This window comes from Chiloscyllium plagiosum, unplaced genomic scaffold (assembly GCF_037043375.1).
Source record: "Chiloscyllium plagiosum isolate Xiang-an unplaced genomic scaffold, Cpla_swu_hap1 HiC_scaffold_15, whole genome shotgun sequence".
Classification (NCBI taxonomy): domain Eukaryota; kingdom Metazoa; phylum Chordata; class Chondrichthyes; order Orectolobiformes; family Hemiscylliidae; genus Chiloscyllium; species Chiloscyllium plagiosum.
This window is the reverse complement of record NW_028270153.1, coordinates 11,724,628-11,796,716: the sequence shown is the minus strand read 5'-3', so window position 1 is coordinate 11,796,716 and position 72,089 is coordinate 11,724,628. Positions and strand designations below refer to the sequence as shown.

The 72,089-nt window shown below is 46.9% G+C and overlaps 1 protein-coding gene across 2 annotated transcripts; it reads left to right on the top strand.

Annotated features, from left to right (window-relative positions):
• Positions 1-27,087: 27,087 nt before the first annotated feature.
• rem1 (RAS (RAD and GEM)-like GTP-binding 1) lies at positions 27,088-54,831 on the top strand. 2 transcript variants are annotated; one of them, XM_087994739.1, is made up of 5 exons: positions 27,088-27,198; positions 34,422-34,813; positions 39,954-40,030; positions 44,886-45,090; positions 50,677-54,831. In XM_087994739.1, the coding sequence occupies exons 2-5, from the start codon at positions 34,447-34,449 to the stop codon at positions 50,952-50,954; spliced, it is 927 nt and encodes a 308-aa protein (XP_087850865.1). In that variant the 5' UTR covers positions 27,088-27,198; positions 34,422-34,446; the 3' UTR covers positions 50,955-54,831. The 2 variants fall into 2 exon arrangements, with proteins under 2 accessions (XP_087850865.1, XP_087850866.1); XM_087994740.1 differs by lacking the exon at positions 27,088-27,198 and adding an exon at positions 27,216-27,988.
• The last annotated feature ends 17,258 nt before the right edge of the window (positions 54,832-72,089 follow it).

Below are 72,089 nucleotides of genomic sequence, written 5' to 3'. Positions count from 1 at the left end.
TGAATGTGTTCAGTAACTCCATCCACAGCAGCTCTGTGTGAATGTGTTCAGTAACTCTCTCCCGAGCAACTCTGTGTGAAAGTGTTCAGTAACTCCCTCCCCAGAAGCTCTGTGTGAATGTGTTCAGTAACTCTCTCCCCAGCAGTTCTGTGTGAATGTATTCAGTAACTCCCTCCACAGCAGCTCTGTGTCAATGTGTTCAGTAACTCACTCCACAGCAGCTGTGTGTGAATGTGTTCAGTAACTCCTTCCCCAGCAGCTCTGTGTGAACGTGTTCAGTGACTCTCTCACCAGCAGCTCTGTGTAAATGTGTTTGTTAACTCCGTACCCAGCATCTCAGTGTGAATATGTTCAGTAACTCCCTCCCCTGCAGCTCTGTGTGAAAGTGCTCACGAACTCCCTCCCCAGCAGCTCTGTGTCAATGTGTTCAGTAACTCCCTCCCAAACAGCCCTGTGTGAATGTGTTCAGTAACTCCCTCCCCAGCAGTTCTGTGTGAATGTGTTCAGTAAATGCTGCCACAGCAGCTCTGTGTCAATGTGTTCAGTAACTCACTCCCCAGCAGCTCTGTGTGAACGTGTTCAGTGAATCTCTCACCAGCAGCTCTGTGTAAATGTGTTCATTAACTCCGTACCCAGCATCTCTGTGTGAATGTGTCCAGTAACTCTCTCTCCAGTAGCTCTGTGTCAATGTGTTCAGGAACACCCTCCCGAGCAGATCTCTGTCAATGTGTTCAGGAACACCCTCCCGAGCAGCTCTGTGTGAATGTGTTCAGTAACTCCCTCCCCAGCAGCTCTGTGTGAATGTGTTCAGTAACTCCATCCCACCAACCCCTGCAGCTCTGTGTGAATGTGTTCAGTGACTCTCTCACCAGCACCTCTGTGTAAATGTGTTTGTTAACTCCCTCCCCAGCAGCTCTATGTGAATGTGTTCAGTGACTCTCTCACCAGCACCTCTGTGTAAATGTGTTTGTTAACTCCCTCCCCAGCAGCTCTATGTGAATGTGTTCAGTCACTCCCTCCCCAGCAGCTCTATGTGAATGTGTTCAGTACCTCCCTCCCCAGCAGCTCTATGTGAATGTGTTCAGTCACTCCCTCCCCAGCAGCTCTATGTGAATGTGTTCAGTCACTCCCTCCCCAGCAGATCTGTGTTAATGTGTTCAGTAACTCCCTCCCAGCAGCTCTGTGTGAATGTGTTCAGTACCTCCCTCCCCAGCAGCTCTATGTGAATGTGTTCAGTCACTCCCTCCCCAGCAGCTCTATGTGAATGTGTTCAGTAACTCCCTCCCCAGCAGCTCGATGTGAATGTGTTCAGTAACTCCCTCCCCAGCAGCTCGTGCCAATGTGTTCAGGAACACCCTCACCAGCAACTCTGTGTGAAAGTGTTCAGTAACTCCCATCCCAGCAACTCTGTGTGAAAGTGTTCAGTAACTCCGTACCCAGCATCTCTGTGTGAATGTGTTCAGTACCTCCCTCCCCAGCAGCTCTATGTGAATGTGTTCAGTCACTCCCTCCCCAACAGCTCTGTGTGAATGTGTTCAGTAACTCCCTCCCCAGCTGCTCTGTGCGATTGTGTTCACTAACTCCCTCCCCAGCAGCTCTGTGTGAATGTGTTGAGTAACTCCCTCCCCAGCAGCTCTGTGTGAATGTGTTCAGTAACTCCCCCCCACCAACCCCTGCAGCTCTGTGTGAATGTGTTCAGTAACTCCATCCACAGCAGCTCTGTGTGAATGTGTTCAGTAACTCTCTCCCGAGCAACTCTGTGTGAAAGTGTTCAGTAACTCCCTCCCCAGAAGCTCTATGTGAATGTGTTCAGTCACTCCCTCCCCAGCAGATCTGTGTTAATGTGTTCAGTAACTCCCTCCCAGCAGCACTGTGTGAATGTGTTCAGTACCTCCCTCCCCAGCAGCTCTATGTGAATGTGTTCAGTAACTCCCTCCCCAGCAGCTCGGTGTGAATGTGTTTAGTAACTCCTCCCCCAGCAACTCTGTGTGAAAGTGTTCAGTAACTCCCTCCCCAGCAGCTCGTGCCAATGTGTTCAGGAACACCCTCACCAGCAACTCTGTGTGAAAGTGTTCAGTAACTCCCACCCCAGCAGCTCTGTGTGAATGTGTTCAGTAACTCCCTCCCCGGCAGCTCTGTGTGAATGTGTTCAGTAACTCCCTCCCCGGCAGCTCTGTGTGAATGTGCTCAGTAACTCCCTCCCCAGCAGCACTGTGTGAATGTGATCAGTAACTCCCTCCCTGGCAGCTCTGTGTGAATGTGCTCAGTACCTCCCTCCCCAGCAGCTCTATGTGAATGTGCTCAGTGACTCCCTCCCCAGCAGCACTGTGTGAATGTGATCAGTAACTCCCTCCCCAGCAGCACTGCCTGAATGTGTTCTGTAACTTCCTCCCCAACATCTCCGTGTGAATGTGTTCTGCAACTCTGTCCCCAGCAGCTCTGTGTGAATGTGTTCAGTATCTCCCTCCCCAGCAGCTCAGAGTGAATGTGTTCAGTATCTCCCTCCCCAGCAGCTTAGAGTGAATGTGTTCAGTAACGCCCTCCCCAGCAGCTCTGTGTGTATGTGTTCAGTAACACCCTCCCCAGCAGCTCTGTGCGAATGTGTTCATTAACTCTCTCCTCAGCAACTCTGTGTGAATGTGTTCAGTAACTCCCAGCCCCCCCCCCCCCCCCCCCACCACCACCCCAGCAGCTCTGTGTGAATGTGTTCAGGAACTCCCTCCCCAGCAGCTCTGTGTGAATGTGTTCAATCACTCCCTCCCCAGCACCTCTGTGTAAATGTGTTCAGTAAAACCCTCCCAGCTGCTCTGAGTGAATGTGTTCAGGAACTCTCTCTCCAGCAGCTCTGAGTGAATGTGTTCAGGAATTCCATATGCAGCAGCTCTGTGTCATATTTTCAGTGACTCCCTCCCCGCAGCTCTGTGTGAATGAGTTCAGTACCTCCCTCCTCCGCAACTCTGTGTGAATGTGTTCAGTAACTCTCTCCCCAGCAGCTCTGCATGAATGTGTTCAGTAACTCCATCACCAGCAGCTCTGTGTGAATGTATTCAGTCAATCCCTCCACAGCAGCTCTGTGTCAATGTGTTCAGTAACTCACTCCACAGCAGCTCTGTGTGAATGTGTTCAGTAACTCCCTCCCCAGCAGCTCTGTGTGAACGTGTTCAGTGACTCTCTCACCAGCGGCTCTGTGTAAATGTGTTTGTTAACTCCGTACCCAGCATCTCTGTGTGAATGTGTTCAGTACCTCCCTCCCCAGCAGCTCTATGTGAATGTGTTCAGTAACTCCCTCCCAGCAGCACTGTGTGAATGTATTCAGTAACTCCCTCCCCAGCAGCTCGGTGTGAATGTGTTTAGTAACTCCCTCCCCAGCAACTCAGTGTGAAAGTGTTCAGTAACTCCCTCCCCGCAGCTCTGTGTGAATGAGTTCAGTACCTCCCTCCTCCGCAACTCTGTGAATGTGTTCAGTAACTCTCTCCCCAGCAGCTCTGCATGAATGTGTTCAGTAACTCCATCACCAGCAGCTCTGTGTGAATGTGTTCAGTAACTCCCTCCCCAGCAACTCAGTGTGAAAGTGTTCAGTAACTCCCACCCCAGCAGCTCTGTGTGAATGTGTTCAGTAACACCCTTCCCGGCAGCTCTGTGTGAATGTGTTCAGTATCTCCCTCCCCAGCAGTTCTGTGTGAATGTGTTCAGTAACTCCTGCCATAGCAGCTCTGTGTCAATGTGTTCAGTAACTCACTCCCTAGCAGCTGTGTGTGAATGTGTTCAGTGAATCTCTCACCAGCAGCTCTGTGTAAATGTGTTCATTAACTCCGTACCCAGCATCTCTGTGTGAATGTGTTCAGTAACTCCATCCCCAACAGCTCTGCGTGAATGTGTCCAGTAACTCTCTCTCCAGTAGCTCTGTGTCAATGTGTTCAGGAACACCCTCCCGAGCAGCTCTGTGTGAATGTGTTCAGTAACTCCATCCCACCAACCCCTGCAGCTCTGTGTGAATGTGTTCAGTAACTCCATCCCCAGCAACTCTGTGTGAATGTGTTCAGTAACTCTCTCCCCAGCAGTTCTGTGTGAATGTGTTCAGTAACTCACTCCCCAGCAGTTCTGTGTGAATGTGTTCAGTAACTCACTCCCCAGCAGTTCTGTGTGAATATGTTCAGTAACTCTCTCCCCAGCAGTTCTGTGTGAATGTGTTCAGTAACTCTCTCCCCAGCAGTTCTGTGTGAATGTATTCAGTCAATCCCTCCACAGCAGCTCTGTGTCAATGTGTTCAGTAACTCACTCCACAGCAGCTCTGTGTGAATGTGTTCATTAACTCCGTACCCAGCATCTCTGTGTGAATGTGTTCAGTAACTCCATCCCCAACAGCTCTGCGTGAATGTGTCCAGTAACTCTCTCTCCAGTAGCTCTGTGTCAATGTGTTCAGGAACACCCTCCCGAGCAGCTCTGTGTGAATGTGTTCAGTAACTCCATCCCACCAACCCCTGCAGCTCTGTGTGAATGTGTTCAGTAACTCCATCCCCAGCAACTCTGTGTGAATGTGTTCAGTAACTCTCTCCCCAGCAGTTCTGTGTGAATGTGTTCAGTAACTCACTCCCCAGCAGTTCTGTGTGAATGTGTTCAGTAACTCACTCCCCAGCAGTTCTGTGTGAATATGTTCAGTAACTCTCTCCCCAGCAGTTCTGTGTGAATGTGTTCAGTAACTCTCTCCCCAGCAGTTCTGTGTGAATGTATTCAGTCAATCCCTCCACAGCAGCTCTGTGTCAATGTGTTCAGTAACTCACTCCACAGCAGCTCTGTGTGAATGTGTTCAGTAACTCCCTCCCCAGCAGCTCTGTGTGAACGTGTTCAGTGACTCTCTCACCAGCGGCTCTGTGTAAATGTGTTTGTTAACTCCGTACCCAGCATCTCTGTGTGAATGTGTTCAGTACCTCCCTCCCCAGCAGCTCTATGTGAATGTGTTCAGTAACTCCCTCCCAGCAGCACTGTGTGAATGTGTTCAGTAACTCCCTCCCCAGCAGCTCGGTGTGAATGTGTTTAGTAACTCCCTCCCCAGCAACTCAGTGTGAAAGTGTTCAGTAACTCCCACCCCAGCAGCTCTGTGTGAATGTGTTCAGTAACTCCCCCCCCCCAGCAGCTCTCTGTGAATGTGTTCAGTAACACCCTTCCCGGCACCTCTGTGTGAATGTGTTCAGTAACTCACCCCCCACACCCCAGCAGCTCTGTATGAATGTGTTCAGTAACTTCCTCCCCAGCAGCTCTGTGTGAATGTGTTCAGTATCTCCCCCCGCCAACCCCTGCAACTCTGTGTGAATGTGTTCAGTAACTCCATCCCCAGCAGCTCTGTGTGAATATGTTCAGTGACTCCCTCCCCGCAGCTCTGTGTGAATGTGTTCAATAACTCCCTCCTCAGCAACTCTGTGTGAATGTGTTCAGTACCTCCCTCCTCAGCAACTCTGTGTGAATGTGTTCAGTAACACTCTCCCCAACAGCTCTGTGTGAATGTGTTCAGAAACACCATATGCAGCAGATCTGTGTGAATGTGTTCAGTAACTCTCTCACCAGCAGCTCTGTGTGAACGTGTTCAGTAACTCTCTCACCAGCAGCTCTGTGTGAATGTGCTCAGTAACTCCCTCCCGAGCAGCTCTGTGTGAATGTGCTCAGTAACGCCCTCCCGAGCAGCTCTGTGTGAATGTGTTCATACCTCCCTCCCCGGCAGCTCTGTGTGAATGTGCTCAGTAACTCCCTCCCCAGCAGCTCTGTGTGAATATGTTCAATACCTCCCTCCCCGGCAGCTCTGTGTGAATGTGTTCAGTAACTCCCTCCCCAGCAGCTCGGTGTGAATGTGTTTAGTAATTCCTCCCCCAGCAGCTCTGTGTGAAGGTATTCTATAACTCCCTCCCCAGCAGCTCTATGTGAATGTGTTCAGTCACTCCCTCCCCAGCAGCACTGTGTTAATGTGTTCAGTAACTCCCTCCCAGCAGCACTGTGTGAATGTGTTCAGTAACTCCCTCCCCAGCAGCTCGGTGTGAATGTGTTTAGTAACTCCTCCCCCAGCAGCTCTGTGTGAATGTGTTCAGTCGCTCCCTCCCCAGCAGCTCTGTGTGAATGTGCTCAGTAACCCCCTTCCCAGCAGCTCTGTGTCAATGTGTTCAGGAACACCCTCACCAGCAGCTCTGTGTGAACGTGTTCTGTACCTCCCACCCCAACAGCTCTGTGTGAAAGTGTTCAGTAACTCCCTCCCCAGCAGCTCGCGTCACTGTGTTCAGTAACTCTCTCCTCAGAAGCTCTGTGTGAATGTGTTCAGTAACTCCCTCCCCAGTTGCTCTGTGTGAATGTGTTCAATAACTCCCTCCCCAGCTGCTCTGTGTGAATGTGTTCAGTAGCTCCCACCCCGGCAACACTATGTGAATGTGTTCAGTAACTCCCTCCCCAGTTGCTCTGTGTGAATGTGTTCAATAACTCCATCCCCAGCAGCTCTGTGTGAATGTGTTCCGTAACTCTCTCCCCAGCAACTCTGTGTGAATGTGCTCAGTAACTCCCTCCCCAGCAGCTCTGTGTGAATGTGTTCAATAACTCCCTCCCCGGCAGCTCTGTGTGAATGTGTTCAGAAACTCCATATGCAGCAGATCTGTGTGAATGTGTTCAGTAACTCTCTGTCCAGCATCTCTTTGTGAATGTGTCCAGTAATTTCCTCCCCGGCAGCTCTGTGTGAATGTGTTCAGAAACTCCATATGCAGCAGATCTGTATGAATGTGTTCAGTAACTCTCTGTCCAGCATCTCTTTGTGAATGTGTCCAGTAATTTCCTCCCCGGCAGCTCTGTGTGAATGTGTTTAGTAACTCCGTTCCCAGCAGCTCTGTGTGAATGTGTTCAGTAACTCCCTCCCCAGCAGCTCTGTGTGAATGTGTTCAGTAACTCCACCCCCCCCCACCCCATCAGCTCTGTGTGAATTTGTTCAGTAACTCCATCCCCAGCAGCTCTGTGTGAATGTGTTCAGTAACTCCCTCCCCGGCAGCTCTGTGTGAATGTGTTCAGTAACTCCCTCCCCGGCAGCTCTGTGTGAATGTGTTCAGTAACTCCCTCCCCGGCAGCTCTGTGTGAATGTGTTCAGTAACTCCCTCCCCAGCAACTCAGTGTGAAAGTGTTCAGTACCTCACACCCCAACATCTCTGCGTGAATGTGTTCAGTAACTCCACCCCCCCACCCCATCAGCTCTGTGTGAATATGTTCAGTAAATCCCACCCAGCAGCTCTGTGTGAATGTGTTCAGTAACTCTCTCCCCAGCAACTCTGTGTGAATGTGTTCTCTACCTCCCACCCCAGCAGCTCTGTATGAATGTGTTCAGTAACTCCCTCCCCAGCGGCTCTGTGTCAATGTGTTCAGTCACTCCCTCCCCAGCAGCTCTGTGTGAATGTGTTCAGTAACTCCCTCCCCAGCAGCTCTGTGTAAATGTGTTCAGTCACTCCCTCCCCAGCAACTCTGTGTGAAAGTGTTCAGTAACTCCCTCCCCAGCAGCTCTGTGTGAATGTGTTCAGTAACTCCCTCCCCAGCAGCTCTGTGTGAAAGTGTTCAGTAACTCCCTCCCCAGCAGCTCTGTGTAAATGTGCTCAGTCACTCCCTCCCCAGCAGCTCGCATCAATGTGTTCAGTAACTCCCTCCCCAGCAGCTCTGTGTGAATGTGTTCAGTAACTCCCTCCTCAGCAGCTCGGTGTGAATGTGTTTAGTAACTCCTCCCCCAGCAGCTCTATGTGAATGTGTTCAGTAACTCCCTCCCCAGCAGCTCTGTGTGAATGTGTTCAGTCGATCCCTCCCAGCAGCTCTGAGTGAATGTGTTCAGTAACTCTCTCTCCAACAGCTCTGTGTGAATGTGTTCAGTAACTCCATCCCCAGCAGCTCTGATTGTTAATGTGTTCAATACACAAGCTGCCATGATTTGAGAAGATTTCCACCATCACCCTTCAAGAACAATTGAGGATGCACAATAAATGTCTGTCTTTATTGTTAGTGATTTCCATGTGTTGAGAATGAATTTTGAAAATGAAGTGATCAGCTATCTTAAAATACTTTTGTGTCTGAAAGTCTCTGTTAAACATTGTTATTAATAAGTGTGTGGGTAAATCCACTGGCTTGTCAGCTGTGAATTATAAGTCCCTTTAAATCCCAAAGAAATGCTCCAGTTTCCCTGCAGATCGCAGTCCCTTTTTTTTCACCTTATTTTGCCTCCTGCGTAATAGTCATTCTGATGGAGGAAGCTTGAATTAGCATTAGGTGTATTGGCACGTTGTACACAAGGACCATGTACGGTGAAATGTGTCATTATACCACACACAAAATCATTTTGATACATTTTACCCAGGTACAAATCTTAGGTGCTGACATAGATAAGACTCAAAAATAAAGAAATAAAGAGAAAAGTTAAAAGTTGTGTTAAATTTGTGTTCCAAAGAAGTGCCATATCACACTTGTAATGTTTATCTCTCTCTCCACAGATGCTGTCACACATGCTGAGTTTTTCCAGCATTTTCAGTCTTTATTTCAAACTAAATTTGGGATTTGGTGCTTAAACACCTATCATTGCAGTCAAATTAGTCACGAACATCCCATTGAGTTCTTCTCAATCTCTGGCCTCTTTTATTTACTCCACCAGTGGTGATCATGCCTTCAGCTGCCTAAGCTTAGAATTCCCTCACACCTCTCTGTCTCTCTATCTCACTCATCTCCTTCAAAATGCTTCCTTAAGCCTATCCCAAGGTTTGGTCCCTTGTCCTAATATCACTGTATGTAGCTCTCTGCAAAGTTTCAGTCAGGTGGTACTTATGTGATGCAACTTGGACTGTTTTGCGACAATAAAGATGCGAAATAAAGACAAGTTGATGTTTACCATTCATCCAAAAAACCACACAATTTGTAAAGATGTTCTTAAAGGTTTACTGTAAGATGTTGGAATGCTGTGTGCAAGTATTTGATTTGATTTATTGCTGTCACATGTACCTAGGTACAGTGACAAGTGTTGTTTTACTGTGCAGTACAGACAGATCAAAGTGCGTCAGGGTTATAGAGCAGAGTGAGGAATACAATGGTACAGCTGCAGAGAAAGTGTGAAGCAGTTCTTAAATCTGTTCGTACGTGTCTACAAATTCTTATATTTCCTGCCCGATGGAAGAGGGTGGGTGAGAGTATAACCGGGGTGCGAGGGGTCTGGGATCATGTGGCCTGCTTTCCTGAGGCACTGGGAAGTGTAGATGGAGTCAATGGATGGAAGATTGCTTTATGTGATGGACTGGGCTGTGTTCATAACCCTCTGTGTTTTCCTTCAGTCATGGGCTGAGCAGTTGCCAGACCACGCTGTGATGCATCCAGATAGGATGCTTTCGATGGTGCATCAATAAAAATTGCTAAGACTTGATACGCATGTTGTGTTCAGACACAAACAAAAATTACGACTTCCTTTCTGATATGCATTTAACAACTCCTGTGAATCCTGTAAAGGTTTTTTTCTACCTTAACACAATAGACATGACTATTTTGACACAACATCCTTCACATTCTGGTTGCTTTTAGAAGCCATTTGACCTGAAGATGTAGTAGCTAAGGCAGGCCATTTGACCCATCAAATCTGCTCTGACCTGCAATGAGATGTTTTCTGATAGAGCCATTGAGCTTTTGCAGCTTTGAGAAAGGCATTCAGCTCATCAAGGCTGCGCTTGTCATTAAACATCCATCTATTCTATTCCCATTTTCCAGCACGTGGACTATAGCTTTGTAGATATTTTCTAGTCAGTTTGTACAGCAATATTATGATACACTTCCCGAACAGATGGGATTTGAATCCAGGTATCCTGGCACAAAGGTAGGGACACGACCAATGCTCCAAAAATGTCATCCATCTTTTCATTACTTCAACGGCCAAATTTTATCTTGAAGCCATATGATGATCGTTTGCAGTTTGACCCTCCTAACGTGACATTACATGTGTGGTGCTAGATGCATAACAAGAGGTAAAACTTGAAGCTGGGTTTCCTTGCTCAGAGGTAAAGACACTACCACTGCACCACACCAGCTGCCCCTTCTACCCTTAGCCTTGTATATAGGGAGTTTTACACATTAATTCAATTGTCAAGAAAGCACAACAACACCTCTTTTTCCTCAGGAGGCTAAGGAAATTCAGCATGTCCATAAGGACCCTACATGTGCACCATAGAAAGCTTTGTATCCAGGTGCATCACAGCTTGGTACAGCAACTGCTCTGCCCAGGACCGTAAGAAACTGCAGAGAGTTGTGAACACAGCCCAGTCTATCACGCAAGCCATCCTTCCATCCACTGACTCCATCTACACTTCCCACTGCCTCAGGAAGGCAGCCAACATCATCAAAGACCCCTCCAACCCCGATAACAGTTTCTTCTGACCTCTTCTGTCAGGCAGAAGATACAGGAGCTTAAACATACATACCAACAGGTTCAAGAACAGCTTCTTCCCTGCTGTTATTAGGCTTCTGATAGCACCTCTCAAATTTCGAATCTAATGTTGATTTTGCTTCTGGTGCACCTTCTCTACAGCCGTAACCTTGTATTCCTCGTTCTGTTCAATCACCCTGTGATCTTTGTATGGTGGGATCTGCCTGTACTTCATGCAAAACATAACATTTCACTGTACCTAGGGTACATGCGACAATAATAAATCAAGTCCTATTAAATTTTCATCTCAATAATTCTTAAATGACTTGAGGGATCTTACCTCTACCACCCTTTCAGGCAGGGAGTTCAAAATTCCCACCAGCCTCCAGGTGAAAAACTGTTTCCTCAATCCCCACCAAACCTGCTGCTCCCTTTCCGGTAATTCTCAACCTTTAATTAAGAGTAATTGTGATGTTCCGCAAGACCTGACTTTAGTTTTTGCTTCAGAGATGGGAGAAATTGAGCCTGAAAGCTGATAATGTAAGGAGAGCAATTTGAAGGATTCTCAGAAGCAGAAAGTTCTTGAGAGAGTGTTGGGGACACACTGGCAGGTTATCTACCTGTTATTCCTATATACCCACCAGAGGGCACCACCAAACAAATCATTGCAGTAAGATGGACAGGATGAAATTCCTCTGTCTGTGTAGACTGCAGTTGTACTGCCTGCTTTGTCCTGCCTGCTAAGTAATTTGTATAATATAAAGTTGTCCATTTGAGCTGAACTTTATCCCTGGGAGTAACTTGAGCTGCAGGATTTGGCTTGGATTTTGTTGACTATGTTCTGTGTGCTGACAGTGCTAAAGTTCTCATCCTAGTTTTCAAACCCTTCCATGTCCTCCCCAGTTTTGATCTCTGTAAGCTTCTTTCTGCACAGATTCAGTTCTGGCCTCTTGCATAGTCCCGGTTTTATTTTGCCCGTCACTGATGGCTATGTCTCCACTTTCTTGGGACCAAAGCTCAGCAATTTCTTATTTGGGTCACTCCTCTCCTACTCATCTTTATGACCCTCCAGGAGAAAGTTAAGAATCCCACAACACCAGGTTATAGTCCAACAGGTTTAATTGGAAGCACACTAGCTTTCGGAGCGTCGCTCCTTCATCAAGTGGTTGTGGAGGACACAGTTGTAAGACACAGAATTTATAGCAAAAGTTTACAGTGTGATGTAACTGAACTTATACACTGAAAAATACCTTGATTGTTTGTTAAATCTCTTATCTGTTAGAATGACCATGTTAGTTTCACTTCTTTCATATGTAAATCACAAAAGTTTTTTTAAAAACTTACATTCTCAAGTGAACTTTAACAATTGGTGTCAGCCTTGACAATGTATTGGGTATTAGCACACACCACCCCCCCCCCCCCCCCCCCCCCCCCCGCCGTGTTCCCTGTCTGTGTCATAATGTTTAGACTGATTCTTCTCTAAAAAGTGAGTTAACAGAATCTTACATGGATTCATACAGTTTTTGAGCAAAATACAATGTAACTCTGCAAATACAAAATCACTCCCAAACATAAGTGTGTATGTGTACATGTGGGTGGGTGTGTTTGGGGGGCTGGGTTTTGAGTGTCTGTGAGAGTGTGTGTGTGTTTAGGAGTGTCTGTGTGTGTATATAGTGCAATGGGGTCACCAGTAGTGTGACAAGAACCCCAGGTCACGATTGAGGCCCTCCCTATGGGTACGGAATTTGGCTATCAGCCTCTGCTTGGCCACTTTTCGCTGCTGCCTGTCCCAAAGTCCGCCTTGGTGGATGGTCACCCAAGGGTCAGAGTCGAATGTCCTGGACCCCTGAAGTGTTCCCCAACTGGGAGGGAACATTCCTGTCTGTTGATTGTTGTGCGTTGCCTTAGCCTCTGCTCAGTTTCCCCAATGTACCATGCCTCAGGGCATCCTTGCCTGCAACGTATAAGATAGACAACATTGGCTGAGTCACATGAGTACTTGCTGCATACATGGTGGGTGGTGTCCTCATGCATAATGGTGGTATCCATGTCCACACTCTGACATGTCTTGCAGCACTGACTGTGACAGGGTTATATGGAGTTGTCTTGAAAACCGGGCAGCTTGCTACGGACAATGATCTGTTTGAGGTTTGGTGGTTGTTTAAAGGCGAGCAGTGGAGGTGTGGTGAAGGTCTTGGTGAGGTGCTCATCCTCATTGATAATGTGTTGCAGGTCACGAACAACATGGCGTAGTTTTTCAGCTCCTGGGAAGTACTGAACAATGAAAGGTACCCTGTCGGTTGCAACACGTGTCTGTCTCCTGAGGAGGTGATTACGGTTCCTTGCTGTGGCATGTTGGAACTGGCGGTCGATGAGTTGCGCATCGTACCCCGTTCTTATGAGGGTATCCCTGAGTACTTCCAGGTACACGCACAAACACACATACCCACATGTACACATACATACTTATGTTTGGGGATGATTTTGTATTTGCAGAGTTATATTGTATTTTGCTCAAAAACTGTATGAATCCATGTAAGATTCTGTTAACTCACTTTTTAGAGAAGAATCAGTCTAAACATTATGACACAGACAGGGAACACGGGGGGGGGGGGGGGGTGCTAATACCCAATACATTGTCTGGGCTGACACCAATTGTTAAAGTTCACTTGAGAATGTAAGTTTTAAAAAACATTTTGCTATTTACATATGAAAGAAGTGACACTAACGTGGTCATTCTAACAGATGAGAGACTTAATCAATCAAGGTATTTTTCAGTGTATATTTTCAGTTACATTACACTGTAAACTTTTGTTATAAATTCTGTGTATTACAACCTTATACTCCACAACCACCTGATGAAGGAGCAGTGCTCCGAAAGCTAGTGCTTCCAAATAAACCTGTTGGACTATAACCTGGTGTTGTGTGATGTTTAACTTTGTCCACCCCAGTCCAACACCGGCGTCTCCAGGAAAAAGCTGTCTCTTTCACCCAGTTTTTCAACAACCACTTACTATCTCTCCAAGTGGCATATTTATCCTTGATCCAGGGTTTCTCCCTTGACAAGACCGAGACGTTCCCTGAGCTGAATGTCATCCAAATCCCAATTTTCACCTAATTCCCTTTTAGCTGAGAGAGCATACAGTATCTCACTTGAACATCCCAGAGAGAAGACAGCACAGTCAGCAGTGAAGCACTCCCTCAGTATCACAGTCCCTCGCTATCACACTCCCTCACTATCGCACTCCCTCACTATCACACTCCCTCACTATCACACTTCCTCACTATCGCACTCCCTCACTATCACACTCCCTCACTATCACACTCCCACACTATCGCACTCCCTCACTATCGCACTCCCTCACTATCGCACTCCCTCGCTATCACACTCCCTCACTATCGCACTCCCTCACTATCACACTCCCTCACTATCACACTTCCTCACTATCGCACTCCCTCACTATCACACTCCCTCACTATCACACTCCCACACTATCGCACTCACACACTATCGCACTCCCTCACTATCGCACTCCCTCGCTATCACACTCCCTCACTATCGCACTTCCACACTATCGCACTCCCTCACTATCGCACTCCCTCACTATCACACTCCCTCACTATCGCACTCCTACACAATCACACTCCCTCACTATCGCACTCCCTCACTATCACACTCCCTCACTATCACACTCCCTCACTATCGCACTCCCACACTATCACACTCCCTCACTATCGCACTCCCTCACTATCACACTCCCTCACTATCGCACTCCTACACAATCACACTCCCTCACTATCGCACTCCCTCACTATCACACTCCCTCACTATCGCACTCCCTCACTATCGCACTCCCACACTATCGCACTCCTACACTATCACACTCCCTCACTATCACACTCCCTCACTATCACACTCCCACACTATCGCACTCCCTCACTATCGCACTCCCTCACTATCACACTCGCTCACTATCACACTCCCTCACTATCGCACTCCCACACTATCACACTCCCACACTATCGCACTCCTACACTATCACACTCCCTCACTATCACACTCCCACACTATCGCACTCCCTCACTATCGCACTCCCTCACTATCACACTGCCTCACTATCACACTCCCTCACTATCGCACTCCCACACTATCACACTCCTACACTATCGCACTCCCTCCCTATCACACTCCCACACTATCGCACTCCCTCACTATCGCACTCTCTCACTATCGCACTCCCTCACTATCACACTCCCTCACTATCGCACTCCCACACTATCACACTCCTACACTATCGCACTCCCTCACTATCACACTCCCACACTATTGCACTCCCACACTATCGCACTCCCTCACTATCGCACTCCCTCACTATCGCACTCCCACACTATCACACTCCTACACTATCACACTCCCTCACTATCGCACTCCCACACTATCGCACTCCCTCACTATCGCACTCCCTCACTATCACACTCCCTCACTATCGCACTCCCTCACTATCACACTCCCTCACTATCGCACTCCCACACTATCGCACTCCCTCAGTATCACAGTCCCTCGCTATCACACTCCCACACTATCGCACTCCCTCACTATCGCTTTCCCTCACTATCGCACTCCCTCACTATCGCAATCCCACACTATCGCAATCCCTCACTATCGCACTCCCTCACTATCGCACTCCCTCACTATCACACTCCTACACTATCGCACTCCCTCAGTATCACAGTCCCTCGCTATCACACTCCCTCACTATCGCACTCCCACACTATCGCACTCCCTCACTATCGCACTCCCTCACAATCACACTCCCTCACTATTGCACTCCTACACTATCACACTCCCTCACTATCACACTCCCTCACTATCACACTCCCTCACTATCGCACTTCCTCACTATCACACTCCCTCACTATCACACTCCCACAATATCGCACTCCTACACGATCACACTCCCTCACTATCACACTCCCACACTATCACACTCCCTCACTATCGCACTCCCACACTATCACACTCCTACACTATCGCACTCCCTCACTATCACACACCCACACTATCGCACTCCCTCACTATCGCACTCCCTCACTATCGCACTCCCTCACTATCACACTCCCACACTATCGCACTCCCACACTATCACACTCCTACACTATCGCACTCCCTCACTATCACACTCCCACACTATCGCACTCCCACACTATCGCACTCCCTCACTATTGCACTCCCTCACTATCGCACTCCTTCGCTATCACACTCCCTCACTATCGCACTCCCCCACTATCGCACTCCCACACTATCGCACTCCCTCACTATCGCACTCCCTCACTATCACACTCCTACACTATCACACTCCCTCACTATCGCATTCCCACACTATCGCACTCCCTCACTATCGCACTCCCTCACTATCGCACTCCCACACTATCTCACTCTCTCACTATCACACTCTCTCACTATCACACTCCCACACTATCGCACTCCCTCACTATCACACTCCCACACTATCGCACTCCCACACTATCGCACTCCCTCACTATCGCACTCCCTCACTATCGCACTCCCTCGCTATCACACTCCCTCACTATCGCTTTCCCCCACTATCGCACTCCCTCACTATCACACTCCCACACTATCGCACTCCCTCACTATCGCACTCCCTCACTATCGCACTCCCTCGCTATCACACTCCCTCACTATCGCACTCCCACACTATCGCACTCCCTCACTATCGCACTCCCTCACTATCACACTCCTACACTATCACACTCCCTCACTATCGCACTCCCTCACTATCGCACTCCCTCACTATCGCACTCCCTCACTATCGCACTCCCTCGCTATCACACTCCCTCACTATCGCACTCCCACACTATCGCACTCCCACACTATCGCACTCCCTCATTATCGCACTCCCTCACTATCACACTCCTACACTATCACACTCCCTCACTATCGCACTCCCACACTATCGCACTCCCTCACTATCGCACTCCCTCACTATCGCACTCCCACACTATCTCACTCTCTCACTATCACACTCTCTCACTATCACACTTCCACACTATTGCACTCCCTCACTATCGCTTTCCCTCACTATCGCACTCCCTCACTATCACACTCCCACACTATCGCACTCCCACACTATCGCACTCCCTCACTATCGCACTCCCTCACTATCGCACTCCCTCGCTATCACACTCCCTCACTATCGCACTCCCACACTATCGCACTCCCTCACTATCGCACTCCCTCACTCTCACACTCCTACACTATCACACTCCCTCACTATCGCACTCCCACACTATCGCACTCCCTCACTATCGCACTCCCTCACTATCGCACTCCCACACCATCTCACTCTCTCACTATCACACTCCCTCACTATCACACTCCCACACTATCGCACTCCCTCACTATCGCTTTCCCTCACTATCGCACTCCCTCACTATCACACTGTCTCACTATCGCACTCCCTCACTATCGCACTCCCTCACTATAGCAATCCCTCACTATCGCACTCCCACACTATCGCAATCCCTCACTATCGCACTCCCTCACTATCGCACTCCCTCACTATCGCACTCCCTCACTATCACACTCCCACACTATCGCAATCCCTCACTATCGCACGCCCTCACTATCGCACTCCCACACTATCGCAGTCCCTCACTATCGCACTTCCTCACTATCGCACTCCCTCACTATCACACTTCCTCACTATCACACTCCCACACTATCACACTCCCTCACTATCGCACTCCCACACTATCACACTCCTACACTATCGCACTCCCTCACTATCACACACCCACACTATCGCACTCCCTCACTATCGCACTCCCTCACTATCACACTCCCACACTATCGCACTCCCACACTATCACACTCCTACACTATCGCACTCCCTCACTATCACACTCCCACACTATCGCACTCCCACACGATCGCACTCCCTCACTATCGCACTCCCTCACTATCGCACTCCCTCGCTATCACACTCCCTCACTATCGCACTCCCACACTATCGCACTCCCACACTATCGCACTCCCTCACTATCGCACTCCCTCACTATCACACTCCTACACTATCACACTCCCTCACTATCGCACTCCCACACTATCTCACTCTCTCACTATCACACTCTCTCACTATCGCACTCCCACACTATCGCACTCCCTCACTATCACACTCCCACACTATCGCACTCCCACACTATCGCACTCCCTCACTATCGCACTCCCTCACTATCGCACTCCCTCGCTATCACACTCCCTCACTATCGCTTTCCCCCACTATCGCACTCCCTCACTATCACACTCCCACACTATCGCACTCCCACACTATCGCACTCCCTCACTATCGCACTCCCTCACTATCGCACTCCCTCGCTATCACACTCCCTCACTATCGCACTCCCACACTATCGCACTCCCTCACTATCGCACTCCCTCACTATCACACTCCTACACTATCACACTCCCTCACTATCGCACTCCCTCATTATCGCACTCCCTCACTATCGCACTCCCTCGCTATCACACTCCCTCACTATCGCACTCCCACACTATCGCACTCCCACACTATCGCACTCCCTCATTATCGCACTCCCTCACTATCACACTCCTACACTATCACACTCCCTCACTATCGCACTCCCACACTATCGCACTCCCTCACTATCGCACTCCCTCACTATCGCACTCCCACACTATCTCACTCTCTCACTATCACACTCTCTCACTATCACACTTCCACACTATCGCACTCCCTCACTATCGCTTTCCCTCACTATCGCACTCCCTCACTATCACACTCCCACACTATCGCACTCCCACACTATCGCACTCCCTCACTATCGCACTCCCTCACTATCGCACTCCCTCGCTATCACACTCCCTCACTATCGCACTCCCACACTATCGCACTCCCTCACTATCGCACTCCCTCACTCTCACACTCCTACACTATCACACTCCCTCACTATCGCACTCCCACACTATCGCACTCCCTCACTATCGCACTCCCTCACTATCGCACTCCCACACCATCTCACTCTCTCACTATCACACTCTCTCACTATCACACTCCCACACTATCGCACTCCCTCACTATCGCTTTCCCTCACTATCGCACTCCCTCACTATCACACTGTCTCACTATCGCACTCCCTCACTATCGCACTCCCTCACTATCGCAATCCCTCACTATCGCACTCCCACACTATCGCAATCCCTCACTATCGCACTCCCTCACTATCGCACTCCCTCACTATCGCACTCCCTCACTATCACACTCCCACACTATCGCAATCCCTCACTATCGCACTCCCTCACTATCGCACTCCCACACTATCGCAGTCCCTCACTATCGCACTTCCTCACTATCGCACTCCCTCACTATCACACTTCCTCACTATCACACTCCCACACTATCACACTCCCTCACTATCGCACTCCCACACTATCACACTCCTACACTATCGCACTCCCTCACTATCACACACCCACACTATCGCACTCCCTCACTATCGCACTCCCTCACTATCGCACTCCCTCACTATCACACTCCCACACTATCGCACTCCCACACTATCACACTCCTACACTATCGCACTCCCTCACTATCACACTCCCACACTATCGCACTCCCACACGATCGCACTCCCTCACTATCGCACTCCCTCACTATCGCACTCCCTCGCTATCACACTCCCTCACTATCGCACTCCCACACTATCGCACTCCCACACTATCGCACTCCCTCACTATCGCACTCCCTCACTATCACACTCCTACACTATCACACTCCCTCACTATCGCACTCCCACACTATCGCACTCCCTCACTATCGCACTCCCTCACTATCGCACTCCCACACTATCTCACTCTCTCACTATCACACTCTCTCACTATCACACTCCCACACTATCGCACTCCCTCACTATCACACTCCCACACTATCGCACTCCCTCACTATCGCACTCCCTCACTATCGCACTCCCTCGCTATCACACTCCCTCACTATCGCTTTCCCTCACTATTGCACTCCCTCACTATCACACTCCCACACTATCGCACTCCCACACTATCGCACTCCCTCACTATCGCACTCCCTCACTATCGCACTCCCTCGCTATCGCACTCCCTCACTATCGCACTCCCACACTATCGCACTCCCTCACTATCGCACTCCCTCACTATCACACTCCTACACTATCACACTCCCTCACTATCGCACTCCCTCACTATCGCACTCCCTCACTATCGCACTCCCTCGCTATCACACTCCCTCGCTATCACACTCCCTCACTATCGCACTCCCACACTATCGCACTCCCTCACTATCGCACTCCCTCACTATCACACTCCTACACTATCACACTCCCTCACTATCGCACTCCCTCACTATCGCACTCCCTCACTATCGCACTCCCTCGCTATCACACTCCCTCACTATCGCACTCCCACACTATCACACTCCCTCACTATCACAGTCCCACACTATCGCACTCCCTCACTATCGCACTCCCTCACTATGGCACTCCCTCACTATCACACTCCCTCACTATCGCACTCCCACAGTACCGCACTCCCTCACTATCGCACTCCCTCGCTATCACACTCCCTCACTATCGCACTCCCACACTATCTCACTCCCTCACTATCACAGTCCCACACTATCGCACTCCCTCACTATCGCACTCCCTCACTATGGCACTCCCTCACTATCACACTCCCTCACTATCGCAATCCCTCACTGTCGCACTCCCACATTACCGCACTCCCTCACTATCACACTCCCTCACTATCACACTCCCTCACTATCGCACTCCCACACTATCGCACTCCCTCACTATCACATTCCCTCACTATCACACTTTATCACTATCGCACTCCCTCACTATCACACTCCCACACTATCGCACTCCCACACTATCGCACTCCCACACTATCACACTCCCTCACTATCGCACTCCCTCACTATCGCAGTCCCTCACTATCACACTCCCACACTATCGCAATCCCTCACTATCGCACTCCCTCACTATCGCACTCCCACACTATCGCAGTCCCTCACTATCGCACTTCCTCACTATTGCACTCCCTCACTATCACACTTCCTCACTATCACGCTCCCTCACTATCACACTCCCTCACTATCACACTCCCACACTATCGCACTCCCACACTATCTCACTCCCTCACTATCACACTCCCACACTATCGCACTCCCTCACTATCGCACTCCCTCACTATCGCACTCCCTCACTATCACACTGTCTCACTATCGCACTCCCTCACTATCGCACTCCCTCACTATCACACTCCCTCACTATCGCAATCCCTCACTATCGCACTCCCACATTACCGCACTCCCTCACTATCACACTCCCTCACTATCACACTCCCTCACTATCGCACTCCCACACTATCGCACTCCCACACTATCGCACTCCCTCACTATCACATTCCCACACTATCACACTTTATCACTATCGCACTCCCTCACTATCACACTCCCACACTATCGCACTCCCACACTATCGCACTCCCACACTATCACACTGCCTCACTATCGCACTCCCACACTATCGCACTCCCACACTTTCACACTTCCTCACTATCACACTCCCTCACTATCACACTCCCTCACTATCACACTCCCTCGCTATCGCGCTCCCTCAGTATAGCACTCCCTCACTATCACACTCTCCCAATACTGCACACCTTCATTATCACACTCTATCAATACTACACACCCTCACTATCACACTCCCTCAGTATCATACTCCCTCACTATCACACTCCCTCAGTACTACACACCCTCACTATCACACTCCCTCAGTACCGTACTCCCTCAATATCACACTCCCTCAGTATCACACTCCCTCAGTACCACACTTCCTCAGTACCACACTTCCTCACTATCGCAATCCCCCACTATCGCACTCCCTCAGTATCATACTCCCTCAGTATCATACTCCCTCAATACTGCACTCCCTCAGTATCGCACTCCCTCAATACTGCACTCCCTCGCTATCACACTCCCTCACTATCATACTCCCTCACTATCACACTCCCTCAATACTGCACTCCCACGCTATCACACTCCCACACTATCACTCTCCCTCACTATCATACTCCCTCAGTATCACACTCACTCAATATTACAAACCCTCTCTATCACACTCCCTCACTATTGCACTCACTCACTATCACACCCCCTCACTATCACACACCTTCTGTATCAAACTCCCTCAGTGTCACTCTCCCTCACAATCGTATCCCTCATTTTCACTCTCCCTCAGTACCACACCCCCTCACTATCAAACTCCTTCAGTACCTCACTCTCACACTATCACACTCCCAGAGTATCACACTCCCTCAGCATCACACTCCTTCACTATCATACTCCCTCACTATCACACTCCCTCAATACTGCACTCCCACGCTATCACACTCCCACACTATCATTCTCCCTCACTATCAGACTCGCTCACTATTGCACTCCCTCAGTATCACACCCCCTCAGTATCACACCCCCTCAGTATCACACCCCCTCAGTATCACACTCCCTCAGTATCACACTCTCTCACTATCACACTCTGTCAGTACCTTACTCCCTCATTATCACACTCCCTCACTATCACACACCCTCAGTATCACACCCCCATCTACTGCACTCTCGTAGTTTCATACTCCCTCACTATCACACTCCCTCACTCCTGCATTCCCTCAATATTACACTCCCTCAGTATTACACTCCCTCAGTATCACACCCCCTCACTATCACACACCCTCACTATTGCACTCCCTCAGTATCACAATCCCTCACTATCACACCCCCCACTATCACTCCCCCTCACTATCATACTGCCTCACTATTGCATTCCATCAGTATCCCACTCCCTCAGTATCACACCCCCTCAGTATCACACCCCCTCAGTATCACACTCCCTCAATATTACACTCCCTCAGTATCACACTCTCTCACTATCACACTCTGTCAGTACCTTACTCCCTCGTTATCACACTCCCTCACTATCACACACCCTCAGTATCACACCCCCATCTACTGCACTCTCGCAGTATCATACTCCCTCACTATCACACTCCCTCACTCCTGCATTCCCTCAATATTACACTCCCTCAGTATCACACCCCCTCACTATCACACCCCCTCACTATTGCACTCCCTCAGTATCACACCCCCCAATATCACACCCCCTCACTATCACACTGCCTCACTATTGCATTCCATCAGTATCCCACTCCCTCAGTATCCCACTCCCTCATTATCACACCCCCTCACTATCACACCCCCTCACTATCACACTCACTCACTATTGCACTCCCTCAGTACTACACTCCATCAGTATCACACTCACTTACTACTGCACTCCTTCAGTATAACAGTCCCACACTATCACACTCCCTCACTATCACACTGTATCACACTCCCTCGCAATTGCACTCCCTCACTATTGCACTCCCTCAGTATCGCACTCCTTCACCATCACACATCCTCACTATCACACTCCCTCACTACTGCACTCCCCTCACTATCACAGTCTCTCACTATTGCACTCCCTTATTCTCACAATCCCTCACTATCGCACTCCCTCTGTATCACACTCCCTCACTATCACACCCACTCACTATCACACTCCCTCACTTTCACACTCCCTCGTATCGCACTCCCTCAGTATCACACTTCCTCACTATCACACACCTTCAATACCACACTCCCTCTGTATCACACTCCCTCTGTATCACACACCCTCAGTATCACACTCCCTCACTATCACACTCCCTCACTATCAGACACTCTTACTCTCACACTCCCTATGAACCACACTCCCTCTGTATCACACTCCTTCTGTATTACACTCCCTGAGAGAAAAAGATTCCCCTCACTTCTGGTCTCACATTTTTAAAAATGCCCCCTCGTTTTGGACTCACCCATATGAAGAAACATCCTTTCATCGTTCACCTTGTCAAGATAATTCAAAATCTTTTACACTTAATGTTACCAGGGTTGGAGGGTTTGAGCTACAGGAAGAGGCTGAATAGGCTGGGGCTGTTTGCCTTGGAGCATCAGAGGCTGAGGGGTGACCTTATAGAGGTTTGTAAAATCATGAGGGACATGGATAGGGTAAATCGACAAAGTCTTTTCCCTGGGGTGGGGGAGTCCAGAACCATAGAGCATAGGTTTAGGGTGAGAGGGGAAAGATATAAAAGAGACCTAAGGGGCAACTTTTTCACACAGAGGGTGGTGCGTGTATGGAATGAGCTGCCAGAGGATGTGGTGGAGGCTGGTACAATTACAACATTTAAAAGGCATTTGGATGGGTATATGAATAGGAAGGGTTTGGAGGAATATGGGCCGGGTGCTGGCAGGTGGGACTAGATTGGGTTGGGATATCTGGTCGGCATGGACAGGTTGGACCGAAGGGTCTGTTTCCATGCTGTACGTATCTATGACTCTATGACTCTAAATGGTCTTCTAAACCCCACTGAGAACAAGGCCACCCTTTGCAATACTGGAACTGTATCATTGTTCCTTCTCTGGATAGGTCAGAAACCTGGGAGTGCCTCCCTAACAGCACAGAGGATGTCTCTCCCTGTGGTGAGTTAAAAATCACACAACACCAGGTTATAGTCCAACAGGTTTAATTGGAAGCACACTAGCTTTCGGAGCGACGCTCCTTCATCAGGTGATTGTGGAGGGCTCGATCGTAACACAGAATTTATAGCAAAAATTTGCAGTGTGATGTAACTGAAATTATACATTGAAAAATTGATTGTCTGTTAAGCCTTTCATCTGTTAGAATACAGTGATAGTTTCACTTCTTTCATGTGTAAATCACAAAACCTTTTTTTTAAAAAGTTGCATTCTCGGGTTAGCTGTTAACAATGGTGATAGCTCGACAATATGTTGAAGGTGTTGGCCCCCTGTGTTCTCTGTCTATGACCTGATGTTTAGATTGATTCTAATCTAAAAAGTGAGATAACAGAGTTTTACATAAATTCATGCAGTTTTTGAGCTCAGAGTTCTACACGAATGTATGCAGTTTTTGAGCAAAGTGCAACGTAACTCTGCAAGTACAAATTCACCCCACAAACATATATGTGTGCATGTGGGTCTTTGTCTGTCTGTGTGTGTGTGTCTGTCTGGGTGGGGGTTGTGAATGTGAGAAAGTGTGTGTGTGTGTGTAGTGAGTGCAGAGTGTCCTAAGTCTGTGAGGGGGTCCATGTGAGGGGGTGCTATCTCCCTGTGATAGCTTGCACGGCTTCAAGAAACCAATTCAATGTCAGGTCTGCAGATGCTGGAGATCAAAGTTGAAACTTTATTGCTGGAACAGCACAGCAGGTCAGGCAGCATCCAGGGAACAGGAGATTCGACGTTTCGGGCACAGGCCCTTCTTTAGGAACGTCGAATCTCCTGTTCCCTGGATGCTGCCTGACCTGCTGTGCTGTTCCAGCAATAAAGTTTCAACTTTGATCTCCAGCATCTGCAGACCTCACTTTCTCCTCGAAGATTTCAACCTACTGCGAATCCTCTTACAAGGATGCCTTCCTTGAAGAAGCTCTCTGCCTCCCTCTACAAAGATTTCAGTGAGTCCCTCTCTCACTGCACACCCCAGGTCATCTCCTCTGCACAGAAGCTCTTCAGCCACATTCTGAAGCAGACTCGTTACCACAGCCATATCTCCTTTCTCAGCACCTGCCTACGGAACCGACTGATCCCCCATGGACTCCAGATCACCTTCCGACCAACACAATTTGGACCCAACCAGGACTACCAGTACCTGCAACAAATCCGCAGCCTCCAGCAACGGACCTCCCTCCGGATCCTCCGCTCCACACTTGCAGCCATGCGCCGGTACCTACATTCCCTGCAACTCGACCTACCCCAGCTCAGGACATTCCTGAAGAAGGGCCTGTGCCCGAAACGTCGAATCTCCTGTTCCCTGGATGCTGCCTGACCTGCTGTGCTGTTCCAGCAATAAAGTTTCAACACCAATTCAATGTCACCCTCTCAAGGTCAACAATTGAGAATGGGGAATAAGTGCTGGCCCAGCTAGCGAAGCCCCTTTCCCACGAAAGAATAGATGTCGTTTTAGATTTTCTATGTCATGTGTACTCAAGTACAAGGGTACAGTGAAACATCACTAGACAAGCTGACATCTCAGGTACAAAGTTACTGGGGTAGGTGTAAAGTAGTAAGACAAATAGAGTTAAGCATTACCTTCATAGAGTGAGTAGAAAAATGAAGATATAATGTAATATTTAACATTAAAGTTTAAGTTTTAAAGTCTTAAAAGTATAATACAAGTTGTTCTTTTCACCAAGAAAAATTGAAAAGGGTGAAATGTGGCAAAACATCAGAAAACTACTAACAAGGTGGGGGCTTATGAAATATTCCTCTTTCGACTCAGCCTTCACAACGATGCTCCCTGGTCAGTGCCAAACTCAGGGGTTCACCAGCCCTCTCCCCCACCCCCTGTCTGCATCCTGCAATCGGGGAATATCCCTCAAGTGACTCCAGATTCATTACACGAGCAGTAAAAAAATCTCATCCAGTCTGGCAGTAACTGAGGAGAGAGAAAAACAGAGTTAACATCTTGGGTCCGTTCTGACAGAGTTCAAAAGAAGCACTCAAAATGTTAACTCAGTTTTTCTCTCTGCACAGAGGCTGCCGTACCTGCTGAGTTTCTCCAGCATTCTCTGTGTCCGGTTTGGATTTCCAGCACCTGCAATATTTCGCCTTTATTCAACTACTGGAGAAACTCAGCAGGTCTGACAGCATCTCTAGAGAGAGAAACTAAAGTTAATATTTTGAGTTCAATGACCCTTGTTCAGAACTCTGTTTCATCAGTATTTTATGTTCATCCAGATTCATTATGTTAGTGCTAAAGGGACTGTAGGACATGAGGAGAAAGCGGGAACAGGGGATTGAATTGGATGATCAGTCGTGAACATATTATAGCCATGATGGGGAGGTGCTGGTGTTGGACTGGGGTGGGCAAGGTCAGAAATCACACAACACCAGGTTATAGTTCAACAGGTTTATTTGAAATCACAAGCTTTCAGAGCGCTGCCCCTTCATCAGGTGAAAGAGCAGCGTTCCAAAAGCTTGTGATTTCTAATATACCTGTTGAACTATAACCTGGTGTTGTGTGACTTCTGAGTGATCTTGTTGAGTGGTGGGCAGGTTTGAAGGGCTGAATGGTTTCCTGTTCCTGCTTTCTATGCTTCTGTGTTGGATTTGGTTAGCACAGAGTGACTCATCCTTCCATTGACCAATCAGGTCGTACCCTCTACTTGTCTTCACCTCTGCCCACCTCACCCCCACCCCCTTTATCTGCAGCTCCCCCTACACCCACCCCCCCAGTCCTGAAGAAGGGTTACACGCCTAACGTGGACTTTTCCACTTCCTGATGCTGCCTGGCTTGCTGTGTTCTTCCAGCCTCCTGCCTGTCTACAGAGTGACTTAAAGCCAATTGTATGTGAAAGGAGGAGAGGGGGTGGTTCCTGGGAGGTCTGAGGGACAATTTACAAACACACACACACCCCTGAGGAGCTGACGCTGCCTGATCCCTTGATGTCACGGCGCTGGCTTTATAAAGGGGACCACTGCGGATCTGAAATCCTTCAGAGAGGGAGCAGCTAATGTGTTAGGGCTGCATTTCACCAAAAGGCACGTTAATATCGAGCATGAAATCTCCAGCCAGACATCTACCCTGATTACCTCTCTGCAAACAGATGGCTTAAACTCCAGCAGCGAGCTGTAAGTCCGAGACTCCAAACTTTGCAAATATCGCCTGCATTTATTTTCATGATGAACTTCTGTTTTCAAATAGTAAGGTGAACCATTTAGTGATCGTACCGTAATGGGGAGGGGTAGAGAGCTTGGAATCTCACTATGATCGACCCCAGATCTCTCTGGAACATTAACGTTTAAGTGAGTTTTTTCCCCCCTTATCATCTTTCATCTTTTGTCCTGTGCATAGTGCCCAGATCACGATGAACGATGTGGGGACAAGTTGCATTGATATTTTGCAACACATTTTGCACCCGTCCCTTCGGGATTTGTACCGTCACTGATTGAGTCTGCGTGAAAATAGGAAACTTTTCTCTCAACTTTTCCACAGAGGTCTGTTGCAGGAGTATCGATATAATCATCAAGAACATCATTAAAACGAGAACAAAGCAAAATTAAAACTCAGTTTCAATGTGGCATTATTGAGTGAACATGACATTTGGAGATTTGTTATTTCCTGGCGTTAACAATAGGAACAGGAATAGATCAATCAGCCCCTTCCAGTCTGTTCGGCCATTCAGTGAGATCAGGGCTGAGCTTTGGCCTGACTCCATTTACCTGAAACAAAAACAAAACTTGCAGGAGAATCTCAACAGGTCTGGCAGCACCTGCAGAGAGGGAGCAGAGTGATCCTTCTTCAGAATAAAAATAAACAAAAGGACTGGATGCTATAAATCAAAAACAAAACAGAAGTCGCTGGAAAAGCTCAACAGGTCTGGCAGCATCGGTGGAGAGAAATCACAGTCGACGTTTCGAGGTGAGTGAGCCTTCCTCAGAACTTTGCCAGACCTGCTGAGCTTTTCCAGCGACTTCTGTTTTGTTTCTGATTTGGAGCATCTGCAATTCTTTCAGTTTTTATTTAGTATTTAACTCACCGTCACTTTTCTTTTAAGCATGCCCACCTTGAAGACTTTCTACTCCCGTCTTCAGAACCTAACTTGGGCCCTGACCCCTTAATAGGTTTGCTTAACAACTACTTAACAATCTCAGAATGAAAATTAACAACTGATCCTGCACCCATTGTTATTTGTGGAAGAGAGTTCCAAACCCCTCCCACCCTGTCTGTGTCTGTGTGTGTGTGTATGTGTGGTGGGAGGAGGGGGTGGGGTGGGTGTGTGTGTGTAGTGCTTCCTAACATCTCTCCTGAACAGACCGGCCCCAATTCTCAGACTATGCCCCCACTATGTACAGTTTGTTAGCGGAGAAATGAAATTTTAAAATAACGTCATCCAGTCTTATGTGGCTACTTCCTATTAGATTAGTTTCCCTACAGTATGGAAACAGGCCATTTGGCCCAACCAGTTCACACCGACCCTCCGAAATGCAACCCACCCAGACCCGTTCCCCTCTGACGAATGCGCTAATACTGTGGGCAATTTAGCATGGCCAATTCACCTGACCTGCACAGCTTTGGACTGAGAGGAAACCCACACAGACACTGGGAGAATGTGCAATCTCCACACACAGTCACCTCAGGCTGGAATCAAACCTGGGTCCCAGTGCTAACCACTGAGCCACTGTGCCACCTACTAGCTCATTTAACAATGTGGAAACAGGTTTTACAAAAAAAAAATGCAAGTTGTCTTTTGGTTTAAGTGGTAAAAGCAGTTCAGGCACCAAAGGGAAGGTTCTCGTGGGGACTGACTTAATGGAAATTGGTCATCTTCAATAAATTGGTTGCGGTTTTGGGACCTGCTATCTCACTGAATGGATGAGGGATTTCCATTGAGTACAACTTACTCTGATTTTCAGAAAGCATTTAGCAAATTTCTGCATGAGACATTCACTCAGTGTAAACAGTCTCAGTTTTGGAATGGAAATTGAATCAAAAGTTACTGAATGGATTAGGCCATTGGAAACGGGACTTGTAATAACTGGAGGAGAGCCTGGGGATAAGAATGGTTGTCACAGGAACAGAAGAGTAGGAGTAGGGCATTCAGCCCCTGAAGCCTGCTCCAACCTTCTGGATCATGACGATCATCGAGCAAAACCTCATTGAGTCACATTATCCTCATATCCCTTGTCATTAAGAACTAGAAATCTATTTGTCTCTGTCTTAAATGTACTCAATAACGAAGCTTACAGCACCCTTCAGAGTAGAGAACGATAAATATTCATCACCTTCTGAGCAAAGGAGTCCCTCCTGACCTGAATCCTAACTAGCCCTTGTTCTAGACTGTATCTCTCTTAATCTGCAAACTCAGTAAGGTCTATCTCTCCTTACATGCAGTGTCGATATTGTTTCCCCTTTGCTTTGTTATTTTTTAGATTAGATTCCCTACAGCGTGGGAACAGACCCTTCGGCCCAACAAGTCCACACCGACCCTCCAAAGGGTAACCATTCCCCTCTGACTAATGCACCTAATACTATGGGCAATTTAGCATGGCCAATTCACCTGACCAGCACATGACTGTGGGAGGAAAACAGAGCACCTGGAGGAAACCCATGCAGACACGGGGAGAATGTGCAAACTCCACACAGACAGCCACCAGTTCAGGAATCGAACCTGGGTCCCTGGTGCTGTGAGGCAGCAGTGCTAACCACTGGGCCAACATGCCACCCACTTTGTATTCTTGCAGATGTCCTGATGAGTGCAAGACCAGAGGCTTCAAACTTTTTCAGCAATCCTCAAAGAGTTCTGGGCTCTGTTTATCAAATTTACAGCTAATATCAGAACTGATGCTCTGGTAATGGAAATAAAACTGCTATTGAAAGAAGGTTTGAGCTGTAGAAAGAGGCTGAATAGGCTGGGGCTATTTTCCCTGGAGCGTTGGAGGCTAATGGGTCACCTTATAGAAGTTTATAAAATCATGAGGGGCATGGATAGAGTGAATAGCCAAAATATTTTCCCTAGAGTAGGGGTGTCCAGGATTAGAGGGTACATGTTTAAGGTGAGAGGAGAAAGATTTAAAAGGGACCTAAGGGGCAACATTATCAGGCAGAGATTGTGGGCGTATGGAATGAGCCGCCAGAGGAAGTGGTGGAGGCTGGTACAATTACAGCATTTAAAAGGCATCTGGATGGGTAGATGAATAGGAAGAAGGATAAGTGCCAAATGCTCACAAATGGGACTAGTTTAGTTTGGAAAACCTGGTTGGCATTGATGAATTGGACTGAAGGGTCTGTATCCATCCTGTACAACTCTATGGCTAAAAATCACACAAGACTAGGTTGTTGTGTGATTTTTTTTTAACTTTGAACACCCCAGTCCAACACCGACATCTCCAAATCAGAACTCTATGATTCTATGACTGTACGTGCATCAGCATTATAAGGAAATGTTACTAACGGTGGGTGTGTTTCAGTGAATTGAAGGTAAGATTGATCAGCAGTTACATAAAGAAGGCTACCCATTGGTTGAGGTGTAAAAGGAGGATTGTACACATCCCTTCACACAGCCTAATACCTTTATGAAGTGCAGTGTCAGAAAGTTAGATAGGGAAAGCTTGAAACGTTTCAGGATAATGAAAAGAGTCTTTCAGAGTAACATTCATTGTTAAAGGTTAGATTACGCATCAATTTGTTTAAAATCACGCAACATCAGGTTATTGTCCAACAGGTTTATTTGGAAGCAATACTTTCAGAGCGCTGCTTTTTCACTTAATAGCTGTGGAGCAAAACCATTAGACACAGAATTTATACCGAAGATTATAGAGTCATGCAGCTGAAACGATATATTGAACAATATATTGATTGTGTGTGAAATAGAGTGGGAGTGTAACAGGATAGAAGCGACTTGCAATGTGATTTCTGCCGAGAGAATAACAAGAAGAAGGGAAAGGTGATCAGGGACATATGGTTCTCTCAATTCTTAACCCGGCGGGGGTTCTCATTTTGAGTCAGTGTCTGTTCAGGATTCAATAAAAGAGATGAGCCTGAGATTACCCACTGCCTTCACTCTTACTGCACTGCTCCATTATTGAAATGGTGGAAGGTGCACGTGGTCTTTTCTGCCATGAAGGTCCAATATCAATGCCTTTAGACCAGGGTCTGGGGTAGAAGGGAGGGATGGAAGGAGTACATCAGGAGTTAGAAACCATGATCTGGGTTTGGAGGGAGTGCCCACTGTGCCTGGATTGTAGGCAGGATCTCTGTATTCTGGTGGGGGCGGTGAGGGGTCTCTGTGCTTGGGTTGGGTGAGGGGATTGTGGTCACTGTGCTGTGGTCAGTGGTGGGGGTCACTGTGCTCTGGTCAGGGGGGTGAGGTGTCTCTGTGCTCTGGTACCGGGGGGGAGGTGTCTCTGTGCTCTGGACGGGGGGGGGGGAAGGTGAGGTGTCCCTGTGCTCTGGTCGGGGGGGGGGGGTGAGGGGTCACTGTGCTCTGGTCGGGGGGGGTGAGATGTCTCTGTGCTCTGTTCGGGGTGGGTGAGGTGTCTCTGTGCTCTGGTCGGGTGGGGGGGTGAGGTGTCTCTGTGCTCTGGTAGGGTGGGGGGGTGAGGTGTCTCTGTGCTCTGGTCGGGGGGGTTAAGGTGTCTCTGTGCTCTGGTCCGGGGGGGGGTGAGGTGTCTCTGTGCTCTGGTCGGGGGGGGTGAGGTGTCTCTGTGCTCTGGTTGGGGGATGAGGTGTCTCTGTGCTCTGGTTGGGGGATGAGGTGTCTCTGTGCTGTGGTCAGGTGGGGGGTGAGGTGTCTCTGTGTTGTGGTCGGGGGGGTTAAGGTGTCTCTGTGCTCTGGTCCGGGGGGGGGTGAGGTGTCTCTGTGCTCTGGTCGGGGGGGGGTGAGGTGTCTCTGTGCTCTGGTCGGGGGGGGTGAGGGGTCACTGTGCTCTGGTCGGGGGGGGTGAGGTTTCTCTGTGCTCTGGTCGGGGGGGTGAGGGGTCACTGTGCTCTGGTCAGGGGGGTGAGATGTCTCTGTGCTCTGTTCGGGGTGGGTGAGGTGTCTCTGTGCTCTGGTCGGGTGGGGGGGTGAGGTGTCTCTGTGCTCTGGTCGGGGGGGTGAGATGTCTCTGCTCTGGTCGGGGGGGGTGAGGTGTCTCTGTGCTCTGGTCGGGGGGGTGAGGTGTCTCTGTGTTCTGGTCGAGGAGGGGGTGAGGTGTCTCTGCTCTGGTCGGGATGGGTGAGGGGTCTCTGTGCTCTGGTCGGGGGGGTGAGATGTCTCTGTGCTCTGGTCGGGATGGGTGAGGGGTCTCTCTGCTCTGGTCGGGGGGGTGAGATGTCTCTGCTCTGGTCGGGGGGGGTGAGGTGTCTCTGTGCTCTGGTCGGGGGGGTGAGGTGTCTCTGTGTTCTGGTCGAGGAGGGGGTGAGGTGTCTCTGCTCTGGTCGGGATGGGTGAGGGGTCTCTGTGCTCTGGTCGGGGGGGTGAGATGTCTCTGTGCTCTGGTCGGGATGGGTGAGGGGTCTCTCTGCTCTGGTCGGGGGGGGTGAGGTGTCTCTATGCTCTGGTCTGGGTGGGTGAGGTGTCTCTGTGTTCTGGTCGAGGAGGGGGTGAGGTGTCTCTGCTCTGGTCGGGATGGGTGAGGGGTCTCTGTGCTCTGGTCCGGGGGGGGGTGAGGAGTCTCTGTGCTCTGGTCGGGGGGGTGAGGTGTCTCTGTGCTCTGGTCGGGGGGGTGGTGAGGGGTCACTGTGCTCTGGTTGGGGGGGTGAGGTGCCTCTGTGCTCTGGTCGGGGCGGGTGAGGGGTCACTGTGCTCTGGTCGGGGGGGGTGAGATGTCTCTGTGCTCTGTTCGGGGGGGGTGAGGTGTCTCTGTGCTCTGTTCGGGGTGGGGGGGTGAGGTGTCTCTGTGCTCTGGTCGGGGGGGTGAGGTGTCTCTGTGCTCTGTTCGGGGTGGGGGGGTGAGGTGTCTCTGTGCTCTGGTCGAGGGGGGGTGAGGTGTCTCTGTGCTCTGGTCGGGTGGGGGGGTGAGGTGTCTCTGTGCTCTGGTCGGGGGGGGTGAGATGTCTCTGCTCTGGTCGGCAGGGGTGAGGGGTCACTGTGCTCTGGTTGGGGGATGAGGTGTCTCTGTGCTCTGGTCGGGGGGGCTTGAGGTGTCTCTGTGTTCTGCTCGAGGAGGGGGTGAGGTGTCTCTGCTCTGGTCGGGGGGGGGTGAGGTGTCTCTGTGCTCTGGTCGGGTGGGGGGGTGAGGTGTCTCTGTGCTCTGGTCGGGGGGGTGAGGTGTCTCTGTGCTCTGGTCGGGGGGGGTGAGGTGTCTCTGTGCTCTGGTCGGGGGGGGTGAGGGGTCACTGTGCTCTGGTCGGGGGGGGTGAGGTGTCTCTGTGCTCTGGTCGGTTGGGGGGGTGAGGTGTCTCTGTGCTCTGGTCGGGGGGGGTGAGGTGTCTCTGTGCTCTGGTCAGGTGGGGGGGTGAGGTGTCTCTGTGCTCTGGTTGGGGGATGAGGTGTCTCTGTGCTGTGGTCAGGTGGGGGGTGAGGTGTCTCTGTGCTGTGGTCGGGGGGGTTAAGGTGTCTCTGTGCTCTGGTCCGGGGGGGGGTGAGGTGTCTCTGTGCTCTGGTCGGGGGGGGTGAGATGTCTCTGTGCTCTGGTCGGGGGGGGTGAGGGGTCACTGTGCTCTGGTCGGGGGGGGTGAGGTGTCTCTGTGCTCTGGTCGGGGGGGTGAGGGGTCACTGTGCTCTGGTCAGGGGGGTGAGATGTCTCTGTGCTCTGTTCGGGGTGGGTGAGGTGTCTCTGCTCTGGTCGGGGGGGCGAGATGTCTCTGCTCTGGTCGGCAGGGGTGAGGTGTCTCTGTGCTCTGGTCGAGGAGGGGGTGAGGTGTCTCTGTGCTCTGGTCGGGGGGGGTGAGGTGTCTCTGCTCTGGTCGGGGGGGGTGAGGTGTCTCTGTGCTCTGGTCTGGGTGGGTGAGGTGTCTCTGTGCTCTGGTTGGGGGTTGAGGTGTCTCTGTGCTCTGGTCAAGGTGGGGGTGAGGTGTCTCTGTGCTCTGGTCGGGTGGGGCAGGAGTGAGGGGTCTCTGTGCTCTGGTCGGGGGGATTGAGATGTCTCTGTGCTCTGGTCGGGGTGGGTGAGGGGTCACTGTGCTTTGGTCGGAGGGTATGGGGGTGGTCCCTGGACCAGAGGCAGCCCTGTGGTCAGTGAGTAGCTCCCTGCTCCTGCGTTAGGCATGAGGGTGGAGAGAGAGAGAGGATTGAAGGTGGAGATTTTCTCAGAGGGACGGTGTAATGGTGGGACTCTGTGGGTGAGGAACCTGTCCTTGTTGATGCTACTAATCCGATCTCCCATTGTCCCTCCCCTCCCCGCCCCTCCCTCCCCTCTTGTTCCTGCAGCGTCCCCCCCGTCCCTCTCGCTGAGATGACTCTGAACACCGAGAGGAGTGACAGCCACAGCGCACTGCAGAGACGGGCCAGCTCTCCGGTACCGTCCGCTCACCGTCACCACCACCCGTGTGCCCAACAACTCCGCAGCCTCAACACCGAGACAGAACTGTTGGCGCATCCCGGCCATTGGCAGAGACCCAGCTTCGGCCACTCAGTATCGTACCAGTCGGCAGACGGGGAGGGTGGAAGCTGGTCATCGGACTCTGCCGAATCCGTCGCCTCCAGTGACTCCAGCTATGGCATCTTCCGGGTGTTACTGCTCGGAGATTCTGGAGTGGGGAAGTCCAGTCTGATCAATATCTTTGCAGGGTTCCAGGACACTCAGGGCGAGCATTCCGGAGGTAAGAATGACAGCACAAGGGGAGGGCAATGGCCACTCAGCCCCTCAATGACACAGATGGGCAAAAGGCCCCTTGAGTCATTCCCATCATTCCACTGGCTCAGAGCTAAAGTGCATCACTTCCACTTTCCCACATTCCTGATGAAGAGCTTATGCTCGAAACGTTGACTCTCCTCCTCGATGCTGTCTGACCTGCTGTGCTTTTCCAACGCCACACTTTTTGACTCTGATCTCCAGCATCTGCAGTCCTTGCTTTCTCCCTCTTTCCTATCTGTGCTCCACCACCCCTTCTCTCTCCAATGGAAATCCAACTGTACTGAGCAGGTCTGTACACAGAGTTCTGAGGAGGGGGTCACCGGACCTGAAACGTTAACTCTGATTTCTCTTCACAGATGCTGCCAGACCTGCTGAGCTTTTCCAGCAATTTCTGATTTTGATTGTATACTTGGTCTCTTTCTCTCAGGAAAGATATATTTGCTATCAAGGGAAGTCTACGGTCTTTTACCCAGGGTAAGAAAGTCTGAAACTGGATGGCATAGGCTTACGGTGAGAGGGGAAAGATATTTTAGGGACCTGAGGGGCAATATTTTTATGTAGAGGGTGGTACATGTATGGAATGAGCTGCCAGAGGAAGTGATGGAAGCTGGTACAATTACAATGTTTAAAAGACTATTGGACAGGTATATGGAGAGGAAAGGTTGAGAGTGATATGGGCCAAATGAAGGCAAATCAAACTAGTTCAGTTGAGGAAACCTGGTTGGCATGGACTAGTTTGCCCAAAGGGTCTGTTTCCGTGCTATTTTCCCTGGAACGTTGGAGGCTGAGGGGTGACCTTATAGGGGTTTGTGAAATCACGAGGGGCATGGATAGTGTATATCGACAAGGTCATTTCCCTTGGGGGTATGCTGAACTAGAGGACCTAGGCTTAAGGTGAGGGGGAAATATTTTAAAGGGATCTGCGAGACAATGTCTTCACACAAAGGGTGGTGCGTGTGTGGAATGAGCTGCCAGAGGAAGTGGTGGAGGCTGGTACAATGACAACATTTAAAAGGTATCTGGATGGGTATCTGGATAAAGATTAGACAGATTAGGGTCAAATGCTGGCAAATGGGACTGGATTAATTTTGGATATCTGGTCAGCGTGCTGTGAGAATGTGGAACTTGCTATCATGGGGAATGATTGAGGTGAATGGCAAAGATACAGTTAAAGGGGGAAACTGGATAAACATAGAGTCATACAGCACAGAGACAAGCCCTTCAGCCCAAACTGGTCCATGCCAACCAAAATGTACATCCACGCTAACCCCATTTCCTTGCACTTGGCCCATACCCTTCTAAGCAAAAGTGAGGACTGCAGTTGCTGGAAATCAGAGTCCTGATGAAGGACTTTTGCCCAAAATATCAATTTTCCTGCTCCTCGGATGCTGCCTGACCGGCTGTGCTTTTCCAGCACTACTCTAATCTAGACCCCCCATATCCTTCTAATCCTTTCCTATCCATGTATTTGTCCAAATGCCTTTTAAATGTTGTTAATGTACCCACTTGAACCACTTCCACAGGCAGCTCATTCCATATGCGTACCACCCTCTGTGTAAAAAAAGGTTGCCCCTCAGGTTCCCTTTTATTCTTTCCTCTCTAACCTTAAACTGATACCCTCTAGTCCTTGATTCCCCAACTCTGGGAAAAAGACTGAGTGTATTCACCTATCCATGCCGCTCATGAGAGCAATTAGTTTAGAAAGTGAGGTGAGACAGGGTGGGAGGGTGGCCCATATCAGTGATAACTGTTCGAAATTCTGTGCACTTTATGAACCATCTGTAGTTCAATGTTTAGAATCACAAAGAGAATGCCAAATGAGGTAATGGAGGAAACCGATAAAAGTCCTTAAACAAGCTGGATACATAGCTGATCCTGCCTGGAAATGCTGAGGAATTCAAACTTCAATATTCCTGAAGGTTGGAAGAACTGGAGTTTAAGTATCCACTGCATCTGATCAAGTTCCCAAACCTTTTGTGGGTCTAGCTATTGAGAAATTACAGCTTATCTGGCTTTTACTAAATGTGTGCTTGCATTGCTGTGTATTTAATTATACCCACTTGGAAATGGATAAGGACTAGGTTGGGCTCAGTGTGATTTCCCCCATTTAGCCAGATAGCTCACCCAATGACATGTATAACAAATGTAGCATACAGGGTGATCCCCGTATCCATGGAATTGTTTTCCACTGTTTCGGTTACCCGTGGTTTACCGCGGCTGGAACATATTATAGGAAACCTTCTGGAACCAGGGACCAGGAGGCAGCCGGGAAGGTACGTTTCCCATTTTACTGAATGGATTTGCTTCTATCTGCGGATTCGGGTTTCTGCAGTATGTCCTGAAACATACCCCCCAGATACAGGGGGATCTACAGTACTGACTTACACAAGGAGCTGCAGGTTAGCTGGTTAACGAGTACCTGCAATCTCCTCAGAAGAGAAGTGATGTAGATCAGAAGACCTGCCTAATCATGTGTGTGCTCACTGTGGGAAAATAATACCCACTTGAGAAGCAGCAAACAGTGCAACAGAACGACACATTGGACATCCACCAGCTTTTGCATTGATAAACAAAATCCCAAAGTGCCTCTGGACAGCACAATTAAAGAATAGTCACCAAGCCAGTGAAGGAGTTGGTGAGGAGGGATTGCACAGTGTCTCATGGATGTTACATGAGTGTAGAGGGAGCTGGAGAAACCAAGAGGTTTAGGGGAGTTGGGTCCAGAATGCTGGCAGCAGTAGCAGCTGAAGAAGAATTCCTGATGAAGGGCTCCTGCCCGTAACGTCGATTTTCCTGCTCCTCGGATGCTGCCTGACCTGTGCTTTTCCAGCACCACTGTAATCTCGACTCTGATCTCCAGCATCTGCAGTCCTAACTTTCACCTAGCATTAGCAGCTAAAGGCACACCGTAGGGTGGAAGGAGAGAGCAAGAATTTTCTTTTTGAAAAAAAATTGTGCTAAAAGCTGGGAGGAATAGCACAGTGGGAGCGCTCTGCTGGACTGCAAACTTCATATAATCTGCTGCTACTTTCCCCAGTACAAAAGGTCAGGCTTTACTTTGAACTCAAGGCTCTAGAAGAGCTGAACCCAGGAATGACAAGGCAATTAAGAATTGCTGGGGGGCCCTTTTCCAGCCTCATTGGAGTTGTGGAAAATGTTTGGAAACATGAGCTTCATGTCTGACAGGATGCATTCCAAGTTTCAGTAGCTTTACCATGCAGCAATCCACAGGGAAATTTAGAATTTTAACAATGCGCTAAGCAGAAGTGATTCTGCTTTTCAGAAGCTAACTGCTTTAGAGATTTAGATCCTAATGAATCCATTTAAACTAAACCTCTGCAGATATCGGAAAGTACCATTTCTCAACTGATTTACATGGCTCTTAACTCTTATGGAGAGATTCTAAAGTCTAGAAAGATACAACTGGAAAAGACAGCTCATTATATATTAACATGATGAGTTAAACTTCCCACGAATATCCCATTTTACAACGTAGCTCATAAAAACATTAAATCATAGAATGGTACAGCACAAAAGGAGGCTATTTGGCCCATTATGATCAGCCCCACTCCCCGTTAATTCTTCACTGCCTGTAATTTCTGTTGCCTCAATTCCCTTTTGAAAGATGTTAAATTTGCAAGTTTTCAGAAGATTTGTAGCTCAGGTTGAGGTATTGGATGTAGGTTTACTCACTGAGCTGGAAGGTTAATTTCCAGACGTTTCGTCACCCTACGAAGGTGGGGTCTCCTCAGTGGGCCTCAGGCGAAGCAATGCTGAAAAATCCTGCTTTCTATTTATATGTTTGGGTTCTTTGGGTTGGTGATGTCACTTCCTGTTAAATTTGCTTCTAACCAGCAATGCATTCCAAATCAGCACAAAATACAAGAAAGAGCTTCAGATTGTTTCTGGAAATCTGAAACAAAACCAGTTATGGACGGAGAAACTCAGCAGATCTGGCAGCATCTATGGAGAGAAAGCAGAGTTAGCGTTTCAGATCCAGTGACCCTTCTTCAGAAGTTCCTGAAGGAAGGTTTGAAATATAAGGGGAAAAAGTTTCATCCTAACTATGCCTCTCACAATTTTATGCACCAGAATGATGTCCCTCTCTCTCTCTCTCTCTCTCTCTCTCTCTCTCACACACACACACACACACACACACACACACTCAGAACACTTCAGCAGTCCAGGACATTTGACCTCGGACCTTTGGACGACCATCCTCCAGGGCAGACTTCGGGACAGGCAACAATACAAAGTGGCCGAGGAGAGGCTGATAACCAATTTCGGTACCCATGGGGATGGCCTCAACCAGGACCTTGGGTTCATGTCACACTACAGGTGACCCCACTGCACTACATACATACATACACACACACACAAACCAATGACAGCCCACCTAGTCTCTCTTCACAACTGAATAGACCCAGCATCTTCTGGCCCTTTTGAGTACAATCACCTCCTTATGTCAGTGTGACAACCAGAACTCCACACATTACTCCAGCTAGCATTGACATAGAGTGCCCTATAACCTCCCTACTCAATACTTTGACTCATAAAGGCAAGAGAAGACAATTACTTTCTAATTTTAACCAATGAAGTGCTTTCTGAAGAATGATTACTGTAGTACAACAACCAATGATAGCTTTGTGGTCAACATTACTGTGACTTTCCAAGCCAGCTATGTTTGTTTTAATATTTTCCAATCTGCCTGTTCAGAGATGTTATTACACAGCTCTGGAGCTGGTGGGTCTTGAAACTGGATGTTCTGGATCAGAGGTAGGGACACCACCAGTGAACCACAAGAGCCCGGCTGCAGCCCTATATTCATTGAATTTAATTTCCATCCACAGCTTCTTCCTGGCCTGGGCCCCTGGCTTGCTGATCCAGGGACATTTCCACTATACTCCCAGCTCCCTCATAGTCCTGGCTACAATGCATTGAGGCCTTTGGAGTTTGAGGCTGATGAATGGGCCTGGTACAGAATAATGAGGTGATTGAAGGGCGACAGTACTTGATGCTTCATTATGCGCATGGGGCCAGATTACACTGTTTTTTCACAATGTACCCCATACCTTTCATTATTCTGTGTTGCTTCTTTATTGCAGAAGACACATATGAACGAACTTTAACTGTTGATGGAGAAGATACAACCTTGATAGTAATGGATACCTGGGGAACTGAGGTAACATGCTTTGCTTTTTTGATTTATTTGGCAGGATGTGGGCTTTGGGCCAGCATTTATTGTTCATCCCTTAGTGTCCTTCAGAAGGTGGTGAGGAGTTGCCTTCTTGAACTGCTGGCTCAAAGGTAGAAGACAGAGGGTTGTGGTGGAGGGTTGTTTTTCAGATTGGAGGCCTGTGACCAGTGGTGTGCCACAAGGATCGGTGCTGGATCCTCTACTTTTTGTCATTTACATAAATGATTTGGATGCTAGCATAAGAGGTATAGTTAGTCAGTTTGCAGATGACACCAAAATTGGAGGTGTAGTGGACAGCGAAGAAGGTTACCTCAGATTACAACAGGATCTGGACCAGATGGGCCAATGGGCAGAGAAGTAGCAGATGGTTTTTAATTCAGAGGTGCTGCATTTTGGGAAAGCAAATCTTATTACGACTTATACACTTGTTGGTAAGGTCTTGGGAGTGTTGCTGAACAAAGAGACCTTGGAGTGTAGGTTCATAGCTCCTTGAAAGTGGAGTCACAGGTAGATAGGATAGTGAAGAAGGCATTTGGTATGCTTTCATTTATTGGTCAGAGTATTGAGTACAGGAGTTGGGAGGTCATGTTGCGGCTGTACAGGACATTGGTTAGGCCATTGTTGGGATATGCGTGCAATTCTAGTCTCCTTCCTATCGGAAAGATGTTGTGAAACTTGAAAGGGTTCAGAAAAGATTTACAAGGATGTTGCTAGGGTTGGAGGATTTGAGCTACAGGGAGAGGCTGAACAGGCTGGGGCTGCTTTCCCTGCAGCGTCAGAGGCTGAGAGGTGACCTTGTAGAGGTTTATAAAATCATGAGGGACATGGATAGGGTAAACAAACAAGGTCTTTTCCCTGGGGTGGGGGAGCCCAAAACTAGAGGGTATAGATTTAGGGTGAGAGGGGAAAGATATAAAAGAGACATAAGGGGCAACTTTTTCACACAGAGGGTGGTACGTGTATGGAATGAGCTGCCAGAGGAAGTGGTGGAGGCTGGTACAATTACAACATTTAAGAGGCATTTGGATGGGTATATGAATAGGAAGGGTTTGGAGGGATATGGGCCGAGTGCTGGCAGGTGGGACTAGATTGGGTTAGGATATCTGGTCAGCATGGACGGGTTGGACCGAAGGGTCTGTTTCCATGATGTACATTTCTATGACTATGACTAAGGCCACTAGGAAGGAAGTTGCAGGATATTGACAGTGTTTCTAATCCAGTGCTCCTTCATCAGAATAGATTTGAAACACTAGCTCTGTTTCTCTCTCCACAGATGCTGTCAAACCTGCTGAGTTTCTCCAGCACTTTGTGTTTTTTGTGTGACCCAACATCTCTGAACAAGTCAATCAAAAATAACTATTCCTTCACCTCATGCTTTTTCCATTGAATTCTGGTCTCCTTCCTATCGGAAGGTCAGGTCAGAAACTCCGATTAGTCCATTTCTTATGTGCCCTATTCAACCACTTGGTAATGTGTTCACACAGCTTGCTGTCTGTTTTAATATCGACACATAACAAGAAGACCTCTGCTGACAAATGCCACATTTTGTCAAAGCTTTTCACCTTGCATTCATCAGGCCAACTTGCAAGAATGCCAGTGTTGAATGAAACAACATATTTTATACGGAAGAGAAGAGAGTGTTGATTCATTGGCCTGTGTTCTTTTCCCAGTAATAACCACATTCTGATCAACCAAATGACTATTTAAAGAGGCAAGCATGTGGTCTTCTTTTCACAGTGAAAAATTAGCATAATGAGATCTGGATGTTGCCCACTTCCAATGCGACACATCATCTAGACTCACATGTTAGCTTGCTGTCTCTCCCATTGATGCTGCCTGACCCATTGTGATCGCTAGCATTTTTTGTTTCCACCTGAAGGACACTGGTTACCATGTTGGAGCAGTGACAAGTCCTGAAAGACCTTTAACTGTACTTGAGACATGTTCGAGACTCCCAAATTGCTTAGAGGGTGCCACAGAACTAAAGAATTGTTGCAGGAGGCCATTTGATTAGATTACTTACAGTGTGGAAACAGGCCCTTCGGCCCAACAAGTCCACACCGACCCGCCGAAGCGCAACCCACCCATACCTCTACATGTACCCATTTTTACCTAACACTACAGACAATTTAGTATGGCCAATTCACCTGACCTGCACATCTTTGGACTGTGGGAGGAAACCGGAGCACCCGGAGGAAACCCACACAGACACGGGGAGAATGTGCAAACTCCACACAGTCAGTCGCCTGAGTCGGGAATTGAACCCGGGTCTCTGGCGCTGTGAGACAGCAGTGCTAACCACTGTGCCACCGTGCCGCCCATCTTGCCTGCATAGTGCTGGTCTTTTGTCTTTTCCCCATACCCCCTGCATGTTATTGCTGTCCAAATAACCAGCCAGTGTCCTCCTGGTGCCTCAACTGAACCTGCCTCCATCATATTTCCAGCCAGTGTGTTCCAGAGCTTAACTCCTCACTTTGTGAAAAAAAGGTTTTCCCACATCATCCTTACTTTGTTTTATTCATTCATGGGGTGAGGACGTCACGAGCCAGGCCGACATTTATTGCCCGCCCATAATTGCCCAGAGGGCAGTGAAGAAACGACCACATTGCTGTGGGTTTGGAGTCACGTACACCAGACCAGGTAAGGATGGCAGATCCCTTCCCTAAAGGACATTGGTGAACCAGATGGGATTCTCCACAATCAACAATGGCTTCACGGTCATCATTAAACGCTTACTTACTGATTTTACTGTGTTGAAATGACAACACCTGCTGTGGTGGGATTCAAACCTGGGTCCCCAGAGCATCGCCTGGGAATCTGGATGAACAGGGGAGAGGTTTATTCCTAATAAAGGGCTTATGCCTGAAACGTTGATTCTCCTGCTCCTTGGATGCTGCCTGACCAGCTGTGCCTTTCCAGCACCAAACTCTCAACTCTCTGGATTAATAGTCCAGTAATAATAACACTGGGCCATTGCCTTCTCCATATTTGTATATCACTTTAAATCTATGTCCCCTCATTCTTTATTGTTTTACCCATGGGAACGGCTCCTCTTTATCTGCTGATGATGTTGAAAATCTCCATGAAGTCTCCTCTCAACTTTCAAGTCTCGAAGGAGAACAGTCCCAACTTCTTCAATCTGTCCTCATCACTGGCGTTTCCTGGGACCTTGCTTGTAAATGTTGAATTGTGTCAAAGAAGCATATTCGGCTACAAATTCGATATCTGTGTTACATTGTCAGGAGGGATTTCCAGAGCCTGAGGGTGCGTCTGTGTTTACACATTGCGATGTAACAGAGTACCTGTTCCCATGGGTTCCACATCAGGGATTTGACAAAATTGGCCAGGAGAAATAAGGAGCACATTACTGCAGATACTGGAAACTATTCTGAAAACATCAAACTCTGGAGATCACAGTGGGTCAGACAGCATCTGTAGAGAGAGAGCAAGCTAACGTCCCAAATCTAGATGGATCTTCATCAGAGCTGAAGTGAAGTGTGGAGGGGACAGCATTTAAAGTGGGGCTGGGGGTGTGAGGTGGAATGAGGGAGAAAGGTGTTGATAATTCAAAGTCAGAAGTCAGACGATACCAGGTTATAGTCCTGGTTTATTTGAAATCACAAGTTTTTGTAGCACTGTCCCTTCGTCAGGTGAAAACTTCACCTGGCAAAAGGGCAGTGCTCTGAAAGCTTGTGATTTCAAATAATGGATGTATGGAATGAGCTGCCAGAGGAAGTGGTGGAGGCTGGTACAATTGCAACATTTAAAAGGCATCTGGATGGGTACATGATTAGGAAGAGTTTAGAGGAATATGGGCCGGGTGCTGGCGGTCGGCATGGACGGGTTGGACCGAAGGCTCTGTTTCCGTATTGTACATCTCTATGAGTCTATGACTATAACCTGGTGTCATTTGATTTCTGACCTTATCCACCCTGATCCAACATCGGTACTCCCCACTTGATAGATTATGTCATAGAGTCATACACTCATAGAGATGTACAGCATGGAAACCGGCCCTTCGGTCCAACCCGTCCATGCCGACCAGATATCCCAACCTGATCTAGTCCCACCTGCCAGCACCTGACCCATATCCCTCCAATCCCTTCCTATTCATATACCCATCCAAATGCCTTTTCAATGCTGTAATCATACCAGCCTCCACCACTTCCTCTGGCAGCTCATTCCATACACGTACCATCCTCTGTGTGAAAAAGTTGCCCCTTAGGTCTCTTTTATATCTTTCCTCTCTCACCCTAAACCTAAGCCCTCTAGTTCTGGACTCCCCGACCCCAGGGAAAAGACTTTGCCTATTTACCCTATCCATGTGATTGGAATGTGGTAATGGCAGAACAATGGTGTGTCTAACTGCCACACTGGAAAGAACAGAAAGTCCCTCTGGGGTGGGGGAATGGTGACAGAGAATGTAACAATTAAAGCTAAAAGAAAAGGAAAGAATAAGATCAGGTTCACAATCTGATGGTGTGGCACTCAGTATTAAATCCTAAAGGTTGTAAAGTGGCTAACTTGAAGATGAGATGTTGTTCCTTCACTTTGCACTGGGATTCCCTGGAACACTGCAGCATGCTGAGGACAGACACATGGGAATGTGAGGGAAAGAATTTCACTGGCAGGAGGGTCAGTGACCAGAGGACACAGGCTTTATGATGATAGAGGAAGGGATGAGAGGAGGCGTCTTAAACACAGTGATGTTGTTGTGATTTGGAGCACAATGTCTGAAAGGATGGTGGAAGGAACTAACTTGGGAATTTGATAAACTGTGAACGCAAATGGTTGTGCGTAGTTTTTAACCCCCCTCCCCCCTGATCTTTTCTCTCTCCAGGATGACAAGCCATGGGTTCAGGATTACTGTATGCAGGTGGGCAATGCATACATCATCGTCTACTCCATCACTGACAGGTCCAGCTTTGAAAGTGCCTCAGAGCTTCGCATCCAGCTTCGGAGAATGCGGCAGGCTGAAAACATCCCTATCATCTTAGTAGGCAACAAGAGTGACCTGGTTCGGTGTCGAGAGGTCTCAGTCGAGGGTAATTTGTACATCTGGCACACTGGTTCAAATACAGGACGATGACCAGTATCATACTGGAGCACGCCACCCTGACCCACCTCAGACACTTCAGTCAATTCTAGACATGTTCATGGTCCAGGCACTATACAAATGCAACTATGCGGCTGCTTCCCATTGGTTTCCAAATGCATTGTGATCCGAGAAATCTACTCCATGTCTGCTCACTCCCACTTGGTGGAATAGGGCATAGGTTTAAGTTGAGAGGAAAGATTGAAAATGGACCTAAGGGGCAACTTTTTCATGCAGAGGGTGGTACGTGTATGGAATAAGCTGCCAGAGGAAGTAGTGGAGGCTGGTACAATTACAATATTTAAAAGGCATCTGGATGGATTTATGAATAGGAAGGGTTTGGAGGGATATGGGCCAAGTGCTGGCAAATTGGGCTAGATTAGGTTGAGATATCTGGTGAACGAGTTAGATCTCAATGACTCTGACTCTATAACTGGATCTGCAGGCTTAGATCAGATCTGTTGGCTGTGGTATTACTAGACCCTGTTCCGCAGGCAGATAGTCCTGTTTTGTAGGTCGACATCTGAGTTTTAGGTATGCCTGATGGTGCAAGTCCTTCTGTACTCTTCTTTGAACCAGGGTTAATCCCTTGGTTTGACAGTAACAGTGTGGGAGGGGATATGCCTGGCCATGAAATTACAGATTGTGATTGGATACAATTCTGCTGTGGCCAGTGGTCCACAGTACCTGGTGAATGCCTGTCTTTGAGTTGCTAGATCCTGTCTGAAGTCTTATTTGGTTTGGTGGTAGTGTCCAAACACACAATGGAGGATATCCACAGTGTGAAGTTGAGACATCATTTTGACTAGGACCTTGTGGCAGTCACCCCTTCTGATACCGTCATGGATAGAGGTACCTGCCACGTTTGTGCGGACAGGGTTAAGTTTATTAGTTACCAGTTACCAATGCTGGTTAACCCTTTCTCACTGTACTCACTGTTTGATCCAAACGCAGTGTATCAGAATTATCCCATATTCGCACTCCCCCAGTGTTCCCTGTAAGCTGCACAACTATGCAATAACCTGCTACCACTGAGGCTACACAAACGTGTGAACAAAGAACATGAGGAGGCCACTCTGCCCTTCAAAACTGCTGCTGATCCGACATTAACCTCAGCCCTCTATTCCTGCAAACCCACGATAATTTTTCATTCTCTTTCTAGAATCTATGTACCTCTGCTTTAAGACTATTCAGAGATTTTTACATCCCCTGCCTTTTGAGGAAGGGAATTCCAAAGACTCTCAACATTCTGTCTCAAATGGCCAACCCCTTATTTTTAAACAATAACTGTGACTATATGCATAAATCAGCAAGTTACCAGAGTATGAGACCAAAAAGAGCCTTAAAGGAGCCTCAGTTTTAATAAATCAACCCACTCCAAAAGAAACAAAGTGATCATTCCACCCGACCTAGTTTTACAGTCGTCCTTTAATTGTACTTATAGAGAAGTTGGGGTGACACAGTGGCTCAGTCGTTAACACTGCTGCCTCACAGGGCCAGAGACCCGGGTTCAATTCCAGCCTCGGGTGACTGTCTGTGTGGAGTTTCCACATCCTTCCTGTTTCTGCGTGGGTTTCCTCCCACAGTCCAAAGATGTGCAACTTAGGTGGATTGGCCATGCTAAATTGCCCATCCAGGGATGTGTAGGTTAGATGGATTAGCTATGGGCAATGTGGGATTACGGGAGTGGGATTTTTTTTGGAGGGTTGGTGTGGACTCGATGGGCCAAATGGTCTCCTTCCACACAACAGAGATTCTGTGATTTGTTGGGCCATAACTGAAGTGGCTGCAGATGATGGATCGGATATTTGCTATATGGCTTTGGGATCTCTTCCTAGGAGCCAAACATCTTCAGAACTGGGTATCTCGACCTAGATGTATTAATTCTGGGTTTTTCTCACACTAAACAAGAATGTACAAAGGATGTGATCAAGTAGAAGCTTGTTACTGCTATTAGGATTACACAGAGTGCCAAACGTTTTCACTTGTGAGGAACTGAGATATGTCCTGAATCCAGACTTGGTTAAAAATAGCCTCTAACTGGGTGGCTTCAAACTCTTGGCTGCAAGCAAAGTAATTGCTCATCTAGTGACATCATAAACCAGGAATTTAAACAAAGAATTCTAAACGCAGTTTTTCCTCAAACAGCTCAAACGTCTACAAAAAGAAACATTACAAAAATAACTTATCACCATTAAGGTTGCTTGAGATTTGAAGTTCTAATCGACCATTTCATTTGGCCTATTCGCGATGGCATCTGCAGCTCAGATTCTGTTGAGCATAAGTTCAGGAAATGTCCAGAAACTCCTTCAACACAATCAAGGAAGTCATTCACATGTTCAAATCTCTGGGAGAGGCAGATGGGGAAAGGGAGGACAAGATATCAAGCATTCACACATTGAGTTCTCCTTTTTTTTCATGGAACACGGGCATCACTGGCAAAGCAAGCATTTCTCATGCTGCTACTGGTGGCCTGGTGAACAAATGGTGCAATTGAGGTGATAAGGGAATGTCCCCTCTTATATTAGACAAATGTTTCTTCCCCTATAACTCCTGTGCTAACTGGGAAGGTATTGCAGATGTGCCTACACTGTGGCTGCCACCACATGCACAAATCCGCAATTGTACCGAACAACTTTAATTTGCTGACCTTAGCTGTAAGGATAATCCACAACAGGCTCCAGGCAATGGCAAGAAATTGGGTTCAATTAATTAGCATTCTAAAATGGGTACCTTGAATTTTATTGTGTCAAACCAACTTGTTTCTTTAATACTAAACGAGTATTTTGCATCAGTATTTACTGTGAAAAAGGACAAGGAAGATATAGAATGTTGGAGGGAATCCTGAGGGACAGGAGGTACATGTATTTGGAAAGCCAAGGACTGATTAGGGATAGTCAACATGGCTTTATGTATGGGAAATCATGTCTCACAAACTTGATTGAGTTTTTTGAAGAAGTAACAAAGGATTGATGAGGGCAGAGCGGTAGATGTGATCTATCTGGACTTCAGAAAGCATTCGACAAGATTTCCCATGGGAGACTGATTAGCAAGGTTAGATCTCATGGAATATAGTGAGAACTAGCAATTTGGATACAGAACTGGCTCAAAGGTAGAAGACAGAGGGTAGTGGTGGAGGGTTGTTTTTCAGACTGGAGGCCTGTGACCAGTGGAGTGCCACAAGGATCGGTGCTGGGTCCTGTACTTTGGATGTGAGCATAAGAAGTATAAGTTAGTAAGTTTGCAGATGACACCAAAATTGGAGGTGTAGTGGTCAGCGAAGAAGGTTACCTCAGATTACAACAGGATCTTGATTAGATGGGCCAATGGGCTGAGAAGTAGCAGATGGAGTTTAATTCAGATAAATGCGAGGTGCTGCATTTTGGGAAAGCAAATCTTATACACTTAATGGTAAGGTCCTAGGGAGTGTTGCTGAACAAAGAGATCTTGGAGTGAGGGTTCATAGCTCCTTGAAAGTGGAGTTGCAGGTAGATAGGATAATGAAGGAGGTGTTTGGTATGCTTTCCTTTATTGGTCAGAGTATTGAGTACAGGAGTGGGGAGGTCATGTTGCGGCTGTACAGGACATTGGTTAGGCCACTGTTGGAATATTGCCTGCAAATCTGGTCTCCTTCCTATCGGAAAGATGTTGTGAAACTTGAATGGGTTCAGAAAAGATTTACAAGAATGTTGCCAGGGTTGGAGGATTTGAGCTATAGGGAGAGGTTGAATAGGCTGAGGCTGTTTTCCCTGGAGCGTCGGAGGCTGAGGGGTGGCCTTATAGAGGTTTACAAAGTCATGAGGGGCATGGATAGGGTAAATAGACAAAGTCTCTTCCCTGGGGTGGGGGAGTCCAGAACTAGAGGATGTAGATTTAGGGTGAGAGGGGAAAGGTATAAAAGAGACCTAAGAAGGAACTTTATCACTCAGAGGGTGGTACGTCCATGGAATGAGCTGCCAGAGGAAATGGTGGCGGCTAGTACAATTGCAACATTTAAAAGGCATCTGGATGGGTATATGAATAGGAAGGGTTTGGAGGGATATGGGCCGGGTGCTGGCAGGTGGGACTAGATTGGGTTGGGATATCTGGTTGGCATGGACAGGTTGGACCGAAGGATCCGTTGCCGTTCTGTACATCTCCATGACTCTATGACACAGCAGGTCAGGGAGCATCTGAGGAGCAGGAGAATCAATGTTTCGAGCACAAGCCATTCCTGATGAAGGGCTTATGCCCGAAACGTTAATGTTCCTGCTGTTCGGATGCTGCCTAACTGGCTGTGCTTTTCCAAAACCACACTCTCGACTGTCTCTATGGCCAATCCTGGCAACATCCTTGTCAATCTTTTCTGAACCCTTTCAGGTTTCACGACACCCTTCCTGCAGCAGGGAGACCAGAATTACGCACAATTTTCCAAACGTGGCCCAACCGGTGTCCTGGACTTTGATGATATTGAGGAGACAAATAGAAGCGGAGATCATTCAGTGGCAAGGCGGCCTACCTCCACGGGGATTCCCAGTGACTGTGTGGCCATGCAACTTAGAGGGAACGCTGCTCAGATTACCAAACTCTTTAGGTTGTTTTTAATCAGTATCATAAAGGGCCGCAGCAAGATAGAGAGGCTGGGAGGTGTAGAGAAAGAATTCCAGAGCTTGGGGCCCAGTCAGCTGAAGACAATGCCACTGCTCGATGAACAGTTCAAATCCAGGGAGTCACAAGAGGCCAGAATTAGAGGAGCACAGATATCTCAGAGGGTGTTCGAGAGAGAATCATAGAGCTAGACAGCACAGAAACAGATCTTTCGGCCCAAATCGTCCATGCTGACCAGATATCCTCAATTAATCCAGCCCCATTTGCAGGCATAAGTTTAGAGGCAGCAGAAGAATTGAGACAGGGGGCACGGTGGCTCAGTGGTTAGCACTGCTGCCTCACAGCACCAGGACCTGGGTTTGACTCAGGTAACTGTTTGTGTGGAGTTTGCACATTCTCCCCCTGTCTGCGTGAGATTCCAACAGGTGCTCTGGTTTCCTCCCACAGTTCAGAGATGTGCAGGTTAGAGTGGATTGGCCATGCTAAATTATCCATAGTGTGCTGGGATGTATAGGTTAGCCATAGGAAATGCAGGGTTATGGGGATAGGGTAGGCGGGCAGGGTCCAGGTGAGATCCTCTTCAGAGGGTTGGTGTGGACCCGATGGCCCGAATGATCTGCTTCCATACTGTCGGGGTTTTATGATTACAGGTAGTTGTGTGCTGTGTGTTAGTGTCCAAGTCCTGCTGCACTCACTGACTGGTTTACGATAATAAATTTCACACCAAAGATGTGCAGGTCAGGTGAATTGGCCATGTTAAATTGCCCATAGTGTTAGGTGCATTAGTCAGAGGGAAATGGGTCTGGGTGGGTCACTCTTTGGAGGGTCGGTGTGGACTTGTTGGGCCGAAGGGCCTGCTTCCACACTGTAGGAAATCTAATCTAATATAATAACAGCACAAGAGAGCATTGGAAAACACAAGCAAAGATATTTTATGTTCTGTTTTCAGAGGGCCGTGCGTGTGCTGTGGTCTTTGACTGCAAGTTCATTGAGACTTCTGCTGCTCTGCACCACAATGTGACGGAACTCTTTGAAGGCATCGTGCGGCAGATTAGGCTGAGGAAGGACAGCAAGGAGACCAACGAGAGGAGAATGGCCAATCACCAGAGGAGGGAGAGCATCACCAAAAGAGCTCGCCGCTTTCTGGACAAGTTTGTGGCAAAAAACAACAAGAAGATGGCTCTGAGGGCCAGGTCAAAATCCTGTCACGACCTGTCAGTTTTGTAAATATCCAAAAAGGGAGCTTGCAAAGCCAGTGTTGGACAGGAGCAACACTAACAAACTGTTTAATTCAAGAGAAAGTTCCTTTTCTTGCCTCTCTCATCAGCGTGAGCCAGTGGTCACTGAACCCCAATGATGAAAACAAGATTTACTGAAGATAAGTGAATGTTTGAGACTTGGTGACCGAGAGGTTGGGGATTTGTTGGAAATTCAAGAACCTGCCCCCACATTAAAGAGCAATAACATTCATCAATGTCACGTATGTGACAGAAACCAAGCAAACAATAAGATAAGGTTTTTATTTGTGGGGAGAGTTCTGCTGATTAGTACTTTGATCACCTTCATTTCTTGGCTGCTGACAGTGTTTCCTTGGTGTGGAATGCCTCATTCACGTTCTGCTTAAGCCCAGTACTGCTCAGTGAAAGTCCGATTCTTGAAGATAACTGAGATCTAAATCCTACCTTATCAATTGGTGTGATGAATCTCTTCACACTTGATATCAAAGACTGAAACCAAAGTTGGCGTATCTTTATATCTGCAGCGTTGACATGGGCTCGTGGCTTTTTGGAGTGGGAGTGGGGATTTGGTATGCGATAAGATATGTAATGATTTTTATTTTGGATAATTAATTTAGATAACATTTGAGGGAATTAGAATCTTATAATTCTATGAACTTTAGTGTGATCAAGAATAATGATAGATTGGGTGTAAGAAATATTAATATCATTTCAACCTAGCTCTTAAGTGTAATCATGTGGCTCCTAGCTCTTTGATGGAGACCTTATGCAAAATCTTTTCATTGCAGCAAATGAAGCTCAACTGAGTTGTTGCTTGCTCCATGTAGAACTATTACCAGACAGACTCTGTTTGAAATGTTAGGACTACCAGAAAGAGTGTTGGTACTTGTGATTGCTGAGTCTGTTTCTGATCAACTTCACTCGGAATGAGTGATCCTCCAATGGATCAGGCCAGTGATGGATAGTGAAAGCATAATTTAATGGCTTGCCTCTCTCCTGAGCGATGAAGATAGTGTCCAGTGTGAGCATGCTTCACTGCTTCAAGGGGGCTGGAAAGTTGTTGGAAGACAGCATCTCTTGTATCAGGTAGAATCAGAGGGCAGGACTCTGTTCATTCCAGCCAGAGGAAGAAGGAACCATGATACGTGGCTCTAAGAGTCAAACCTTGATTCCTCAATAGACTTCAACCAATGCATCTCAGTATTTACCTGTGGAGCTTTGACTTAAGAAGTATGGTAGATGTGTAGGTGATGTGAAATTGGTTTGTAAACACATTCCCAGAACATCGGGCATCTCGTCCTCATGTTCCTTTGATTGGAAAATTAGAGTCAAGGAGGTTCACAGCAGGATACAGGCCTACCAGCACAACGCATCCAGGTTTCCGAAACTCAACTAATCCCACTTGCCTGTGTTTGGTCCATATCCCTCTAAACCTTTCCTATCTATGTGCCTCTCCAAATGTCTGTTAAATATTGTAATTGTACTCGCCTATACCATTTCTTCTGGCAGCTCATTCCATATATGCAACACTCTCTGCATGGAAAAGTTGCCCCTTGAGTTCTTTGTTAATTCGTGAGATGTTGACATCACTGTCATTGCCAGTGTTTTACTGCCCGTACCTAATTGCCCTTTGAGGGTGTGACGAGTTAGCTGCTTTCTTAAATACAACTTGAGTGGTTTGCTGGACTAAGTTAGAGAGCAGTTATTGTGCAGGCACTCTTAGGTTAAATTATGTCAGCACTTTCTTCCGTAAGTAGTAGGTGTGTTTTAAAAGCAATCTAATCACCACGACTTTTTATTCTAGTTTTATTTAATTCGTTGAATTTGAATTCTTCAGCTACCAGGGTGGGATTTGAACTCAAATCTCCAGCTGAGGCTTTTAATTTATGAGCTCAGTAATGACCAAGCTCCTGTCAGGTGACACAGGGGGATGGTGCCGAGAAGAGGATGGTTTCCCAATAAAAGGCTGGATCTGGAGTTTATGTCAGCACTGAACTTGTACCTAGCAAAGCAAGCAGAAATTGGGCAGGATGGGAAAAGTCAGTATTTGGACAGGAAGGTCAGTCAGGAAAGACCCTTGATGTCTTTGTGGGACACGGTGAAGCAGAGGAGCATAATGATCATTTGACTCATTATCTTAGTCCAGATCTTAACATCTGCTGTGCATAAAATAGTCTTTGCAAAGTTTTGTTGTGTAATGGTAGTGTCCCTACCTCTGAGTTAGGAGACCCAGGTTGAAGTCCCTTCTGCTCCAGGCATGTACTGTTACACATCTGAACAGATCGAGTAAAAATACCTTCTGAGATGTGTATAAAGAAGAGCCCCCGACCCCAGTTTAGGACTGGGATTATTTGAAGTGGAGATGTGAGCTGAAAAGAGAGCAGTATGGGGCGTCCCCAATTTACGAACCCTGATTCATACCCATTAATACAGTCCCCTACATAGTTTTAAAAATTAAAGACCTAACATACAAATATTTCCCACACTTGGGAATAGCTGCATTGTATTCTGACTTGTGTACGAATCAACTTGCAAATGGACTTGGTAGGAAGGCCATTGACACCCTGGGGACTGTCTGTAAAAAATCCCCCCCCCCCAATGTATTGTAGCTTCAGAGTTTACACATAGGCTTGGAAATCCTCCAAGAAGGGGAAAGCTCTTATGAGCTTCCATGTTTAGTTTTGCTTTGTAAAGCTTCTGTAAATCATCTTCTGGGTGCTTTGCTACAGGAAAGGAGCTAAATATTTGCAGATTGTGTTAAAATAGAGAGAATGAAAGACTTAAGCCTTGCTTTTGAGAATGAAACATCCCTGTGCATCACAGCTGCAGCAAGAGCTTTCTTGGACATTAGATTGACAAGCATCGGAGCTGGTTCAGGATTGGGGAGAAAACGTCTCAATTGCATGGATCAATTACTAGTATTTAAAATATGCTTGGGGGTGACTCCTCATTATTTTCAGATATCTAAGCCAGTGCTTTACAAACAATTTCCCCATGGAGTGTCACCATTGTAATGCCTCTGACTTCACCTGACCCCCAGGCATGACAGTGTGGCAGGCAGGCAGGGGAGATGTAGTATCTGGAGAGAAGACTTCAGCTGCTGAGTGGGACCATCCTCTGGGAAAGTGTTTAAGTTGTAGGGTTTTTGGAAGAAAACACCTCCCTTTTCATTTTTGTAGCAGGAACCCAGGCCTCAAAACCCAATGTTTGGCCATGTCCACCATAAGAAAGGAACAAGGTATTAAAAGGGGCATAAATAAAAACCGAAAAAAACCTAAGATGCTGTAAATCAGAAACAAAAACAGAAATCACTGGAAAAGCTCTGCAGGTCTGGCAGTATCTGAGGAAGTGTCACCAGATCCCAAACATTAACTCAGATTTCTCTTCACAGATGTTGCCAGACCTGCAATTTCTGTTTTTGTTATTAAAGGGGCGTGGCAGCTGATAGCACTTGGTTCAAGCTCCTCTGCTGCCTGTGAGCACGTGGCCCCAGAATGTGGTCTCGAGATCCCTCTACAGTTTGTGATACAGCATTTGGGAAGCCCTTATCTGAACTGTCAGTGATTTTGAAGGTTGCTTTAAACTGACCTTGCATGAAGGAATTTGATGCAAATGGTGACTTCTGATGCCCCCGCTCTCTCAGCCTTTTTCACATGATCCCAAAGATCCATGATGTTTGAGTGATTTGGCAGATACTGCAGTATGGAGCCAGGTTAGGAGATAGATCCACACAAACTACCTCCACCAGGACAGGGATCAAACCTTTACTGTTGGTGTTAGTCTGTATCAACACTTAATCAACAGGGCTAACATTATGCGCATTTTTATATTGATGGACTGATATTAAAATGGTGTCGTGCTGATAATGAGGTTTTTCTATTCCTGTCGAAACACAATAGCAGAATGTTTTGATTTGGGTGAAGTCACATCATTTCTCCCAAAGACATGGTTATAGTAAAAATGTAACCTTGTTACACACACGACTGCCACACAGACACACTTACAAACGCACACACACAATGCACAACAGTGAACATGCGGCCTGGTTAAACAAATACTACTCCGTATAGTATACCATTTTTCAAAACCATATTTTAATACAAAGGAAGTGAACAATAGATGAGGGCAGTTTATTTGAACATAACAAGTTGTTATGATGTGAAACTCTGTGCATTAAAGAGCAGTGGAAGCAGATTCAATTGGAGCTTTCAAAAAGGAGTTGGATAATCCAGACAAGGGAAAATTTGCAGGTGTACAGCATAAAGCGGAGGATTGGGACTGATTGAATTACCAGGTCAGAAGCAATGAGCTAAAAGCTTTCCCTGTCCTGGAGCATTCTGTGATTTGACATTGCTGCCCTCAATCCTTTCCTCTGACATGATCTGGTATGCCAGCCATTTCTCTGATCATTAGTCTGGAGGGAATCCTTTTTAACAACCTTTTGCTACACTTTAAATGCACAAAGTGACAAATTTTCATGTGATAGTCTGCTGAGCCTCCCAAACATTCAGCAGTTATTGTTTCTCAGCTTGTTTCAAACTTGAAACTTCATACATTCCTGTGTTCTTACAGCAGCAGAGTCTGAAGTCTATAATCAGTTAAACACATCATTGGAAACCCATAATCAGAGCAACCTTACATTGTTTAAGCAATTGTGAACTGAGCGCAGTATTAATTCTGTCTAACGAAGTTGTCAACTACAGAAGGAGGTCCTTATCCTTAGAAGAGGATTAACTAGGTTGAGAGAGTTGTTCTATGAGGAGAGATTACGTGTATCCTGGAATTTAGAGGAATGAGAATTAAGTGATCGCATTGAATCACAAAACCCAGAGAGGGTTTGACAAGATAATGCTATTTCCCTCTGGTTAGAGAAACGGTAGCAGGCAATTGTAGGCCCAGCATAAAGCTGCAAAGAAAGACATTTCGCCGTTCAAAAGGGTTGTGAATATTTGGAATTCTTTATCTTCTCATGCTGTCAATGCACACCCATTGATTCATTCAAAATTGAGATTGATAGATCTCTGGTCACTAAGAAATGTTGGGGATAGAGCAAAGCCATGGAGTTGATATTAAAGTTTGGTTGTAATTTTATTGATTGGTAGAGAGCCTGCTGCTGCTGCTTCTTATGCAAAATTGTAAAATGGTTCCAGTGGAGAAAGAGGCCATTTGGCCTTTATTCCCATGCTGGCTTTCTGCATGAACAACTTAGCTGGTGCCACTTCCTGTTTTTTTATCCCATAAGCCTGTGATTATTCGACATCCTTTCAAAAGCCACGATTGAATCTGCCTCCATCGTGCTATCAGGCTCCTGATCCTGACTACTTGCTGCATGAAAGAAACTTTGCCTCTGTTACCTTTCATTCTTTGGTTTATAAATTGGTGTCCTCAGTTTCACTCAACCTACTCAGTTCGGACCCCTCTTGATTTTGGACACCTCTGGTAAACCTCCTCTCAAACTTCTCCTCTCTGAGGAAAACAGCCTGGCTTTGCCATTCTGTCCATGTACCTGTTGTCTGTGATTCTTATAACATCCTTTCTAAACTATGGTATTCTGAATTGGACACAATACTCTAGTTGATGCTAAACCAGAGTTTTAGAGTGACCTTGCTTTTGGACTCCACACATCCATTAGTAAAACCTGGGATGGGCAGCACTATTCTTCAGGTAACCAGTGTTTGAATTATCAATGGAATTCACCCACCGGATGCTAAGATTAAACTCTGCTGTCCATATCATAAATCATCCTAAGAACTGTCCGCACTTTGCACACTCTCCTTATTGACCATATTTACTCAGTCCAACAATGGCTCAAAGTCAACTTCTCACCTTTGCAAATCGCCTCATGGCCTTGCTTCAGATTTTCCTGAAAATAGTGCCGTAGCATTTAACATTTTGTTCCAGGTTCTGTTTCCCTTTCCTCAATTTGCAATCTTCACATTAATACCTGAGAATTGTAGAGTTATCTCACGGAAACGTTGGCCTGAATTGGTGGCAATCTTGGCTCAGATGTGGCTGAGATGGCACAGTGGTTCAGTGGTTAACACTGCTGCCTCACAGCACCAAGAACTTGGGTTCAATTCCACCCACGGGTGACTGTCTGTGTGGAGTTTGCACGATCACCCTGTATCTATATGAGTTTGCTTTGGTTTCCTCCTACAGGAGAAAGTGAGGACTGCATATACTGGAGATCAGAGCTGAAAATGTGTTGCTGGAAAAGTGCAGCAGGTCAGGCAGCATCCAAGGAGCAGGAGAATCGACGTTTCGGGCATGAGCCCTTCTTCAGGAATGAGGAAATTCCTCATTCCTGAAGAAGGGCTCATGCCCAAAACGTCGATTCTCCTGCTCCTTGGATGCTGCCTGACCTGCTGTGCTTTTCCAGCAACACATTTTTAGTTTCCTCCTACAGTCCAAGAATGTGCAGGTTAGAGTGGATTGACCATGGGAAATTGTGCGGGCTAGGTGGGTTAGCTATGGGAAATGTGGGTCTGGATGGGATGTCCTTTGAAAGATTGGTGTGGACTTGATGAGGCTGATTGGCCTACTTCCAGACCATAGGAATTCTATTCTTTCACTCATAGAGGTGTAGAGCACAGAAACAGACTCTTCAGTCCAACTCATCCATGCTGACCAGATATCCCAACCCAATCTAGTCCCACCTGCCAGCACCCGGCCCATATCCCTCCAAACCCTTCCTGTTCATATACCCATCCGGATGCCTTTTAAATGTTGCAACTGTGCCAGCCTCCACCACTTCCTCTGGCAGATCACTCCATACATCTTTCCCCTCTCACCCTAAACCTATGCCCTCTAGTTCTGGACTCCTCTCTCCCTCCAGGAAAGAGACTTCATCTATTTACCCTATCCATGTCCCTCATGATTTGAGAAACCTCTATAAGGTCACCCCTCAGCCTCCGGCGCTCCAGGGAAAACAGCTCCAGCCTATTCAACCTCTCCTTATAGCTCAAATCTTCCAACCCTGGCAACATCCTCTTAATTCTTTTTTGAATCCTTTCAAGTTTCAGAACACCCTTCCAATAGGCCAAACGTCTTCTTCACTATCTTATCTACCTGCGACTCGACTTTCAAGGAGGTATGAACCTGCACTCCAAGGTCTCTTTGTTCAGCAACACTCCCTAGGACCTTACCATTAAGTGTATAAGTCCTGCTAAGATTTGTTTTTCCAAAATGCAACACCTCACATTTATCTAAATTAAACTCCATCTGCCACTCCTCAGCCCATTGGCCCATCTGATCAAGATCCCATTGTAATCTGAGGTAACCTTCTTCAGTGTCCACTACACCACCAATTTTGGTGTTACCTGCAAACTTACTAACCGTACCTCTTATGCTCACATCCAAAAAATTTATGTAAATGACAAAAAGTAGAGGACCCAGCCCCGATCCTTGTGGCACTCCACTGGTCACAGGTCTCCAGTCTGAAAAACAATCCTCCACCACCACCCTCTGTCTTCTACCTTTGAGCCAGTTCTGTATCCAAATGGCTAGTTCTCCCTGTATTCCATGAGATCTAAGTCCTGTTAAGATTTGCTTCCCAAAATGCAGCACCTCACATTTATCTAAATTAAACTCCATCTGCCACTTCTCAGCCCATTGGCCCATCTGGTCAAGATCCCGTTGTAATCTGAGGTAACCCTCTTCTCTGTCCATTACACCTCCAATTTTGGTGTCATCTGCAAACTTACTAACTAGACCTCTTATGCTCACATCCAAATCATTTGCATAGATGATGAAAAGTAGTGGACCCAGCACCAATCCTTGTGGCACTCCACTGGTCACAGGCCTCCAGTCTGTAAAACAACCCCCCACCACCACCCTCTGTCTTCTTCCATTACCAATAATCTGTGTGGAAGATGGTTATCTGCACCCATCACCTCGTTAGTTGTGTGCAATTCCTGACTGCATTTTCTTACAGTGACTACACTTGCAAAAGGACTTTGCTGCAACCGTTCCCTTTGCATTTGTTCTACAACATCTGTGATCTCTAATCTCCCTCATCCTCTAACCTTCCCTTCTGTTCCAAATGTAGACAATATGGAGAAACTCAGCAGCTCTGTGGAGAGAGAAACAGAGTTAATGTTTCATGTCTGATATAACTCCTCATCAGAATCTTCTTTGAGTAGTTACCCTATTGTTATTCCCAAATTCCTAACTATTTTAAATCTTTGATTAATTCATTCACAGAATACAGGCCAGCATTTATCACCCACCACAATTTGTCCTCTAAAAGGTAATGGGATACTGCCTCATGCACCCCAATCAGCATGGTGTCAGTACACCTGCACAGCTGCTATGTGGATGGGTTTTTAATCTTATAATGGATATGAAAGAAAAAGTCATAGTCATACAACCAGTCCATGTCGAACATAATCCCAAACTAAACTAGTCCCATCTGCCTGCTATTGTCCCATATCCCTACAAACCTCTCCTACTCATGTACTTAGCTAAATTCTTTTAACTGTTGTAACTGTGCCTGTATCTGCCACTTCCTCAAGTCCTAAGCTCTCATTAGAAAAAGGGAAAGAGAGAGAGAACTGGTGGTGGTTTGACCTGAGGGTCACCACAGCTCAGACAAGGGGCAAAGTTGTGACGGTGGGACCTTCACAGTAAACTCAGCTGGTACAGGAATTGAACCGAAGTTTTTGGCATCACTCTGCATTGCAAAACAGCTGTCATAGAGTCATAGAGATGTACAGCATGGAAACAGACCTCCAGCCAACTGAACTGATGGACTCCTCTTATAATAAATAAATGGCATTTGAATGTACAGTATGTGTTCTGATGCTAACTGATGACATTGAATTTGATTGTATGCAAACCCGTCTCTGTGTGTCAATACCTGACAGTGGAGGTCTGGTTATACTAATGTACAGTATTTTCTACCTTATACAATAACTTTTGCAGGATTTTGAATCTCTTTCTGTAATATTCATATAATGTAGCATTTTTTTCAAATAAAAGCATTCTTAAAAAGTTAAGTATATTGTAACTCAGCTTGCGTTTCAGTTATATCACATTGTTACAGTTTTGATTTGATTTCAATGGGTGTCAAACTTGATTTGATTTATTGTTGTCACATGTACAAAGGTACAGTGAAAAGTATTGTTTTGCATGCACTATAGACAGATCGTACCATACAGAGTGCATCAGGGTGGCAGAACAGAGTGCAGAATACAGTGTTACGGCCACAGAGAAGGTGCAGAGAGAGATTGGAATTAACTCTTGAGAGGTCTGTTGAAAAGTCAGATAACAGCGGGGAAGATGCTGTTCTTGGGTCTGCTCATACGCACATTCAAACTTTGATATCTTTTGCCCGATGGAATAGTGCAGAAGAGAGTATAACTGGGGTGGGACAGGTCTTTGATTATGTTGGCTGCTTTCCCGAGTCAGCAGGATGAAGTTGATGGATGGAAGGCTGTTCTACATATTGGACTGGTCTGTGTCCTCTACTCTCTGCAGTGTGTTGTGCCCTTGGGATGAGCAATTGCCATACCAAGCTGTGGTGCTGTGGATAGGATGCTTTCTATGGTGCATCAATAGAAATTGGTTTGGCTTTAATCCTTTTTGTTCACAGGATGTGGGTGTGATTGGTAAGGCCAGCATTTATTGCCCATCCCTAACTGCCTTTCAGACGATCGTGGTGAGCCAACTTATTGCCCCAGTATAGCCACTGAATTGTAGAATGACACAGCACAGAGGAGACCATTTATCCAATCATAACCATGCTTAACTCAGATAGTCCTACTCCCCTGTCCTTTCCCTGTATTTCTGCAATTATTATCTCTCAGATATTTATCCAATTTCTTTTGTGAATCAGTCTCCCATACGCTAAGCCTTCCAGATCCTAACCATTTGCTATGAAACAGAATTTTACCTCACATCACTGTGGGTCCATCTTAAGTCTCTGATTCTCAAACCTGCTGCTGATGAGTAAAGATCGTCTCTATTTTTCTAGGTTGCTGATTTGTGATAATGTGGAGGTGCCAGTGTTGGACTGGGGTGGACAAAGTCAGAAGTCACACAACACCAGGTTATAGTCCAACAGGTTTATATAAAAACATAAGCTTTCAGAGCACTGCTCATTCATCAGGTCTTCACTTCAACTGACGAAGGAGCAATGCTCAGAAAGCTTGTGATTTCAAATAAGCCTGTTGGACTATAGACTGATGATTTGTAACACTCCTATCAAATCTCACAACTGTCCCAATGGAGAACAGGGCAAAAGTGAGGACTGCAGATGCTGGAAAACAGAGTCTACATTAGAGTGGTGCTGGAAAAGCATAGCAGGTCAGGCAGCATCCGAGGAGCAGGAAAATCGACGTTTCAGGCAAAAGCCCTTCATCAGGAATGGAGCAGGCCCAGTTTCTCCAGTTTATCCTCATGGTGGAAATCCTTACCACCGGGTCCATTCACATAAGTTTTATATTTCAACTTTTCCAAAGTCTTCATATCATTCTTGCAGTCTTTCCATCTTCACTTTGAAACACTAGATTCCACAAGCAGAACAAGTTCTTTAATGACAAAAGACTATGTACTTGCTGTCATATGTTGGTCAATGTCTCCAAGTTTACCCTGAATCTTTCACTGTGATAAATTAGTTTCTGGAGTGTGTGACGCACTCACTTTGCCCTTTTGCACTTCATCTTCCCACACCACAAATTCAAAATGTTGTCACCACCCCAGTGCATACAGGCCAAAAATACCTTGTCAGATTTATCTCTTGATGAAATGATATATAGAAGCAAGAAGGTGACCACACAAACTAGTTAAAAGTAAGAAACGCACTCGACAAAACATGACAAATTGAAAGTGCTTTTTCATCCAAAACTATAAATAAATGTTAAATCTTAATTTCTATGGCACACAAATAGCCAAGATGTACTCTGCTTAAATGTACACTGCTGTTTTAAGAACCTGTGCATGTTTAGAACAATTCTCCTGGCATCTCAGTGGCATAATGATTTGATTGTAATGGCACTTTTACCATGTTTTGGTGATGTTGTGATGTTGTAGTACATTGCCTGCAGGACAAAATATGTTAACTATGGGGTATGTAAGTCCAGATTGATTGACCCAAGATGTCCCAGGATGGACAAGTCTCTTGCCCACTCATTGTCAATCAATTGAAGGGACTCCAGTAAATGCTTAATATTTCTGTCAAGTGATTTATTCCTCATGATGACATGGACTTTTATTTATTTAATGCGTAAAACCATTAAAACATTAAACATGCTGGCACGATACCATGCCTACACTAACCCTACACTACACTGTAAATTTCTCTGCCAGCAATAGTTACAATTTCTTTCACAGAAAGTAGGAATACAGTTTGATTTTCTTCATTGTTAAAAATCACACAACACCAGGTTATAGTCCAACAGGTTTATTTGGAAGTACTAGCTTTTGGAGCGCTGCTCCTTCATCAGGTGGTTGTGGAGTATAAGATCGTAGGACACAGAATTTATAGCAAAAGTTTACAGTGTGATGTAACTGAAATTATGTATTGAAAAAGACCTGGATCGTTTGTCAAGTCTCTCATCTTTTAGAATGGGCATGTTGGTAACAGTTCTTTCATCTATAAATTCCAGAACTTTCTTAAAGTTACTTTCTCAAATGAACTTTACAATAGGTGCCATGTTGGTCCAGATAATGCATTGAAGGTGTGAGTTGCCCTGTGTGAGACTGTCTGTGCCCCAATGTTCAGACTGATTCTAATCTGAAAAAGGGATGTACAGACTCTTAAATAGATTCATGCAATTTTTGAGGAAAATGAAATGTAATTCTGCAAGTACAAATTCACCCCACAAACTTAGATCAGTGTGTATGTGCATGTGGCTGTGGGTTTGGAGGGAGGGTATGAGTGTCTGTGAGAGAGTGTGTATGTGTATGCATGTGAGTGTGAGTGTAAAGGTGTATAAGTCTGAGAGCGGGTGCGTGTGTGCATGTGAGTGTGGGAGTGTGTGAACGTATGAGAGAGAGCTTGTGTATGAGAGACGGTCTGCGTGAGGGTATGGGTCCATAGGAGTGTCTGTGTGTCTGTGTGTCTGTCTGTGTAGTGCAATGGGGTCACCTGTAGTGTGACATGAACCCAAGGTTGAGGCCATCCCCATGGGTACTGAACTTGACTATCAGCCTCTGCTCGGCCACTTTGAGTTGTTGTCTGTCCCGAAGTCCGCCCCGGAGGATGGTCACTCGAAGGTCCGAGGTCAAATGTCCCAGATTGCTGAAGTGTTCTCTGACTGGGAGGGAACCCTCCTGTCTGTTGATAGTTGTGCGGTGTCCATTCATCCATTGCCGTAGCCTCTGCTCGGTCTGTGGAGGTCTGCCTCCAAAGCATGATTTTCTTCATGTTACACTTCCATCTCTTTCAGGGCGAGGGCTATAGGTTTCCAGGTTAACACTGGGACAAAGTGAGGACTGCAGATGCTGGAGATCAGATTTGAGAGTTTGTTGCTGGAAAAGCACAGCAGGTCAGGCAGCATCCGAGGAGCAGGAGAATTGACGTTTCGGGCATAAGCCCTTCATCAAGAATCAGAAATCCTGATGAAGGGCTTATGCCCGAAACGTCAATTCTCCTGTTCCTCGGATGCTGCCTGACCTGCTGTGCTTTTCCAGCACCACACTCTTGACTCCAGGTTAACCCTCCCTGAATGCCAGCACTGGGGGTGTGCTGCACTGTCACATGAATGTTTATGGATGGGGCACTAACCAATGAAGTTTCATTGCCCTGGATGTATCAAACATTTGAGTGTTGTGGAAGTGCATCCACCCAAACAAGTGGGGAGTATTCCACCTTGATTTGGGCCTAGCAGATGGTGGATAGTCTTTGGGGAGTTGCGAGGTGAGTTATTCACTGCAAGCTTCCTTGCACCTGTAGCCACCGTATTTATTTGGCCAGTCCAGATGACTTTCTGGTCAAAGATAACCCCTGGGATGTTGACAATGAGGAATTCTTTGATGGTAATGTCAATAGTGAGATTCTGTCTTGTTGGAGGTGGTCATTGGTGTGAAAATTACTGTTTATCTGTTCATGGAATGGGCATCACTGAAAAGGTTAGCATGTATTACCTGTTCTTAATTTCCTTTGAGAAAGTGGTGGAGAGCCATCCTCTTGGTAGCTAAGTGGCTTTTTAGGCCCTTTCACAAGCAAGTTAAGCGTGAACCAGGATAGGACCAAATTACTGCAGATGCTGGAATCAGTACTGAAAACAACAAATGTTGGAGGTCACAGTGGGTCAGGCAGCATCTGCAGAGAGAGAGAGCACTCTAATGTTTCGAGTCAAGATGACTTTTCATCAGAAATGAAGTGTGGAGGGGGCAATTTATGGAATAGTTGGGGGGGAGGCAGGAGTTTGAGAGTGGTGGAGAGAAAGGATGTTGATAATTCAGATGGTGTGATGGGAATGTGGGAACGGCAGAACAATGGTGTAACTGCCAGACTGGAAAGTACAGGACAGTCCCACTGAGGGTGGGGGGAGTGCAGAGAGGATATGGTGACAGAGAATCTAACAAATAAAGCTAAAAGAAAGGGAAGGTATTGGAGTGGGTTCACAATCTGAAGGTGTTGAACTCGATATTAAGTCCCGAAGGTTGTAAAGTGCCTGGTCTGAAGATGAGATGTTGTCCCTCCAGTTTGCCACGTGATTCCCTGGAACATTGCGGCATGCTGAGGACAGACACGTGGGAATGCGAGCAGGACACTGTGTTAAAATGACTGGCTACGGGAAGGGCAGGGCCATGTGTGTGCTGGGCCGGAGGTTTTCTGCAAAGCAGTTGCCCAATCTGTGTTTAGTTTCCCCAACGTAGTGTCAGCTGCATTGAGTGCGGTGAATACAATACACAGGATTGGAGGAGGTATAGGTGAAATGCTGCTTCACCTGGAAAGACTGTTTAGGCCCTTGGATGGTGAGCAGGGAGGAGGGGAAGGGACAGGTGTTGACAGCAGTAGTATAGTCCCAACTCTGAGCCAGGAGAGCCAGTTACAAGAACCACTTGCTTCAGAGGGATGTCATAACATCTCTGACCAGTTTGATTAGAAAGTATATATATTTTAATAACTACATTGTGATGGTTCTGGAGTCACATAAAGGCCAAATCAGGACTTTGATGAAGTAGATGACTTTGGATGACAGTTCAGGAGTTACATAGTCACCATTCATTTGGATAATTATTAAGTAAGTCTCGAATGATGATGGACATTAGACTGAGACCTCTAAATCAGGGCTTCTGTTTGTGTAGAAACACAACCACTAGCAACCATTCCTATGATTATACTGCTGTTTACACCAACAGTTGCTAAGTAAACTCTTTAGATAAGACTGAATATAATCAATCATTGACAACTGCACAGATTTTTAAAAATTCACTGTGCTTGTCTTCAAAGTGCTGTAGACGTTATCTGTCTTTATATTTAGCTGTGAGGACACTTCAACACATGAAAAGAATCTGAAAAGAACATGAAAGACCATGTTACTGAAAATATCTTGCAGTACGCATGTGATCAGGTTCCTGTGGTGCCTCACACTATCAATATTTTCTCCTAGAGAAACACCATCGGTGTTTACCCTTGTTGCTGTGCTGTGAGCGCATTTGGCCAAGAGGTTAACCCTAAACCTAACCTTAACCCTAACCCTAACCCGAATCTAACCCCAACCCTAACCAAAACCTAACCCTAATCCTCACCCTGAGGTCCTGCTGTCATCACGGCTCAGTGGTTAGCACTGCTGCCTCACAGCGCCAGGGACACAGGTTCAATTCCAGCCTCGGGTGACTGTCTGCGTGGAGTTTGCACATTCTCCCCGTGTCTGTGTGGGTTTCCTCTGGATGCTCCAGTTTCCTCCCACAGTCCAAACATCCTCAGGTTATGTGGATTGGCCATGCTAAATTGCCCGTAGGTTTCAGGGATGAGCAGGCTAGATGGATCAGCCATGGGAAATGCAGGGTTACAGAGAAAGGGAAGAGAGATGGATCTGGGTGGGATGATCTTCAGAGGGTAGGTGTGGACTTGTTGGGCCAAATGGTCTGTTTCTGCACTGTAGGGATTCTATGATCAATCAGAATCAAGGGAGACAGTAATTTCCATCTGTCTCTCCTCTTGGGTCAATGGAACAGATCCCAGAGTATAATTCTGAAGAAAAGCTTGACCATTCTCCTTGGTGTCCTGGTTAATATTTGTTCCTCAGACTATCCGGTCATTCTCATGTTGCTGATCTTTTGACATTCTAAGGAAATCCAGACATTTTCCCACTCTCACAGAATCAGGATCGCAATTCAGCATTTGTAGAGCAACAAGAATACATTTACAAGGTTGCTAATGTGCAACTTCTGAGGACTGGATAGGGTAAATAGACAAGGTCTTTTCCCCAGGCTGGGGCAATCCAGGACCAGAGGGCATTGGTTTGGGATGAGAGGGGAAAGATTTAAAAGGGACCTAAGGGGCAACTTTTTCGCACAGAGGGTGGTGCGTGTATGGAATGTGATACCAGAGAAAGTGGTGGAGGCTGGTACAATTACAGCATTTAAAAGGCATCTGGATGGGAACTTGAACAGGAAGGGTTTAGAGGGATATGGGCCAAATGCTGGCAGATGGGACTGGGTTAATTTAGGATATCCGGTCGGCATGGATGCGTTGGACTGAAGGGTGTGTTTCTGTGCTGTACTGCTCTATGACTCTATGACTACAAATTGTAGTGTTTCTTTCCTTTATTAGGCAAGATAATAGGTTATACTGGAACTGTATTGAACTATTGAACTGTAGTCAGATAACAGAAAAAAAATTATGTACAATCCTAGGAAGGAATATTTTAATTCATTTAAGGGATCTGGATTGATCAGCATTTATTGCCCATCCATAGTTGCCTTTCCTTCTTGGGACATTGCAGTCCATGTGCTGTAGATAGACCTACAATTCCCTTAGAGCGGGAGTTCCAGGATTTCAAACCAGCAGCAGTGAAGGATGTTGAGTGCTGAGTGACTTAGAGGGGAACTTGGAGGGGTGGAGTTCTCACGTATCTGCTGCCCTTGTCCTTCTAGATGGAATTGGTTGTGGGTTTGGAAGATGCTGTCTAAGTAGTGTGAATGAATTCCTGTAGTGCATCTTGTGGATAGTACATATTGCTGCTACTGAGCTTCGTTGGTGGAGGGAGTAGATTGTTGTGAATGTGATGTCCTGGATGGTGTCAAGCTTCTTGAGTGTTGCTGAAGCTGCACTCATCCAGGACAGTGGGGAGTTTTCCGTCCCACTCCTCGTTTGTGCCTTATAGATGGTGGACAGGTTTGGAGAGTGAGGAGATGAGTCACTCACTACAGTATTCCTAACCTAGAACTGCTCTTGTAGCCACTGCGTTTATGTGGCTAGACCAGTTTAATGTCTGGTCAATGGTAACTGCCAGGATGTTAATAATGTAGAATTCAGTGACAGTAATTGTCAATCTTGCAAAATGTCCTGATGAGTGCAAAATAAGAAGCTTTGACAAATCCATACAGGGAAAAAACACCACCTAAGTATTCTAATCCCATTTTCCAGCATTTGGCCCACAGCTTTGGGTGTATTGACATCGCAAGTACATGTCTAAATACTTCTCCAAAAAATGAGGGTTTCTGCCTCTTCTACTGTTACAGGCAGTGAGTCCCGGACTCTCAACACCTTCACATCCCCTCTAAAGGTTCTGTCCCTGACCTTAAATCTACCCTCCGCAGGTCAAAGATCCTCCATCAAGGGTAAAGTTTCTTCCCATCTGCCCTATCTGCGGTCCTCATAATTTTACACAAATCAATCATGTCCCCTCTCAATCTGCTCCGTTTGAAGGAAGGCAACTCTAGTCTGTCCAATCTCTCATCAAAACAGAACCTCTTCAGCCCAGGCAGCACCCTAGTTAATCTCCCCTGTACCCTCTCCAGTGCTATCGCATCCCTCCGATAATGTGGATTCCTGACTCAAGTTCTGTACTATCAAACAACTAAGTACAGATTAGTTAGAACTCAGGAGTAGGCTATTTAATCCATCTCTCCACCCTCAGCCTCATTCCTGCTTTTGCCCGAAACGTCGATTTGCCTGCTCCTTGGATGCTGCCTGACCGGCTATGTTTTTCCAGCTCCACTCTAATCTTGACATTTAATCCATCAGGTCTATGCTGGCCTTCTGCAACAGCTGTATAGCTAGTCCTTTCCTCACCCTCATATTCCTGAATGTATCAGCTTTTTTAATGAGATTGGGTGCAAGATAATATTGGGAACTATAACAACCTTCTGGTCTTTCTTTGAAATACTGGCATGGGATTTTTTTGGGGGGGAAATGGGGGCTCTGGGTGAACGTACCATTTGAAAGATTGTCAGCGTCTATGACAGTGTAGCACTGGCACATCCGGAGAAAATGGAATTAGAATAGTAAGGTGGGTGTCTTTGCCCTGCATGGATTTGTCAAAGCTTTTTATCTGCACTCATTAGGATATTTTGGAAGATGGACAATTACTGTCACTAAATTTTTCACTATTAGCATCTGGAGATTACAATTGACCAGAAATTAAACTGAACCAGCCACATAAACATAATGACTACAAGGGCAGGTTAGGCACTAGAAATATTGTGGGGAGTAACTCACCTCTGACTCCCCAAAGCCTGTCCACCATCTACAAGACACAAGTCAAGAGTGTGATGGAATACTCCCCACTTGACTGGATGGGTGCAGCTCCAAAAACACTCAAGGATCTTCAAACACTGAGGAGAGATTCCTCACACTGAGTGTAAGAGGTTTGCGTCTGACAGTGGAATGTTTAGATTCAAGGACCAGTGAGGATATTGGGAGAAGCCCAACTTAATATTGACTTAACCCACAGGGAAGACCAGGAGGTAACTGTGATTCAGTTGCTAACGGGTTAATATGATTACTTCCTCCTTGGAAATATTAAAGTCTTTCCCCAGTGTCTTTTTAAAATGGCCACAGCTTATAAATGTCAGATGAGAAACAGATGTAGTTTTGAAGACACAGAACATATCCATTATACATCAGCAGATTTTCCATGTTCCGTGTTTAACTCTTAGCAAGATTCTTTTTGAGCATGTTGTTTTATTGCAACATTATCTTTTTTTTTATTACATTCCCCTTCAGCTTTCTGGTTTCCTATTCTGGCACTATCCTGAATATTCCAGTTTTTCCATTGACCAAAACCTGAGCTGGAACAGACATATAAAAGCTGATTCTACAAGAGCAGGTCAGAGGTTAGGAATACAGCACAGAGTAAATCACTCCTGACTTGCCAAAGCCTGTTCACCATTTACAAGACACAGTTCAGGAGTGTGATGACAACCTCCCCACTTGCCTGGATAAGTGAAGCTCTTGTTGGACGGGATCCTGAGGGACAGGATGTACATGTATTTGGGAAGGCAAGGACTGTTTAGGGATAGTCAACATGGCTTTGTGTGTGGGAAATCATGTCTCACAAACTTGATTGAGCTTTTTGAAGAAGTAACAAAGAGGATTGATGGGGGCAGAGTGATAGATGTGATCTATATGGACTTCAGTAAGGCGGTTGACAGGGTTCCTCATGTGAGATTGGTTAGCAAGGTTAGATCTCACGGAATACAGGGAGAATTAGCCATTTGGATACAGAACTGGCTCAAAAGTAGAAGACAGAGGGTGGTGGTGGAGGGTTGTTTTTCAGACTGGAGGCCTGTGACCAGTGATGTGCCACAAGGATCGGTGCTGGGTCCACTACTTTTCATCATTTATATAAATGATTTGGATGTGAGTACAAGAGGTATAGTTAGTAAGTTTGCAGATGACACCAAAATTGGGGGTGTAGTGGGTAATGAAGAAGGTTACCTCAGAGAACAACAGGATCTTGATCAGATATGTCAATGGGCTGAGGAGTGGCAGATGGGGTTTAATTTAGATAAATGCAAGGTGCTGCATTTTGGGAAAGCAAATCAGAGCAGGATTTACATGCTTAATGGTAAGGTCCTAGGGACTGTTGCTGAACATAAAGACCTTGGAGTGCAGGTTCATAGCTCCTTGAAAGTGGAGTTGCAGGTAGATAGGATAATGAAGAAGGTGTTTGATATGCTTTCCTTTATTGATCAGAGTATTGAGTACAGGAGTTGGGAGGTCATGCTGCGGCTGTGCAGGACAGTGGTTAGGCCACTTTTGAAATATTGCGTGCAAATCTGGTCTCTTTCCTATCGGAAGGATGTTGTGAAACTTGAAAGGGTTCAGAAAAGATTTACAAGGATGTTGCCAAGGTTGGAGGATTTGAGCTACAGGGAGAGGCTGACCAGGCTGGGGCTGTTTTCCCTGGAGTGTTGGAGACTGAAGGGTGACCTTATCGAGGTTTATAAAATCATGAGGGACGTGGATAGGGTAAATAGACAAGGTCTTTTCCCTGGGGTGGGGGAGTCCAGAATTAGAGGGCATAGGTTTATGGTGAGAGGGGAAAGATATTAGAGGGACCTAAGGGGCACCTTTTCATACAGAGGGTGGTGCGCGTGTGGAATGAACTGCCAGAGGAAGTGGTGGTACAATTCCAGCAATTAAAAGGCATTTGGATGGGTGTATGAATAAAACGGGTTTGGAGGGATTTGGGCCAGGTGCTGGCAAATGGGACTAGATTATGTTGGGATATCTGGTCAGCATGGAGAAGTTGGACTGAAGGGTCTGTTTCTGTGCTGCACATCTTTATGACTCTATGACTGTAAGATCAATACCATTCAGAGCAAAGCAGTCCACTTGATTGAAACCCCATACGCAAACATTCACTCCTGGCAATAGTCCAGAGGTATTATCACTAGACTGTTAATCCAGAGAGCCAGTGAATGTTCTGGGGAGTCAGGTTTGAATCTCACCATGGCAGATGGTGGAATTTGAACTCAGTAAAATCTGCAAGTAAGAGTCGATTGATGACTGTGATTCCACTGTCCATCATTGGAAAAGCCCACCAGGTTCCCGTTTAGGGAGGGAAATCTACGTGTCACTCTTAACTGCCGTCTGGTCAATTAGGGTTAGGCAATAAATCTAGCCTGGACAACAACGCGCTCAATCTGTGACTGATGGAAAAAAAACTTTGGTAGTCACTTCCTTTCACCATTGATGTTCAGGAGCAGCAGAGTGCACCATCTCAGAGATGTATCACCACAATTTATCAAGCCTCTCTGACAGCACCTTCGAAACTTGTGACTTCTACTGTTTAGAAGGAGACCAGAATTGCACTTAATATTCCAAAAGTGCCCGAACCTTTGGAATATTGTGTGCAATTCTGGTCTCCTTCTTATCAGAAAGATGTTGCGAAACTTGAAAGAGTTCAGAAAATATTTACAAGGATGTTTCCAGGGTTGGAGGGTTTGAGCTGTAGGGAGAGGCTGAATAGGCTGGGGCTGTTTTCCCACAAGCGTCAGAGGCTGAGGGGTGACCTCATAGATGTTTATAAAATCAACAGGGGCATAGATAAGATAAATAGACAATGTCTCTTCCCTGTGGTGGGGTGTCCAGAGCTAGAGGGCATAGGTTTAGGGTGAGAGGGGCAAGATGTATGGAATGAGCTGCCAGAGGAAGTGGTGGAGGCTAGTACAATTGCAATATTTAAGAGGCATCTGGATGGGTATATGAATAGGAAGGATTTGGAGGGATATGGCAGGTAGGATTGGGTTGGGATATCTGGTCGGCATGGACAAGTTGGACCGAAGGGCCTATTTCCGTGCTGTACACCATACATAACAGACTCTGCATGTATATTGCTTGATTGTATTGTGTTTCATTCTTTCAAAGGATGTGATCTTCATTCTAAGACCAGCATTTAGCTTAGATTCCCTATAGTATGGAAACAGGGCTATCGGCCCAACAAGTCCACACCGACCGCCTGAAGAGCAACCCACTCAGACTCATTCCCATCCCCTATATTTACCCCTGACTAATGCACCTAACACTATGGGCAATTTAGCATGGCCAATACACCTGACCTGCACATCTTTGGATTGTGGGAGGAAACCGGGAGTACCCAGAGGAAGCCCATGCAGACACGGGAAGAATGTGCAAACTCCACATAGGCAGTCACTCAAGGCTGGAATCGAACCCGGGTCCCTGGCGCTGTGAGGCAACAGTGCTAACCACTGGGCCATC

What these genes read in the sequence shown, in the direction of transcription:
- rem1 (XM_087994739.1), top strand. Translation starts at nt 34,447, where the DNA reads ATGACTCTGAACACCGAGAGGAGTGACAGCCACAGCGCACTGCAGAGA. An exon ending in TGGATACCTGGGGAACTGAG is followed by an intron (nt 40,031 to 44,885) that starts GTAACATGCTTT and finishes TTCTCTCTCCAG; the next exon opens with GATGACAAGCCATGGGTTCA. An exon ending in TCGAGAGGTCTCAGTCGAGG is followed by an intron (nt 45,091 to 50,676) that starts GTAATTTGTACA and finishes TTCTGTTTTCAG; the next exon opens with AGGGCCGTGCGTGTGCTGTG.